This window comes from Lactuca serriola, chromosome 3 (assembly GCF_051521515.1).
Source record: "Lactuca serriola cultivar US96UC23 chromosome 3, Lser_US96UC23_V15, whole genome shotgun sequence".
NCBI classification, from domain to species: Eukaryota; Viridiplantae; Streptophyta; class Magnoliopsida; order Asterales; family Asteraceae; genus Lactuca; species Lactuca serriola.
In genome coordinates, this window is record NC_136410.1 from 8,348,584 (window position 1) to 8,420,672 (window position 72,089).

The 72,089-nt window shown below is 33.9% G+C and overlaps 4 protein-coding genes and 1 pseudogene across 9 annotated transcripts; all 5 read right to left on the minus strand.

Annotated features, from left to right (window-relative positions):
* Positions 1–2,450: 2,450 nt before the first annotated feature.
* Positions 2,451–3,955, minus strand: LOC145094256 (legumain-like). Its single transcript, XM_079032539.1, has 4 exons — positions 3,592–3,955; positions 3,129–3,200; positions 2,862–3,056; positions 2,451–2,751 (listed from the first exon to the last, which is right to left on the minus strand). The coding sequence occupies exons 1-4, from the start codon at positions 3,772–3,774 to the stop codon at positions 2,590–2,592; spliced, it is 612 nt and encodes a 203-aa protein (XP_078888665.1). The 5' UTR covers positions 3,775–3,955; the 3' UTR covers positions 2,451–2,589.
* Positions 3,956–10,726: 6,771 nt separating this feature from the next.
* Positions 10,727–18,905, minus strand: LOC145091405 (SPX domain-containing membrane protein At4g22990-like). Of its 2 annotated transcripts, none has more exons than XM_079029109.1 (11): positions 18,881–18,905; positions 13,719–13,777; positions 13,502–13,622; positions 13,117–13,428; positions 12,930–13,034; positions 12,351–12,805; positions 11,972–12,270; positions 11,697–11,884; positions 11,431–11,621; positions 11,207–11,340; positions 10,727–11,122 (listed from the first exon to the last, which is right to left on the minus strand). In XM_079029109.1, the coding sequence occupies exons 2-11, from the start codon at positions 13,769–13,771 to the stop codon at positions 10,884–10,886; spliced, it is 2,097 nt and encodes a 698-aa protein (XP_078885235.1). In that variant the 5' UTR covers positions 13,772–13,777; positions 18,881–18,905; the 3' UTR covers positions 10,727–10,883. The 2 variants fall into 2 exon arrangements, with proteins under 2 accessions (XP_078885235.1, XP_078885234.1); XM_079029108.1 differs by lacking the exon at positions 18,881–18,905 and adding an exon at positions 14,422–14,755.
* Positions 18,906–25,324: 6,419 nt separating this feature from the next.
* On the minus strand, positions 25,325–32,875 carry NRPD1A (nuclear RNA polymerase D1A). 5 transcript variants are annotated; one of them, XM_079029113.1, is made up of 20 exons: positions 32,611–32,875; positions 31,920–32,038; positions 31,704–31,824; positions 31,496–31,617; positions 31,307–31,360; positions 31,001–31,207; positions 30,782–30,919; positions 30,598–30,693; positions 28,613–30,496; positions 28,366–28,535; positions 28,223–28,289; positions 28,005–28,129; positions 27,779–27,918; positions 27,313–27,572; positions 27,004–27,177; positions 26,780–26,917; positions 26,452–26,705; positions 26,269–26,380; positions 26,020–26,198; positions 25,325–25,536 (listed from the first exon to the last, which is right to left on the minus strand). In XM_079029113.1, the coding sequence occupies exons 2-19, from the start codon at positions 32,004–32,006 to the stop codon at positions 26,028–26,030; spliced, it is 4,320 nt and encodes a 1,439-aa protein (XP_078885239.1). In that variant the 5' UTR covers positions 32,007–32,038; positions 32,611–32,875; the 3' UTR covers positions 25,325–25,536; positions 26,020–26,027. The 5 variants fall into 5 exon arrangements, with proteins under 5 accessions (XP_078885239.1, XP_078885236.1, XP_078885240.1 ...); XM_079029110.1 differs by having other exon boundaries at positions 31,920–32,041; XM_079029114.1 differs by lacking the exon at positions 32,611–32,875 and adding an exon at positions 32,337–32,517 and having other exon boundaries at positions 31,920–32,041.
* A 2,474-nt stretch (positions 32,876–35,349) lies between these two features.
* Positions 35,350–35,735, minus strand: LOC145095001 (uncharacterized; annotated as a pseudogene).
* A 20,012-nt stretch (positions 35,736–55,747) lies between these two features.
* On the minus strand, positions 55,748–56,881 carry LOC145095002 (uncharacterized). Its single transcript, XM_079032947.1, has one exon. It carries the CDS (start codon positions 56,879–56,881, stop codon positions 55,748–55,750), a length of 1,134 nt encoding a protein of 377 aa, XP_078889073.1.
* Between the last annotated feature and the right edge of the window lie 15,208 nt (positions 56,882–72,089).

A 72,089-nucleotide genomic window follows, 5' to 3' on the forward strand; every position in this document is an offset into this window, starting at 1 on the left:
AGAAAAATTATTTAGTTGTGATTTGAAATTTATAAACAACTACTAGGTAAATATTATAGTTAAATATTTTATAATTAGAAAACTTTTGAGAGATAATACATATTGATGTTTTTTTATCGGGTGAAATGTTTTGAACCTATTTGAAAAAAAATTACAAAATTAATAGATAACTATAGATATATATTATAAATAAATAAATAATAAATATTTATTCGGTTTTTTTGGACTATTCGGTTCTTATTTTATAAACCAAAACCAATCCGAAATCCAAAATAATAATTCGGTTTTGTTGAAAACCAATCCAAAAATCTGAATATCCGAACCAAATTGTCCAATTGGACAATTCGATTTTATCCAAATAGTGAACAACGTACTTCTAGTTCCAAAGCGAAAGGTCCGGCATGATTGCATTGCATCCACTGGAGATTTCGCACTTATGATTTTGTTATTACTCTGATGTTATTTTGAAACACTTTTCGATACTATGACTATCTTTTGGAAGTAATGAATGAATGAATTGGTTGATTTAAAAATGAAAATTGTTAAATTGTATTTCGGGACGTTACATGTCAGATTGTGGGATTATGTGTGTATGTGTGTGAGAGAGAATATAGAGCTAACAGTTTAAGTTTATAAGTGCACAGATTTAATATATGTTGATTAAAACAAATAGATTTAAGATATGATTTAATTATGTATTTGATTCCGATAATACCCTTGTCTTATTTAATCGAGAGGAAATCTACGATCGGAGCGATACATCCTTTCAGATCTTGTAGGAAAGCTCCTGTCGATGGTGGATACGAAGATTGAAGGATAGCAACAGAATGTTTAGTGGCAATAGCAACCTGACTGTCTAATTTCAGATTCACAAGAGTAGTATGTACACTTTGCATCGTCGGAAGCAAACATCCAGATAAAGAAGTATCATTGACTGTCAATACTTCATTTCCGACGACAATGGTGGTGATTTTAGTTGTCGGTAAGTAACATTGAACATTAAGACTTCACCCAAGCTTGAGTATTAATTGGATATGTCATCTTCGAAAAGTACTCATTACCTAACCCCACAATAAACTCAACCCTAGTGTTTACAAAAGCTTTGAGCACCTTAGGATCGGCATCATAGAGCTTCACTCTGGTGGCACCAATGACTTTGGCTTGCTTGTACCAACAGAAATACATGCTCCGATGAAGGAAGATTGTTGCAGATCTCTCCATAATTTATCCTTACTAAAGCCACTAACACATGCAATAAAAACCCTACACGAAACAATAACCAAAACAAAAAAAATAGAACGGAAAATTAGGAGAAAACACAAGAAGCTCACATTACCAGTAAATAGAAGAGAAAGCTTTGAATCTTCCATAGATGATAGAGGTGAAGAAGATGGATTAGGTTTTGGTTATGTGTATGATTGAAAGGTAGGGAGAGTGACAGCAGTAATAGTAGCAACATTGTTTGATTCTAGGACGTTTCTTCTTCATAATCAATTGTCGTTACAAGTTGAGGTCGAATATGCAAAACCTTGGCAAAGGTACGAGCCAATCTACTCTTTCTTGAGGTCACAACTGATCGATTAACTAAGTCCATCTGAAAGAAACAAGTTGAAACTGTTTATGAGTCTATCTCTCTATGTATAGAACTTCATAAGGAAAACCAGCAAGAAAATATGTGAAGATGAAGTTGTGATGGTGTATCTAAGGAAATGAGCAAAGACCTTTAACTTTTGAAAGTCGATGTGGGTTGAGGAAACTGATGATTAGGATGAGGAAAACCAACATGACATGCAAAATGATGATTAGGATAGGGAAACCAACGTGGCATATGCAAAATGATGATTAGGATAGGGTTCACCGGGTGACCCCTTCAAGATTTTCCATAATGACCTTTTAAAACTTAAAAACACAAGTTTGTACCTTTAAAAAAACTTGCACGAAGGACTATTTAAATCATTATACTAAAGATTGTTGGGTTATAGTGACAATAACCCTATAAAATGCTAACGACTTAACCAACTGTTACTCTTGGTTATAGTTTGGCAAAAACTACTAATAAACTCAACATATCCGACACATGTTCGCAAAACCCAAAACATTGTTTATTAGATGTAATTTCATATATATATATATATATATATATATATATATATATATATATATATATATATATATATAATACCAATGGTAGTATTTCTAAGATTGTGCTTCTAACTAATAGTAATATATCAACATTGTGGTGAATATCTTGGATCCAGTCATGTTTTACAAACGTTGAAACTGATATCTATTTTGCTAGAAGTGAAGGATTAATTTTAGTTTACTAGTAAAACATGCATTGATTATCTATTAGCATCTTTACTTGGCTAAAAACTTTTTGTCCGGCTTGTTATATAAATTTTGAAGATAGTAACCAATCTTAATTTATGTTTTTCTACCTGTAACGTATCACGGTATCAGCCAATCATTATCATAGTTCATGGGTACAAAACCAAAGTTTAATTTGCTAATTACTTTATGTACTTGCAAAATTCTAATAGCGTAGTAGTACTCAGCTAGCCTTGCAACATGAATCAAAAAAATAATAAGCTAGTCAACTGTGGGTGTAATATTCTTGTTACCACAGGTATCTATACAAGCTTCCTCAAAGTCTTCCTTGGCAACGAGCCTACGGCATATGTTGTTAATAGCCAAACTAATGTTGGATCCATAGTCGGCCACCATCCCACAGTGGTCGTGAAAAAAGTCTATCTGCAATCAATCGGAAAGAAAGTTTAATTTCCATTAGCATTAGCAATTTAGCATGATATAATAAAATAGAAATTGAAAAACATCTAATTTCAATAATAAATAAGAGTTACCCTTGATATGAAACACTCAGAGGCATCCATCATACGCGGTGGTACAGGTGCATAGAGGATTGAGGAAGCTTTTTCGGAGCCAAAGAGAAGCACACCAATCATATGCACATGGAAATCCACCATCGCTCGCTCGTATAAAGTCTCCCTAATCTCCTCAAGTGCTTCGGCCCTTTCTTGTCCCACAGACGTCTTGTACTGAACATACATACAAGCAAAAGTGTCAAAACCTCTTGATAACAAATGATGCCTTAAAAACCACCCACTTACCCATCCCCATGACACCATGAGACCAGCTTCTTCTTGACTAATAGGATAAGAAAGCTCCACAAGATCATCTATCTTCTCAATCTCACCCAAAGATATCGGTTAGTCCTTCCAACTTCCAAGGTTAACACAAAATAATAAATTTAAGACATATACATATAACAACATATAGTCTATGCTAATTGATTTTTTTCATCTGATAAAATCTGTAGGATATGACAACTATACTATATTTTTATTATAACCGATTTTGACTATTCAATAACTGAAAATTTAGACAAGTCCAGCCATCTTATTCCTCTATCTCCGTGTATCCAACTGAGCAAGATATGAATTCAGTAGGTTACGTCGACTTAGGAGTAGCATCATTGATCAGGTTTGGGTTTAAATTTTTGTTTTAAAACAGTGCCCAAATATATATTCAATTACATGGCCAAACGAGATCAAAGCATAGTTGAGTTCGCACCTTATGACGGTAATTTCTGTAAGGCCCATTTCCCGTATGTCCATCCTCCACGGATGAACGGATCAACGGGTTCCACTCCGACCGGTAATCAGTACCTCCTTTTATCGCATATCTGTGTAGTAAAGCGACGACCAAGCCCGATACAACAAGCAAACACAGAAATAGACGCCTTACGGTTATCATCGATGAACTAGGGTTTCGAGACAGAAATACGAGAGATGATCATATTCATATTACAGACGTAATATCACATTCTTGTTTTTTTTCTACTTTTCGCTTTTTAGCTTCTGCATTTCTTCGGCAGATCGCGCTTAACTCCTTTGTTTGTCAGACAAGAACATGGGAAGGAACGGAATCCTTATAATATAGGGTTTTTGTCATAAAAGCCCCTAATTTTATTACAAAAAAACCGGTTATGCCAAAAGTTGGTTTTTTTTTTTTGCCACAGATGACTCAAATACCGGAAAATTGATTCGATTTTTCCCTTCTCCCTGATTTTAACTTCTATGGCCGGTAGCCCACCTGGTCTTCTTCTCAAACCCTCTCTGTCTTGATGCCTTCACCACCATCTTCGATTTTTTCCTTCACCGCTGTATGCTTCTTCTATCGACGGGATCCAAAGAAACAAGAAAAAAATCACAGCTCTCTCACTCTCCAAAATCGATTGAAGGTTCTTCTTCCACTTCTGATTTTGCAGCTCTCTCACTCTCTTCTCTTACTTTGTATTATCGATCCACACTCACCCGGTAAGACCTCCGTCTTCAAGCATCGTATGCGATGCAGAGGAACACACAAATTGATTCGGACCTGCAAATTAATTCATCAATGAAAAAGAGAACTTGTGTTCTTAATTCATCAAGATTATCAAACACAAGGGTGCTAGAATTGAGATTAGTCCCTATGATTTGTAGTTCTCTCTTTTCTTGCTTTGTATTATCGATCCACACTCACCAAGATTCACAGCTTCCTTCTCCCTTTTTTCCCTCAAATTGCATAAAAGAATCAAGTTTCACCCTTTAGGTCGATTAATAAGTTAAATGTTTCTTTATTGCTTTCTGTGTGTGCACTCTTCTCAGAAAGAAACTGACTTCAAAATTGAAGTATCAATCACCTTCTTTTTCTCTTAATCGATGGTGGACTAAGGTGATGGCAATGTTGTTTATATGGGTTAATGTTTTTTTTTAGATTTTTATGTTGCAATTTTTGTTTTTGGTGTCCAGATGTGCTTATCAAGGCTAGATGGTGTTTGTGTAGGTGGTATATGTTGGTTCTGAAAGGTGAAATGGGATGATGGTTTTTCACATTTGGGTTCACCGAACACCCTCCTTCATCATCATCATTGTTGTTCTTTCTATTAATAACCTGCAACTAGCTAAAAAGAAGGGGATGGGTTGATTTTGTAATCTATCGTCTTTCATGGCACCTGCTCAACTAGAAATTGAAAATTGGTATGTAGATCATTGATTTGTTTCCGATCAAAAGATAGGAGAGAGAGAGAGAGAGAGGATATCGATTTTGATGATCGATGTGGTGGGGATGGTGGATGATGGACGGTAGTGGTGGTGGTTTGTGTGTGGGTGATGGTGGTGCTGGTAGCAAAAGGTGGTGATGGTGGAAAAGTGTGGTGGTGGAGGTGATAAGTAAATATAAGGGCTTCTATTACAAATATGACTGGCCCTAGAAGGTAAAATCAAGGTAAAAGGCAAAATCGAACCAATTTTCCAGTATTTAAGGCATCTGTGGCAAAAAAACGACTTTGGGCATAACCGGTTTTTTTGTGTAAAATTAAGGGCTTTTATGACAAAAAAAACCCTAATATATAATAATCCCTTAATAAATAGTATAAAAGAATGTCACACGATTTAGTTGTATGGTTATTTTCAATTAATTTTTTTCCACGTGGTTTTTTCATTTTATTAATTTTCACATAATATTTAAATGTAATAATTACAATAAATGTATATTTATCTAAGTTATTTGTTTAATTTAAAAAAACAAACAATTTAATTTTAATAATTAAATATTTTTTATTTTTCTTATAAATTCAAACTTCTCAAATGTTTAGAATTTTATATTTTTTTTCCTTTTAAAAGTCTGCATGAGTCTTACACCTAATCTGGTTTAAAGGGTAATGAAAAAGAAAAAAATAACTCATTCTTGAAGCAAATCCCATGTTTTCATTGTACCTTTTGTTTTTTTTTAATTTCATACGCTCCCCATAATCGTATCTTCCTAAATTGCCCTCTATCAGCCTCTCATATAGGAAGCGTATGCACAATATCACTAAAAATAAGCATCCTAATTTCAAGTGATTGAAGAAAAATATCAATTTTGCACTTGAGGATGATCACGATCGCAGCGCTTTCCCTCAAAATCGCAGAGTAATTTCCAACCAAATCATTATAAAATTGTTTCCTGTGACGCATTACATAATCCACCATCAAAGCTTCAAGGTAATTTCAAGTATATTTCATCACGACTCCAAGAATTTAGAGGTTAGTAGTTTTTTACTTGCGTGTTTGTATGTTTGTTGCATTATGTGTTATTGACATTCATTTGATATGGGTGTTTGTGTTCTTGACATTATTCTCTATTCCATTTGCTAATTTGCTATTCAGTGTTCTTGACATTTATCGTTTTGAAGCTACTCTTATATGTTTGACATGAACATCCATTTTTTTAAATCCTTTCACTAGTCCTCTTAAAATTCCTCATGACTCTGTGTGATAATGCATTTGCAGTCACTTATTTCCTTATTTTGAAATCATTTAAAAATCATCATGTCATCCTTGTTAACCCTTATAAACTAATTTTATTAAAATATAAAAGAACTTTGACTTATTAATAAAACTTATCATTCATCTCATCCACCTCCTTTTTCTTCACCTTCATTGTTTCCTACCAATTTGCTTGCTTTATAAATTATTACACTTGTTTAAAGCTAGTTCCAACTGTATCAATCCTTTTCTGCTAATTTTCATCCATGTTTTTTGCTCTTATGCCCTCGAGCTGCAACGTTTTATTTTATGCCCTCAAAAATAGGATGCTATTTTGTTGTGGCTTGCTTCCTGGACCAATTCCACACATGTGTCCTCAGCTAACACGAACACCTAGTGGCAGATCAAGATTTTTTTACTTGGTTATTTTACATAAAAAAAAGACCTCACTTGATTATTTAGTGAGACCAAGTAAAAAGACCTCACTTGATTATTTTACATAAAAAAAATAAAAATAAAATAAAAGAGATTTGGGACCAATTTAAGTGGTTTATGTCACACCCCCAAACCAGAACGGCAGAAACGTCTAGGGACGGATGATGTGATTTCATGTACAGTATCATAACAATTAAATAGTAAACATTCATACATTTATAATACAAGTTTACATCGTTTACCACTTTGTTTTGCTCAAAAGTTAATTATGAATAACAAAAGTAGAAAACATAATGCAGCGACGTCGGGCCTCAATGTGTGGTGAATACCTGTCTACTGATTCTCTGAGAATACAAGTGGTTTTGAAAAGTGTCAACAATTAAGTTGGTGAGTTCATAAGCATTTAGTGCGAGAATGATTTGTAACGTTTTTAAGAAAATGATTTTTGTATACTTCTAGAAAATCCGATATTTCCTTTAAAAACGAGTTGTAAGTCTTATACCCAAGAATAAAAATACATGTATTTTCTTTGTATCTTTTCCTTATAAAATAATAATGTATGTTTCCATAAAAAAAACCAATATTTTTTTATGTATGAACTGTAGATGTATGTATTTCCTTTCTATACTTTTCTTTTTCTTGTAAAATGAAATAAGTATATCTTTAAACAATTTTATGTATCTTCTAAAATGTAGGTGTGGTTTGTAACTTCAGACTATACCAATTATAGTTTATCTTGTTTGTTTGAAGTTATTTATATAATCTTTTATATAAATATGAATGTGTATTTTCATCTAGTATGAAAATATGAAATCAAAACATAATATTTTGGGTTAACACCCACTAAATTAGTAAATAGGTATAATATAATCATTTTTGCTAGAAAAACTATCTTTTAGAAAAAGTTTCCAAAAACCATGTAGTTTTACAACCATAAATTTTCTCATGATTTTATAACATAGATTATGTTTGTTTTAACAATATGTATATCACAAATATTTATACCAAAAACTAGTATAAACCATAACTTATGCAAATAACATTTTATCTTTAACATAAAGATGAAAACATGTAATTATTTGTGGGATAAACAAAGTTTTACTTGTATCCCCCCCCCCCCTTAAAACATGAAAAGCTTGAAAATATAGGGGTATGAACTCACCTTGAAAGGATTTGTGGGTTGTCTGAAGTGATGAAGTGAAGATTTCAAGCCTAAACTCTTGGGTGAGATTGTTGAACTTCCTTGGAAAGAGTATTATCCTAAGTGTTTAACACATAATAATATGTGTAAATGATATGAAACTAACATAAATATGTATAGGAACACTTAGTGGATCACGAAAATGCTTACCAAACTCTAGGAATGAACTTGAAGACTTAAGCTCCCTTATAGTTTGGATTTAATTCTTGAGAGAAATGAGAGGTTAAACCAGAGATGGAATGAAGAAATGGGTGGTTTGGTGGTGATGATCTCGTTTAAATGAAAGGAGTATGAATGATTTGATATTTTCTTGGAAATCTGATGGTTATAAGCTTGGGTATACGTTGGATAATACGTAGGAAACTGTGAACTTGCATGGGAAATAGGTGGAATATCACATCTTAAGGTCAACCTTATCTACTAAAAGCATTCTTGTGGGATTCACTTTAGTTTGCGACCATAAAAAAGGTGGTTTGACCGAAATCCCTTGGTGCATGATCCCACTTATTGATTTCGACTAAACATTGATCCACTAAGGTAGTTTTCGGCCAAGGAATGACCCATTAAGGTAGTTTTCGTCCAAGGTGTGTCCCATTGCGGTGATTTCGGTCCTAGGTACCTTGTTTTGGGTTTGATTTCGGTCCTAACTTGTCCCCACAAGGTGTTTTCGGCCATAGTGGAGTGTTATGCTATAAATCCTAAGAAATTGTTTAATGTGTGCTTTCTTGTTGACTTGTCAATGTTAATTACATCATGGTTCCTCAAGACTTATATATATATATATATATATATATATATATATATATATATATATATATATATATATATGATAGCTTATAAATCAATGCCCTTTTTGGCTTTCAAGATTTTATCGTATTAGGGTTACAATTTAGACCTTGCTTGATTCAAATCTTTCAGGTTGTCACAGTTTAGAACCTCATGTATATCATGCATTGCAATAATGTTCACCTCCGATTCTTCAGTCATGTATTAGATTTGACAATTCATCCTCCAACAAAATGTTTGTATGCATCTTCAATAAGGGTAGCTTTTATCTATGTTGTATCCTGCCAACCTCTATAATAGCTCTATTTTGCAACACCTTCGACAATGTGTTTAATGTTAAAAGAACAGTTATGGCTTTCCTTAATTAAAATGAATAGACAAAATTGAATAAAGAAACTTGTTCCATTTAGTACATCACTAATTCACTACACTGTGGATTGAGATAATTAGTTTAGTAAATTGGTATTTTCATATATGTACAGATTAGTGTATGAAAGTAATGAGACTTATCTACAACAATGAAGAATGAATAGAACAGTATTTGTTCAGTTGTGTCATATGGTTAAGATTGATGACAAGCTAAAGGCATCTAGGTATCTCCAAATCAACGAACAAGTAGCAATATTTTATATATTTTGGCCCACCATGTGAAAAATCGTGTGACGACTTTTCAGTTTCGTAGATAAGGAGAGACAATTAGTAAACATTTTAATAATGTAGTCAATGATGTTATTTGATCGGAAAAAGAAATGTTTAAGTTTAAAAAACTTGAGCCTATATCGAAAACTTCAACAGATGAAACATGGAAATGGTTGAAGGTATTTTATTTGCTCAAATCGAGTTTATATTCGTAGATCATTCTTAGTTAGTATACTAAATATCATACATATGTGATTTTGGTTTTAGGGGTGTTAAGGAGCAATATATGAGACACACATAAGTGTACATGTACAAGAGGAAGACAAACCAACATAAAGAAATTGAAAAGGATACAAATGTACTTGTTGCTTGTGCTCTTGATATGCAATTTATTTTTGTATTACTAGACTGGGAAGGATCTGTCTAAAGTCATAACCTAATTACTTGATAATGAATTTATCTGAATTTGGTGTTTGGCATTGTAAAGAATATTCTTATGTTTATTCAGATATTAACTCATTTCGCAAAGACCCAAATCTCCTCTCCCGTATAACATGTCTATAAAATCTATGACATTTTCCAAGCGATGACGGACACCGAAGAAAATGATTCAGATATTTATACAACATTCAAACGTTCAAGCATAACATATGAATGAAAAAGGAAAAATGGATGGCTGATTTTCAAGGGAAAAAATCAGAGAAGGTAAGAAGTGGTTTCAAAGTGCAAATTCGGAGATTGATAGGCTTTGAGTAGAATGAGACCGTATTACAAATATTGTAAGAATTAAAGGAATTTAAGTATATAATAGCTTTCGTAACGTTCATTTATCTAATGTGAATGAAAACCACTGTCATTTAAGAATACGATATCATTTTACATATTTAAGTTTAAAATGACATTATAGTTGATTTTTCGAATAATTTAGGACTTGCATTAGTGTAAACTAGAAGTGTGTACATGATCTTAAGCCCTCTTTCTTCCAAAGACATTTTCCACATATCTAACCTAGATCACCAGAACAAAATCGTCAGCAAAAAACATACACCATGGTACCCCTTGTTGAGTCTCTTAAGAGATGGCGTCCACAAAATAAGAATATTTTCGAAATCATGAGGGATTGTTATTGATTAATTTTGTATCTTTTGGCATTTTCTAATTAGTGGTTATTGGTTGTTATGGGTTCCTATTTTATTGGCATTTTTTAATTTAACCTAATGTCTTACCAAAATACCCTTATTTTAGAACATCTAATCCGACTACAAGACCATGTTTGGTAAATTAGTTGAAAAGCTAATCGGTAGCTGAAAACTTAGAAAAACATAATTCAAATGCAAATAGACCAATCGAACAAAAATTCTCCAAAAAAGATAATAAACTAAAACAAAATCAAAGAAACATGCCTCAAAAGAATGTACACCAATGCAACGAATATAAACGTCAAAAATAATCACCTATCAATATCATACACACCAAAACCAAATACTCCAATCTTCATCATCATTATTAATCAATCAGTACAAAGAATTGTACGTGAAACAAGTGGCAACAATCGACATTATGCAAATCACAAGTGAAGGCAGCAATGTGACATTCAAAAGTTTGCTTTCCCCCAAATACCCTGCAAGTGTGATTGTGCCATCTGCAATCACCCGAGCAATCGTTCCTGCTTCTGTTGATAACAAACCCCCATTGAATGTCCCACGTGACAGCCTTGATGACATCACCCGTGACAGAAGCGCCAAGTTCACACCTAATGCAATTCAAACACTCAACAATAATCATGAGTCTTGATTTAGGGACTTAATGGATTAAGCACTTAATCTGGACAACATACCTTCTAACACTTCGGCTGAGACAAACATGATGAGTCCCGAAACAACATATTGTGGGACAGAGTACGGAAGGATGACATGAAAGCTCATGAGAATACCGAAACAGACCATGATTTCAGATGCTAGTAAAATTTGTCTGGAAAACATAATTCAAAATCAAAATAAATTACATATAATTATAAAGAATCAGAAAAATCTTGATCTTAAAATGTTACTACTTTTTTACCTGTCTTCAAACATGTTACTGATGTAGCTTCCAACAATCATATTGACCGGAAGAACAGTCAAACCGAGACAAGCAAGAAAGATTGCAACTTTTCCAGTAGTCCAACCGAAGTAATACGTGGTAACAACACTAGATTCTGATAGCAAAATCTCCATCGCGTATTTTAACATGAAATAAATCAAAAGTTGAACCTGAAAATTAAGTAGTAAAGTCAAAAATAGCAGTCAAAGAATGCAATACATTTATATATATGTATGAAGTCAAACCTTGACCGAAGGTGTGAGCAATCTGTAGGCTGCTCCTATAGAATTAACGGGTGCCCGTGAATCTTCTGTAGTTTCTTCACTAACATCACATTCTTGGTCTTCATCTTCTTCATCATTGTGAGGCTTAAAACTTATGAGCAGTGGTTGAGTAGTTGAACCCTTTTCAAGAACATCGCTATTCGTGGGAGCTGGAGTTTCAATCCATAAAGTCAAAGTCAAAGTCAAAATCTAGTATATCTGATTATTCATTAAATAAATAGAAAAAAAAGACATACCCGTGGTAGATTCAGGTGCATGATTCTCATCCCTTGGTTGACCAGGTTCTCTAAAAGAGATCCATAACCAAATTAGATAAATCAACCATGAAAAAGACATAATCCAACCAGGGGCTGTATTTTGGTCAATTGTGATCTTATAAAACTTGAATTTGACTTGTAACAAACCAGCAAGTGCGGGCCCACAAGCCATTCCAAGAGCACTTGCACTAACAAAACCTGCAGAAGCCTGCATCCTGATCTTTAAAGGCACACAATCACTGATATACCTTCTGTTCACAGCTCTAGCTGAACCAAGCCTGTAAATTTATATAATAAAACCAAAGACATGGTCAAAATCAGGTGTCAAAAATTAAAAATTAAAAATTTTGAAACTCACCCGCAAAACACACGACCAAGTAAAAGCACTGTAATGGAGTTCATATCATAAGCCATTGCATACATGACATTACCCATGAAAAGAACAATGCTGCTAAAGATCAATGGTCTGAAATAAGATCTGTTTGACCAAGCACTGAAATAAACAGAAGAAAACAACTGTGCAACAGCCATGGCACCAATCACAATCCCACAAACCGTTGCAGCAGCTCCTAAGCTCATGGAGTAGTCATCTGCTGTTGGAACAATGATATAAGTGTTGACCATATAAAGAAAAGTGTTGACTAGGTTCAACATAAGTGACATGAAATGGTATCTTTCATCATCAATGTGTTCTTCCAAAGGTGTTGGTAATTCCTCTTGCATGATCAGAGCATGTTGCCCTAAAAATGTCAGGAAATTTGTTGAGTAGCTTAATCTGTCCACTGCTGCTATTATGGTGTCGATTATTGGTTCCTACAAACAACTTGGTTAGGGTCAAATGTATAAAAAAAAAATAGCAACATACTTTCATTGATTTGTTTATTATAACATCATAATAAGAAAGAAGATTGAAAGTACAATGCTATATTTTTTAAACCTGGAGAGGAAGAGCAGGTTGATCATAAATTGATAGATAGCTCCCTTGACGATCTTGAAGCTCTGCAAGATTTCTAGATATGGCACCTACCACTGCACCTAAACCCTGAAAATTTCATTACATCATTATTAGAACAAAATATAAAATACAAAAAAGATGAAGAAGAAGAAGATATAAAATACATTACCACATGCTTAAAGACTTGCTGAAGTTGAGAATAAGGATGATTTGCCCGAGTTTTTACATAGTAATCAGTAAATCTATAACCGAAACGTTTATCAAATTTCTTGAGAATTTTACGCAACCCAACTGCATTAATCTCAACAAAAAACAAAAGCTTCAATAAATCTCTTCCAACTTCTCTATACGCTTCCCTTAATTCATTTATCTTTACAAAATCTGGTTCCTCTTGAAGAGCATCTTGTTGTAACCCAAGCGCCTCTAATCTGCTTGCAAGCAGCCCTTGTTGCTCCAGTAGAAAAAGAACAATCTTCTCAATCTGCATGCATATAAGTTTAATTTTATTTTATACAAATTTGGTTTAATTTGAATTGTATAAATTTAAATTTTACCTGGTTATCGAGCATTCTTGAAAAGTCTTTGAGGACATATCTGCGTTCTACCCCTCCTGCCTCAATCTGGCGAGCATACTGTTTCACCTTTTTCTTCATGAGCTTGTAATTGATGTAATATCTGAAAATTTGGGAAGTTGAGGCAAATTGTAAGCATTTATATGATGATTTTAAAGGTCGTGAAATTAAGATATCTTTTGTACAAAATGCAACATACCCATTCCATTCTTCAATCTGTCTATCCTTCAGCTTCTTCCCGAAAGCAACCATCTTTCACTGCACAAAGTTTAATAATAAAATTAGAAAACTAAATGTCATTGAAAATGATAGAATACCTGATTTAGATCATATCCATAACCAATTTTCTCAAACTCCAATTCGAAGACACCAAATCAAGTTCCCAATTTTGAATTGGTGCAAGATGGGTTCAGGATTTAGGGTAGAAAACTTCCAATATGATTACTAAACCACAGATTATATGCTCCCAAACATTACTTGAATCTAACTTGCATGATCAGTAAACTCCGATATGGAGTACTCATGGATCATCAATCAATAACTCAAAACAAATATTCAATCTAAAGTAGCAGTTCTTGTACTCAAATTAAGAAACTGAATTGGAAAATTCAAAATTGTGAACAAAAGAGGTACAACAATAACTGTAACAAAATAGACAATAAAGCAGCGACTTGTATAAACAAGAACTCGGTAAAAACGCCCAACTGCTGAAACACGATACAACTTCTTGTACTCTGTTTTTTTTTCAAACAAAGAAACCCGGTTGGGGAAACTCAAGTTACAATACAATATCGTTTTTGTGATTTCTTGATTCAAATAAAGAAACCCAATCGGAGAAACTGACATCGCAATACGATAACTTGGAATCCGAAGAAATTAATTCATCAAGAAAGTAACCAAACCTTAATTGGGCAGCTTCAATGAGCATCAACAAAGACGCAAAAGGGGAAGATTTGTTTTTTCTCTGAATAACAGGGGATTTGGGGGCTGCTGAGCAAGTGTATTTAAAAGAATCAAAATTGATTAAACAAATTTTCCGAAAATAGAGCAGGTAGGATTTGACTGTAATTTCTAAAATACTATGCTAGATTTACTGGGTTGGGCGTTCCGTGATGTAGGCAGAGAAACGATGAAGGGTGACAGAATGAGAATGGTGGATAATTGGAGGGTGGACTGGTGGCGCTCATCATCTTTGTTTTGTTCTCAATTTCACCCCTTCGTAACTTCGTTTTCGTTTTCGTTAAGTTGATAATTAAAAGAATCAATGGGATTTACCCAAAAATATTTAAAATAATTATATTACTTTTTGGATTCAATCGTGAGGTCAATTCCATCTTAATGTTTTGAGGTGACAGTTGTTTAATTATGGTCCACTAAATAATAGTAATAATATTCTTCAAAACCTACCAAAAATATACTCACGGCACGTCTCATGGTAAATGATTAATGCCATATTTCCTTTTATAATAACGTTTTATTAAAATATAATTTGTTATTTATTAAGGAAAAAGACGTTAACCATATTGACCGTAGTTCAAGAATTCGTATTCGGCAGTTAAAGTTTGTACCTAGTATTACACTTTATTTAGAAGTTCAATCAATTAAATTGTTCAAAACTATTTGATATCTTAATTTACATTATTAGCTTCTCTAAGTATAGTAGACAAATAAATCCATTTATTTTAAACAACTCCGTTACCGCCGGCCCTAAAAGTGTTTAAAATGTTTCATCGCATAGGGCTCTGATAAAAATAGAGCCCGAAAATCATCATATTTACCTAGTAAGATTATATTATATATAATGTTATTGACATATTATTAAAAAAATAAATAAAAATCTTTCAGACTATTAATACTTTTTTGTTTTTTTTTGTTTTTTCTTTATATATATATATATATATATATATATATATATATATATATATATATCCTCTTTAATAAATGAAGGTTTTTTTGCCACATGTCATCTTCTCCTTAATTTTGACACTTGTCATTTTGTGAGAATTTTACAAATATTATTTTCCACTTGTCATTTTTAGGGATTTCCATTTTCATAAAATAAAATTCCATTAAATTGTGATGGATTCTATAAAGAAATAAAATCATCCTATTAATTTGGTAATAAATTCTCATAAATACTTCAAACGATTTAGATTTTTTTGCAAATTTTTAAGAGATTACGTCACTTTATGTAAAGTATATAAATATAAAATATTTTATAATGTAATACTTTACATAAAGTGACGTAATCTTCTGAAAATTTGCAAAAGAATTTAAATCGTTTGAAGTATTTATGAGAATTTATTACCAAATTAATAGGATGATTTTATTTCCTTATAGAATCCATCACAATTTTATGGAATTTTATTTTATGAAAATGGAAATCCCTAAAAATGATAAGTGGAAAATAATATTTGTAAAATTCTCACAAAATGATAAATGTCAAAATTAAGAAGAAGATGACATGTGGCAAAAAAACTTTCATTTATTAAAGAGAATATTTTATATTTATATATTAATATTAAAATTTTATTTTTAATAAATCCGTGTAATACACGGGACTTACACCTAGTATATATATATATATATATATATATATATATATATATATATATATATATATATATATAGAGAGAGAGAGAGAGAGAGAGTATATAAATTAACCGGAGGTCTTTTCTAAAACCTTTGATGCAGTATATATATATATATATATATATATATATATATATATATATATATATATATATATATATATATATATATATATATATATATATATATATTATATATATTAGGAGGCCCTTTTACCTTACCTTAGTTGGATTCATAGTACCCCACTTTTAACTAGTTTTTTTTATTTTATACAATAACAATATATGTAATATTTAAGAAATTTCTTATATCAATGTATTTTTAGGCTTTTTTATGTTTGCACCAGGCGATAACTCAGACTTGTCTAATGTAAGTATATGGAAGTCAAAGTATATATAATGAAAATGTATCCATACCCAATATTTTATTTCGTACATAATTAACATGCGACACATATCACTTTTTGTTTGAGAGAGAGAGAGAGAGAGAGAGAGAGAGAGAGAGAGAGAGAGAGAGAGAGAGAGAGAGAGAGAGAGAGAGAGAGAGAGAGAGAGAGAGAGAGAGAGAGAGAGAGAGAGAGAGAGAGAGAGAGAGAGAGAGAGAGAGAGAGAGAGAGAGAGAGAGAGAGAGAGAGAGAGAGAGAGAGAGAGAGAGAGAGAGAGAGAGAGAGAGAGAGAGAGAGAGAGAGAGAGAGAGAGAGAGAGAGAGAGAGAGAGAGAGAGAGAGAGAGAGAGAGAGAGAGAGAGAGAGAGAGAGAGAGAGAGAGAGAGAGAGAGAGAGAGAGAGAGAGAGAGAGAGAGAGAGAGAGAGAGAGAGAGAGAGAGAGAGAGAGAGAGAGAGAGAGAGAGAGAGAGAGAGAGAGAGAGAGAGAGAGAGAGAGAGAGAGAGAGAGAGAGAGAGAGAGAGAGAGAGAGAGAGAGAGAGAGAGAGAGAGAGAGAGAGAGTGACTCTCATGTTGTTGGGCAACAATGTCAGTTTTTCTTTTTTCCTTTTTCTTTTTTGTATTTATGTTGTTCTTAGGTAGTATTTTCATAATATTGGTGTTTAATAGCTTTTTATTTATTTATTTATTTTTTGAATCGTATCAAGAAACAATTTCTTTTTTTCTCAAATGTAAAAATCAAAAATTATAAATGGAACATTACAGAAAATGTACATATTAATCTATACACATGTATGCCATTTTTTTATTTGAATGTTAAAAATAGATGTTACTGTAAACTAAATTAAACAAAAATGACAGAAAATGTATATATTAATCTATACACATGTATGCCATTTTTTAGGCACTATCAGAATTGTTCAGCATGTCTTCTTTTTAACATTCAAAAATTGTTTGTTTGGTGGAAAACAAGTGTAGATCCTTCAATATCAATCTTGATAATTAGATCTACAATAAAGGCTAAATGATTTAATGTTTAAAATATGATTTTAATTTTAATTGTGCAAATCAACGGAAGAACGTGTATAGCAAGCCATTAGGCATTGCTTGCTTAAGGATTACACTATTATTATAAAAGTCAAAATCTTACTCTTTGTATGTTTACCAACATATACAAGAAGTTAAATTTAAAGATATATTATCACAACAGCTAATATAATAATTTTGAGTATCATCAAAATACAATAATTTCTAAAAAAAAAAAAAATCAAATTAATTTTATCGCAAATATTTTAGTAAATGGACAACAAAATTACGTAAATTTAACACCAAATCTCTATCAAATTCTCAGCCATACACTAAAAACACCACCTTAAAAACGTATATTTAATATTTTAGTAAATAAAACATCTTATCTATGTTGTTATTATAACTTTTGCCCATCATACGGACTAGGAACAAAACAAAGGCATTTAAGGGATCCACCACCCAAGATGTGGACATATATCAAACCAACAAAGATAAAAAGGCTTGCTAAAGAACCAATCTAACTTAATTCAACTTATATGTGACATTCTTGGTAATCCTCTTAGCACGAGAAATTTGATTAAATTGTTAATGTAGATAACTATTAGATGAATAAAACTATTATTTCAATCTATACATGCCAAATATGAGATACTCAACCCATGTCCTTAATAAATTATATACTGGTACAAGTGAGATCTACACATTATAAACAAAATCCAAGATTTGAATATGAATTGAATAATAATATATCAATGAGTTGTCGTTGTTAGTCTTTTATAAACTTATGAAGAATAGATACAAAAGAGAATAATGAAAAGGGGTTCAAATAATGTATGCTCACTAAGATGTGGTTGTCTATATCATACACCTACAAGACTACAGGATTTAAATTCATGTGATTATTATAATACTCACACGTCCCACCAATCTTTTTCTTTTCTAAACGTTTTTATTAAAATATGAGTTTCTTTATACACATATCATGGGCAAAAATTTGCTTTCATTTAATGGGTCAAAATCGTTGAAAAGCAATAATTATAGAATGTTTTTTTTAAGGACAAAAAGACGATATATAAAAAAAACACTACTAGGGTCTATTGGTGCCCAAACTTGATTTTTAATCGGGTCCGGGCCACTTTAAAAAGCGATCCGGTTTTCTCCCAGTGAATCATGAATACTTGTTTGGGTATTAAACCAGTCTTTGGCAGAAAGCAGCAAAAGCACACGCAAAAGCAGCGATTTTTCGCTCTTTGTTGTGATCTTTTTTTCAATCACAGAAACCCGATTCGATAAACTCAGATCACGATATAATAACTTAGAAATTGAATAAATTATTACATTAAGAAAAGAAACCTAACCTTTATGGCTTTATTGGGATTTGGGGTGTTACAACGAGCACAAGCGAACACACAATTACAAAAGGTGGATTTTTTTTTGTTTTCTTCTCAGGAGAAGAGGGGTATGGGGGACTGGTGAGTGATGTGTTTAAAGATTTCCAATTTAATTGAACAAATAATTATCCGAAAAAAGGGCTGGTGGGTTTGACTGTAATCCCAAGAAATTAAGCTGCAATTTGGTGTTTTGGGTGTTTGGAGTTTGGAGGGAATAGTTGCGCTGATCCTCTTTATATAGTTCTCAATTTCAATTTTTCTTTCGTTAAGATGATAATTATTCATGGGATGATGGGATTTAGTCAAAATTTATTACTTATTATTGATGAAACCCCATAAACATTTAGTATTTATTCGTGGGTCATTTGCCTCTTTATGCTTTGCCAAAGACAAATTAATGCAACAAAAACAATATTGAGACTTTGAGGTGACAGTTGTTTAATAGTCATCCAATAAAATGATAATATTGTTTATATAAATTCCAAAGGGATATACTCATGGTATCTACAATGAGCTGATACAAATTTCTATTACACATCAACAATCAAAGCAAACTTTTTGGCGTTCTTCCTTGTCCTTGTTCATTGACCAGAAGGGAACACCAATGGGATGGGGCAAGAGAAAGATAGCTAGTTTCAATAAACAGTTTAACATAATCCTCGACATTTTTTTTTTCATATATTTACAGTATCTGGTGGACTTTAGAAAAGCTTTTGTTACTTATATGTGACACTTACTTATTTAGATATCATTTATTTCAACAAAGTTCAATTCGTAGTCTATTCCATGTCTATTCATGGTATCGTGTTTTTATCGATAAAGAAGAATATAAGTGTTAGCTTTGAACTTAAAGGGAGTGGTTTGGGTTATGAGCCACGCGAATTCACAGTATCTCTTTGGCCACATAATTAAAGGTGGAACGGGAAGATGATAATATTATGCATCATCACGAATGATAATATAAATGCCACACATAGAGTTATCAATTTGTTTTGGCTAGAAAAAGAAAATCCGCAAACGAGTGAGTGTAATTATTCATAATAATATTTAGACGGATTGAGATAGTTTGACATTTTAGCGCAGGATTTGCATGTTTAAGGTTTAAATTTTGTAAATATGGTGTGTAGTGTTAAATTAAACATTAAATATGTTGGAAAAGTAGGATTTGAAGAGGTGGTAAAGAAAAAATGAAAAAATAGAAATGAGTTGTAGTTTGGAAGGCGAAGAGATAAAATTTCCAATAAGTTTAGAAGATGAAAGTCACGTTGAAAAGGAAGGACGCGTAAGGAATATATGATATTAATGAAAAGGTTTAAAACCTTATAAATAAACGGGTTTATTCTAAATTGAAAGGGAAGTGGACGCATATGAGATATATGATATTAATGAAAAAGTGTAAAACCTTATAAATAAACGGATCTTTTTTGTTGCATTTGGTGTTGATTTTGAGCATCCTCGGTTAACCTAAAAAAAGTTGCTTATAAATAAACGGGTTTTTCTATATTGAAAATTCATACTTTAACATTATCCATTTAATTTTTGTGTCGTATAATATCAATATGATTAATTAAAAGGGTTGAAATCTTTAGGAAACTAATTTTTTTTAACTATTTGAGATAACATCTCGATAACCTCATGAGGTGTTGTTTATAAGTTTTTCGAATGTATTTTTATATGTTTTCTAGAAGTTTTCTAAATATTTTTTTATGTTATTTTATTTTCTTCATTTAACTTATCAGCTAGTTTTTAATTCTTATTAATTGTTGTTATTTTATAAGTTGTCGGCTAATCTAAATTTTAAATTAAGACCTAGTTTCTACTTAGTTTGTCAAAGTAGCGGTGAGCATTTGGACCAGACCAGTATTATAGAAATTGGTGAACCTTCAACCGAACATGTTGAGTCTTTTTAAGTTCATGTCCAGGTTCGATTCTCGGTTCTTGGATGTAAAAGTGATCATTTGGATCGGATCTATTATACAAAAATTTGTGGACCTTTGACCAGACATGTTGAGGTTTATCAGGTTTTGGTCCGGTCCGGTCCAGAGGTCCAAATGTTCAAGACATCTAAATATCAAGACAAATAAATAAGTTTGTTTTACCCTAAACTATTGATGCAAATCCGTAATTAATTACATATAAAGTCGTATTTCGTTATTCTTACGTGTATATGTGTATTGAGATTTAAGAGTTGAAGATATTGAAAATATAAAACAAAAATTAAATTGGGGAAAGTCAAAATTATTTCTTTTCAGATTGGAGAAAAAGAAACTTATTTCTTTTTAATTTACAATTTCTATATGTTTAAAAACTATTATAACAAGGCTTGAAATGTTTTCACATGAGCAGGCATAATTTTAACAATGCACAGGTCACATGGTGATTCGCATAGAGGACAGTAACGTCGGTCTTTTTTGTACTTATATGGTTCTTAGAAATTTTAGATAATTAATTTTATATTGCTAATCTGTTGGTATATATATATATATATATATATATATATATATATATATATATATATATATATATATATATATATATATATATATATAAAAGTTAAAAACGATAGTTTCAACATATTTTCAAGAGAAATATATGATATTCTGTGCACATGTATCTCAATGTTTTTATATTCGTTTGAACTTTGAATATTAAGTGGATGTTATTGTAAACATAAATAGATTCTTTTAATAATCTTGACAATGAGATAGTGAGATCTACCTAAAGGCTATTAAAAGTAAATGATTTTACGATTAAAGCGTGATTTCGTTTTTAGTTTTACACTCTCATTAAATTTTATTTTACTTTAGATAGGGCTTAGAGAGGATAACATCTATATTCTAAACCAATACATTGGTTGCTTTAATGGTTATATTTAGGCTCTGTTTGGCGCGCCATAGCTAGCTGATAAGCTAGCTTATTTTTCGAGCTTTTTTATGTTGTCGTGTTTGGTAAGCCAAAAAATAGCTTATAAGCTAACTTTTTGAAAAGCTATTTAGACTAGCTTTTTAGGAACGTTTTTAAAATTTTCCGAATACACCCCTTAATTAATTATAGAAACACATATTCTTACATGTTTTTTTATGTAATTTTATATATTTCAGCTAGTTTTACCAAACGTTATTATTTATCAGCTAGTTTTTCAGCTATCAGATAGCTTTTTATTTAACAGCTAGTTTTTCAGCCATCAGCTAGCTTTTCAGCTATTCCGCCAAACATAACCTTAGTAGTTAGGAGCGGCATCACGACATCACATGAAGATGAACGAGTTGTGGTTGAGTTTTTCCATCCAGACAGCCCGTTTATTCTACAGGTCATGTTCGGGTTTGTAAATAATTTTGCAGGTTGACCCGTGAAACCGTTTATTTTATTAGATATATAAAAATAAAAATATTTATTAAATAAATGAGATAGTAACGACTAATAAGTAATATGGGATATTTAGACTTTTTTTTCATGATTCTGACCCACGAATTTGAATCTAGCACGTGAACTTACGAACCCATATAATTAAACGAGTTATGATTGTTGACTTGTTTGTAGCTAATTTAGGTTATTGTTGAGCAAGATGATATGAATATTCATATGGGTCATGTCTAGGTTAAGCATTTATGACCCTCCGACCCACACGATTGCAACCCTAGTTACACTATGTTTATATAATAATTCAAATTTTTTCTTTCTATATTTAGCAGCATATAGAAATTTAAATTTTATAAATATAGAGTTTCGTATATGTAATTTAAACAAAAAAAATCAATTTTTTATATTTGTCCGGCACACTTTAAAAATATCATTTTACTCTTTATCAATTTTTAAAATATCATATTTATCAAAATCTTTATTGTAAATATATTTGAAATCTATTAATTTTATATATATATATATATATATATATATATATATATATATATATATAGAGAGAGAGAGAGAGAGAGAGAGAAAGAGAGAGAGAGAGAGAGAGAGACTTAGGTTCAAATGTTTTCACTATCTATTGTGTGTATGTATCATTAATTTTGGACCAATCATTTTAGTTATTTTAAGAAAGTAATTAATGCATATTAAATGCTGAAGATGTAATTAATATCCATTATATCTTTCAACATGTAATATGCATTAATTACTTTCTTAAAATAACTAAAATGATTGGTCCAGAATCAATCATACATGCACATAATAGATAGTGAAAACAAAATAACCTAACCTTATATATATATATATATATATATATATATATATATATATATATATATATATATATATATATGAATCATTATAGTTAAAAATATTAGAATCCATATTCTCCATCTCCTAAATTGATGAAATAATTTTCAGTCATGATATTAGAAACATGAGCCCTCTCCTAAATTGCTTAACTTTCTTCTTCTTAAACTAATCATTGATGAACTATTGTTGCGATTTATCTCTATTTTTAAGTGTTTTTTCTCTTAGATTTTACATCTGATCTAATCCCAAAATTACTTTCTGAGAAAAAAAATCAATAACAAACTGATCACATTGGAGTTTAAGATACAACACTTGCTAACATTTATTAATCCATTATGACATTATCTAAAACTATATCCGTTGTAATTAAACACATTTAGATCGGAAGCATCTAGATGGGTTCCACAACTTCAATTCCATACCATAAAAGGAAAACAAGATTAACGAGAAAATTTGGTATTATTATTTGTAGTTTGATAGAAATTTTCATGTGAAGAGCAATTAAGTAATCCAGATTCCAGGTGACTATCTGGCACATTGGTTTGGGCTGAACCAAAAGGGGGCAATATCGCCTTTTTATTTTTTCTTTATAATGATCTTAAAATATAAAAATGAAAAATACTTAAAAACGTTACAAATAAGAATTTTGATTTTCTGATATTTTGAAACTTTATGAAGTTAATATACTATTTTGAAATTGGGCTGGACAAATATAATAATTTTACCATTAAAAAGTACATATACAAAATTCTCCATCTTATAAATATGTTATCATAACTAATATAATATTTTTGGATATACATCAAACTATAATATTTTTCTACACACACACAAAAAAAAAAGCAATCAAAGTTATTGTTATCACAAACATCTAATAAACGGACAACCAAAAAAAATTGAACACATCATGTGTACATTATTACAACATAATTTATGAAAATGATGATGTATGTAAAGAAGATTCGAAATCACAAAATTTATTGCAAATGTATGGAACAAAAACAACAAATTGACCACACAAAAAAAAAAAACTCGTAACGTACGACCACAGTTAAATGGAAATGGCATTTAAGGGGCTCCCCTACCCAATATGTGGACATAATGACAAATATGATAATATCAAACCTAGAAAGATACACGGCATGTTAAAGAACAAAACCACTTAAATTAAACTTATGTAGAAACAATTAGCAATCCTTATATCTTATAAAAATATTAAAGTATTAGTATTGATAAACTTTAGATAAGTAGAACTAATCGATCATCCCAACTATGAGATACTCTATTCATATCCTAAATTAATGTGTACAATTGAGATCTACCCATTATAAACAAAACTTTTTAGATTTGAATATTAATCAAATAATAAAAATAATAATAAGTCAATAAGATGTAGTTGTTTAGTCCCTTAATAAACTTGCGCAGGATATGTAAAATAAAATAAAAATAAAGAAACTGGTTTAAATTATTTATGATCAACTAAGATGTGGTTGTCTCAAAGTCTCAATCATACACCTATAAGATTTAGATCCATGGGATTATTATAATACGCACACGTTCCCTCAATGTTTTTTTTTCAAACGTACTTATGTGTCTATATCGCCTCATGGGTACAAATTGCTTCAGGTTGAAATAAAAAAATAAAATATCATGATTCAGTCATCGAACGAGCAATTAAGTTTTAATTTTGGAACTTAAAAATTTTTATAGACCACTTTGTTGAAACTCATCCGCAAACCATTGCAATTCAATATGATTTTATTATTTTCTTTACGAGATTTAGATTGAGTTATTTTGATTATTGTTAAGTTAAGTCTCATAAACGGACATTCTGTTTATGAATAATTCGTTTCTTTATTTTAAGAGGCACACGTTAATTAGAATATTATTTACCACGTCAAGCTGGCATAACGATGATCAATAGACATTAAATAAAATATTCCAAAATGAAGTTGACCAAAGTATAATTCTCATAACCTTCGACCTTAAAGTGACATGTCATTTACAAAAAATTTGATAATTATTTAGATACTATCTTCAAAATTACATAAATTTTTGTTAGTCTAGGACTAATTTTCTTGAGTAAATTAATACCAAGAACAGAAATTGTGTTTTTTTGTTTATATGTTCTTATACGTAAAATATGATTCAAGAATATTTTAAGAACATAACACACAATAAAATTAATAGTTTATAATTTTCTTAATTCCATTGGTTAAACTTTGATCAGCAAAAAAACAATTTGTAGGATATTACAATCTATACATTGATTTGTAGGGTTCTTTTAATGTAGTAGACTATGCTCATGATAGATTAGCCCTATTGATACACATACGAACTGATATGAATTACTATAGACACCAACGATGTGAAATGCTGTTTCTAAACCCTAGTTTATCCTGCAACAACCGAGTGAAAAATTTTAGTGGAGAAAGAAAGGAATTTAGCATGAGAACTGAAAACAACAATCATAGCCACGAAAGTTTCACATATATTTCAACTGGGAAAACAAAGTTAAACCAAAATACAAGACATTAAACGAAGGAAGGAGGAAAATGGGGGGATTATTTGATTGTTCCAAGCTTCTCGTTGCTACTTCCACTAAGACTTCCTCGCCAGGTTCTTCTCCGCAAACAAATTTCAGTGGAAGCAGCAAAAAGAAGCTGAAGAACATCTTCCCCTATATATATATATATATATATATATATATATATATATATATATATATATATATATATATATATATATATATATATATATATATATATATATATATATATATATATATATATATATATATATATATATATATATATATTTATTTAAAAAACAAAGAACACAATATTACATCATAGATTTTTTATTAAAACAAAAACCCAAACCCTTGTTGTTAATATTTCTTCCCATTCAACCATCTTGATTCATATAATCTGGCTTCATCAGGAGCAATCAATTTCAAGGCATGATGTATGCATTTGTGATAAGAGAAATCTTCAGCTGTTCCATCTACTCTTTCCAGAATAAAACATCGTGTATTTCCATGCTTCGAGTGGTTCCCCACCTAATATCATTATTTATATGTAACACATTAAAAAAAAAAAAAAAAAAAAAAAATTTATTCGGTTCTCTACCTTAATTTCGTAGGGCCCGGCTCCAATCTTCTCGTCACTTCGAGGGTGCAATAACAAAGCTTTCCATGCCACAAGCTTGTCATCTTGGCTCAGCTTGTGATTAACATCGTACCTATATATTTATTATATCATTAATATGATTCAAGAATAATGAAAGATTATATACCCAAGAAAAAACTTTACTTGTAGAGTATATGCTTCAAATCTTTAGACAATCGCTTAATATCTTCAGCCGAAATATGCTTTCTCAACACCATTTTCATAATGTCTGTTCCACCCTCTGCAGCAAATTTATGATACTGAAACAACGGGGCAGGAGTTTTGTTGCCACTTTGCTGCTTATTATCATCATTAACCTCAACCGCCACCTCATCATCAATTTCTACACTCTTGCTCAACAGACTGTACACGTCTTCTGGTTTATCAATTTCATGTTCCTGTGTCATATTATCAAAACATAAAATACATAAAAGATTCAGATTTTGCAAAAATAAAATAAAATAAATTGTACCTTTCCGGAAAATATAATATCGAATCTCGATCCAGTCCCGAGGGCGGGAACTTTTCCCCATGATAAAGCATCGATTGTGCCCTCGAGTTTGTCTGATGCTCCGCTTTTTGCTGCTTTCACAAAGCAATCGGAAGGATTCTGAAACGAAAAATAATCCAATTTTAAAATACAAGAAAATTAAAAAGTTCATGGAAAACATTAAAAGAATTTCTCCAAATACTCACGGAAAAACATGCTTGGGTAAATGGTGAAGAAGCAGACATTTGTTTTCTCTGAATTGATAGGCCTTTAGCATTTATAGGAACAAATTCTCCTGTAGCTGATAAACAGTCTGCAGCTAGAGCCAAATGTTCTGGAAGTATGCTTTTTCCAGTATCTGCTATGGCTGATTTTAGTGTCTGGATTAAGGAAAACCAGTTACAACTTTTTTACACTGTCCAATGTATGTCTAACATAGTACAATTTGTCATGTCATGGGCATCATAAAGGAAAATGATGTATTGTGAAATTGAAAAGAATATGGTGAAACATACAGAGAGAAAATGGTTTCTTGCTGCATCAATTCCTTGAGCCAAAATCACATCCTCAATGCTATCTGGATGGCTTCTTTCCCAATCAATCATATCCATGATTTGGATACAATCGTCCACTAAAAACCTCCAGAAATTCCTTCTTTCGCAATTTTCAGACATGAAAACACGCAAATAAAGTTCACCTGAAGAATCTCTACAAGATTTTGATGTTTTTGGATAATCTTGCCACAAGATATCCACTTTCTTCACATTTGAAGATCCTAAATAACATGTAAAAGACTAATCAGAAAAGAAAACGTTATTTGAAAGGGTAGGAGCATTGTAAATCTTTGATTCTTAAAAGTTTGATCTAAGAAGCAAAGATGACAAGACTACCCTTCTAGACACGACTACATCTTGAAGCTTTTTCTCATTTGTAAAGATCACATCTTGAGGAGATTAATGGATGCAGGAAGTTTATAAAGACCTTTTATAACAGTTTCTAGAAGATATGGCACGACTACATCTTGAAGGAGATCTAATGAACTGCTCGAGTCTTCGATTATTTGAGCAGTAATAAAAATATTTTCATCATTCTCATTCATTGCATCATCTTCTGGATAATTTCTGAAAATTAATCAAGAAATCTTGTAACTAAGAGGATGTTTGAACACATCATCAGATAAAACAAACATTTGTAGATATCATCATACTTGGATGCTATCTGTAATTTCGGTAGAGTGAGTTTTAATTTCTTCAATTTGATAGAGTCAGTGCACTTTAACTTCAAAGCATTGATAATTGACTGCACTTTTAATTGCTTTCTACAAGCAGCTTCCTGCAAGAATTAAAAAAACAAGACCAAAATGACTAAAACACCCTTTGGGTATGTATAAATGGAGGGATAAAAATGTAAAATTTGTTTCATTACCTTGCTTATACGAAAATAGCAAATCCAAGGGCTAACATGAGCACGCTTTCCGGTTTGTGGGGAATAGCTAGTCACCAAGAATAGTCAACAAACTTTCCAAAAAAGAAAAATCAAACAAATATAAAAGGGAAAAAAGATCTTACAATATGGTGACAAGTGAAACAACATCTTGAAACAATAACTTTTCCAAATGGTTTTTAACATCTATAGCCCCATATTCAAATCCATTTGTCCATCTTTTAAGTTTTTGAGACAAATAAAGTGAAGCAGTTTTGTTACCACTGAGCTTTCTTACACCACATTCAAGCACTTTCTGTACAATTAATCAGAAACTCCATTAGATTCAATCAAAGAAGAAAGTGTTAAATTACATACTTGCCCCTTTTTTACCTTCAAGTTTAACAGAGGCGAATTCTCGAGTGCACTGATTGGTTGATCCAAGGCACCATAAGCCGCCTCTGAGATGGCACATGCCGCCAATGAACCCACCGGAGCACCGCATTCAGCCTCCTCTAAAAGTGACTCGCTTTGACCATAAGAAAACTGAACAAGTTGATTCCCATAACAACTTCTAACTGTTCCATCATATCCAATGTAAATATCTCGCATGAAAAACATTAATTTTCGAAATAAAGTTCCGGAAATATCCGCATGTCCACCAAACGAAGCATCCCGATTTGTCACCGAATGAACAAAAAGCTCCAACGGGTTAAGACCCGACAAAAACGAGCTCTTTATCACACCATAAGGAACATACCGGTCTATCCCCAAAGGAAAAGACGAAACTGCCCTTTTGTGATCATTCCATGAAATGCAAGAGAAGTCTCTAGGAAAGTGGAAGGAAAGTGGGACCAAAGAATGTTGATACCCCACACACATACTATGCTGCACAAACTTCAACATGTTTCCTTTACTCCCTGCTTTCAACATTGAAAGAAACGAATTCTCTTTAGTGGCATAATTGTAAATAAGATTCTGAATGTCACGAAACACTTCCTTGAAAGCAGAAGCTGATGCCCGACTTAATGCAGCTGAAGTTTGCTGATCATGACACAGTTTATTGGAATCCAATTCATTGTATGCTTCATTTTCGGGCAGGTTTCCGGTCAGAAAATCTTGATGGGGATCCACCATTAACAGCTGCCCGTGAGCTTGCCTCTCTGCTTCAAGCAACCCGTAAAGAACTTCATCATTCATATTCGTTTGTGAATCAGAAGAAAGGTAGAGATCCAACAAAGAAACACTAAACCCCCTCATTGACAACCATTCGATAAGCAACTCTTGAAAAGAATGAAGAAATTCAAGAACCTCTTTTCCTTCATAGTTCTTGATCAAGTAGCTGTATAGATTCTCCTCACCTTCTTGGAAACAAGAAGAAGGATTCAACACACTTACAAATTCCCCTTTTTTAATTTCAGTCCCATTTACACCGACATCAAAATCTTTATCCAAAACAAGACTAAACAACTGCCTCCCAGTCCATAAACAAGATTTAAACATCTGAGAATGCTTCAACTTTTTCATGATAGCTGGGAGTTTTATTTTCTGATTTGCACAAAACATTTGAAGCTGTTGCAACTGTGGTCGATTGAAAAAAACCCCATCTTCCAACATCAAATGGGCAGCAGTCAAACTATCATGACTTAAAGATAATAAATTTTTACCACTTTGTTTATCAACCATTTGTTTTTCCAATGAAACAAGTTCAGCAAGCTCAACCCGAGATTCCAAAGATTGAGGAATGTAGCCATGAAGACTGTCTCCATCAAAATCGCCTCTCAAAGGGGAACAAATAAGAGGGTTGATTGAAAGAACACAGTCAATAGGAAGAACTTTGACCCGAAGGGCAATTAGGGAATGTGAATGAATAGATGGAGGGCGATTAATCAAAACAATGTCTCCATCATGAAGAGGTCGATAAACCGTGTCACCAATTCTTAACTGATCTCCATATCTAACTGGAACCAAACCTCCTCTTCTTCTGATAAAAGTTTCGCCCCTTTGAAGGATTCTTAAACCACATGATGCGTTTATTTTTTCCCAATTTAATGAATTCAGTTGCTCTGAAACTAGCATTGTTTCTGCTATATGATGAGGGACGCCTATTTCGTTTAGTTTTATGTAAGGGTCACCTACACACACCATTCTGAAACAAAAATCGGTTCTTTTTCCAAGACTTACTTCTTTTATGTATTTTAACCCATGCATTTTGGAAGGATTATCATCATTGTTTCCATTTGTATTCATTCGAAATGAAGGCTTCTCTGCCCGAATCTGCAGTGTTATCAAAAGTTCAAAATTTTAGGACGAGGGCATTTACGTCTTTTTGTTCCATCTTTTTGGGTTTAAACTAAAAGATTATGATGTTTGCTAACCTTTGAAAGTTTAATGCACTCAATTACACATGCACTAAGTTCGTTTGCAGTGCCTCGAAAACCAATCATTTTTCTATAGGCTCTTGTGCGTTCATCCTGAAATCAGAAAATTTTATGTTACTTGATTATACAGGAGGGTATTTCTGGAATTTAAAATGTTTGACGGGTATAAACAGAAACGTACAAATGTCAAATTTTGTCCAAACTCTGCTACACGATGACAGTTGGGAGTTAAAGGGAAGCTTTGGAGAAAAATCTTGTTTTTTTTTCCTAGAGACCCTTTGAGAAAGCTTGGATTAACATCTTTGAGTATTTGATACACCTAAAGATTGTTGGAAATCAATATATGAGCAATTAGCACATCAATAATGCCAAAAAATAGCAAATGTCATCAAAAGGGTACCTGTGCATGTGTAAGAACTCTTCGGTTAAAAGATGAAAATGAATCTTCTTGTTGAGGGTCACTAGGAACAAAATCCCAATAATCAGGAGGTAAGCTTTTACCCGATATGAGCTTTCTAGAACTTTCTACAACAATTGCAGTCTTTCCAAATACATCTTTCATGGAAACTTTAAACTTCATAGGTGGATAAACATCTCTAAAGCCTCTCTGTTAAAAGAAAAAAAAAAAAAAAAAAAAAGGAAAACACCTTTTCACAAATTGTGTACCTTAAAAAAGAGACAACATAACAATTTAGAAGATACTTACATCACAATATTTGCAAATTTTCGGCATTTGAACGATGGATTCCATGTCAGTTTTCTGTATTTTCAAAAAACAAAAAATTCAAAAAAAATTTAATGCTATGATTTAATTTCATACAACTCATTATAAAATGTTGTTCTTGTATTTTACTCTGGTACTAACAAAAAAAAAACATGCAGCATAATACCTGACCTTGGCCTTATCTTTTTTAAGGTTTTTACATCCGGGACAGATTTTATTCAGAATTTGTGCCACTTCAGGTAAGAAGTATGGATGAAGTATTGTGAACGGAAATTTTATTAAGCCTATGTGACCTGTGAAATAATCATCGACTGAATTAATTTTTTTTTATGAAATACAAAAAAAGCATGAAAAATAAACACCATAAGTCTTTTCATACCTTCACATGTTCTATAATCTTTGGCTCCACATGTATGACACTGTGATGCGGGATTTGGGAACCCCAATGCAGGGTCTGTTACTTCATTTGGTACAGAGATTTCCTTCACGGATGCTTTCTCCTGTTACATACATGATTATAAATTATTTAATTAGATTTGACTATTTGTACAAAAAGGTGTTGAAAAAATAAAGAAAAAAGATATGATCTGCTTACGGCATCTTCTTCAGATAGAACTTTGAATCGAATGCCTGTAAGAACTCCAGATGGCACTTGTTGTTCTACATACACTTCATTGTCCATCAAACTTGATTTCTTTTTGCTTATTGAACTCCCTACTGAAATCGATAAAGTCAAAATTAGGGCTCTTGAACCATGTAAAGCGAGAGATTTTATGATCGAGAGAAAATATTTGAAACCCGAACACAAAATCAATCTACACGTAGAACACGACATTGATCGTCATCATCAAGACCAGGAACATGAAGAAAAATAGAAACAAACCCCTGTTTGATTGAACTCTTGAAGGATGTATTGCTCATTGAATAACAGAAGTAAAATTCCCAACTTGTTATTACAATGTTCATGCATCAATCGCCATAAAAAAACTACAAAATCCTATAAAACTCTTACCCGCATTGCCGAAACCCCTTATTATGATTTCAACATGCAAAAACACTCGACAAGAACACAAAACGGAAGATGATCAAGAAAATTTTCGTAAACCCCAGAAGAAAAATCATAAGAAAAGGCAAGAACAACCTAAACGTTACAGAAACATGTCTTCAGAACCTCGACATTGATCAACATCATCAAGAAGAGGAACCAGAACAAAAATAGAAACACAACCAAGATTGGGAACGTGTTCTAGATACACAAACATAATCGAATCACGAAAAAAGGTCACCTTTTTATCGAATCTTGGAGAACCCTTGAACGAGAAAAGATATCCTTTTATTGGTTTTTGAGCAGAGAGCAGGAGAGGTACTCCCAAGAAGCAAAAGGGTTTTGTATTGGGAGTGCTTATTGCTTATTATTGCAACAACACGAGCAGCCTCCCTCGTTAATACTTACGCCTATCACCTCAATATTCCCCTAAAATATAGACGCGTAATTGAAGATTTAAGAGAGTAAAAAACTATAAATATTGAGGTTCAGGGTTGTAAATAATGGGAAAAGTCAAGGGTAGAAAACAAGTACTATCGATTACTGGGAATGAACTATTTTAGTATTTTTTTTTTCTCAACTATATATTGCAACTAAACAAGAATCACAAAATCATGCCTTCAACTATTGTTCAATATACAGATGTTACCTCTTGGTTTTCCTTTTGAACAACTATAGCCCTTTATATTTTAGCACTATCTTCATCGAATTATATAGTTTTGTCATTGACAATTATATGTTTACTTGAACATTAAGCTCTTATTTACGGACAAGTTTCATGAGAACAAAGTCATTCCTTTTTGATGTTATCTTGATGAATTTAAAATGCCCTTTGTACAATTTACATTTCCATCTTTCTATGTCAAATTCCTATTATTGGGAGAAAGTATAAATATTTGGTCAATCATAACATATAATAGACTAATTATGTCAATGATAAAACTTTGTATAAGAGACTATCCATAAGGAGAATAAGATGTTAGAATGGAGATTTGGCAAGATATCATATTAAGATGGTTGAGGTAGAATTTATGGGAATATAAGTGTAAAGTAGATATTCCAAATTTAGAAATTCTATCTTAATCGATATCGAAGCATCTATCCACGTCAATATTTCTCAACTTTTTATTATTGTTGGCTTGTTGTAGTACATGTCATAAATTAATTTTTGTTATGTGTTAATTATATGTTCATTGTCGGTGATTTATTTGTTCTTGTGGCAATTTTACATTTGTCAAAAGTTGTTTATTTGTTCTTGTGGCAATTTTACATTTGTCAAAAGTTGTTTATTTGTTCTTGTGGCAATTTTATATTTGTCAAAAGTTGTTCATGGTTAGGTACAAAGGATGTCAAAAGTTCTTGTTGGTAATTATGTGTTTTTTGTTGAATGAATGTGTACCATGTGTTTGAACTTTTACAAAAATTTGTTTGTGTTTATCAATCATTAAAATGATCAAAAATTTATGGAGTTTTATAATAAAATAATATATTTTATACAAGTATTATAAAAATATATTGTTTTTAAAAAAAAAATGTCACCCTAATTGCCTAGAAAATTGAGAATTTTATTTATTTGTGAAGTTTTGAATTTCATTAATTAAGAAAACGTTGTGGAAAATATTTATGGAAATCCATTTTTGTAAATGTGTGATTATTTTGTCATAAATATTTAAAAAAAAAATTATCATTAATTTAACTATTTTAATGTGTTGAAACAACACAAATATCACGGGGCTAAGTTGTAAATATTGAAAAGACCAAGTGGCAAAGGGTGAAGAAGGCTCAAATCTCGAAAGACGCTAACCGTCGTCGAGTTCTTTTCGAACCAAAACCCAAAGAGGCGTCGCGATTATGACAAAAAAATATTAGATTCTTTTTTGGAAAAATAAACATTAAATTAAATTATCTAATTGATTGGAAAAAAAAATGTGCTGCTAATTACATTATTGCCCTTTGGGTGTGCAATACAGTATTTGTTGGGTGCACGTTTACGTTTATATGTACTTGTTGAATTGGGTGTTATACCGATGGTTTGATTAGCTCTACAATATCCATTGGAAGTTGTACAAACCTCATTTGATACACCTACTACTACTATTATTCACATGCTTTTTCCCGTACAACATTGAATAATTCTTTTGGATGGACAACAGCTCATTTTTTTATATTTAGGGGTGTTTCGCTTGGGTTTAAGATGAGAAAAATCATTTTAGGAAAAGTTGTTAAAAGTTAAGTTTATCTGACTTTTTCAAAAAGTTTATTTTTTTTATATTCAAAAGTAGCTTTTACAAAATTTATTGTTTTTACCAAACATCTTTTAGCTTTTTATTTTTTCCTAAAAGCTAAAAGATATTTTAAAGGATAAAACAAACACCCCCTTAGATTGATGGGTTTTTTTAGAAAAACGAGGCATTAGCCCGATAATATATTGTATATTTGTTCATTCAGTCTCTAAACTTGTTTCGTGCTTTATGATGGGAATAAAGAGGTAATCTGGTTTGTCGGTTGCCCATTTGCCAAATAGACATTTGTTGACTTTGAAAAGTCTAAAACGACCGTTAGAAGGGGAATCGGTGACAGTTGGGGAGAAAGACGATCCTAATAAGGGTTGTATCCGATGAGTTAGACGGTGGCGGGTTGCCGTAGCTACCACCACAACAACGATCATGTCACTTTACGGCCTCCCACCTCTACATATTAACCTTCAACAATTGGATCATAAACAATCATTTTTATCGAGAAAAGAAAATCATTGAATCTTAGTCCAATAGTTATGACGAAGGATAACTTAACTTATATCTCCATCCTAACCCAAATCGATACCAATTGCACTAAAACAGTAGTAATAGAATTCATCAAGCCTCAAATTCGAATGATATCTAGCAATAATATGTACTCACAGAACTTCAATAACAAAAGCAAACCAAATCAATAGAGAACATATCTAAACCCCCCAATAAAAGAATTACAGATCAACAACTTACTCCTTGTTCTTCAACTTCTCAATTCGTTGATGGAGGTGGTCAACACGAACAACAAGCTTCATAATAGAGTACAAGATCCAATAGAAGACGAGCGATGACTATTCATGATCAATTTCTAGTGGCGGAGATGCTCCGATGGCGAGCAGTTATGAAATTCACAGTTGGGCATCAATTCGTACTTCCAATAGATGTTTGCTAGCAAAAAGAGACAAACGGGTACAATGGGAAGGAACGGTTTGAGGAGGCTAATTGCAACGATGATAAGACCTTTCCTGAGTGCATCAAGGTCCGGGAGGGTTAGGAGGAGGATCACGACGGCTTCGAATGCGGCAACGTAGCATAGAACCACCCATTTCAATGTTGTTTTTATTGATTTCTTCATATTGAAGAAATCGGAGGAATTAGGTGTAACGCCTGTGTTTCCGGACTTGCCATTTTTAGCAATGTAATAGTCTAGGTTAACCTTTGTAACCCGTTTTGAAATAATAAGAATGTATTATTTGAGTATTATGTGTTTTGTGCTTAATTGCTTAATTATGTGGTCTGATTAATTAAGAATAAAAATAAGCGTCAAAATTTAAGTGCAAAATAAACTTAATATCTTTGGTGAGTGTTGTAGTAGTTGAAACGAGGTTTCCGAATATATATATATATATATATATATATATATATATATATATATATATATATATATATAGAACGCCCAAATCTGACTTCGTATGAGGAAGTTATGATTTATCGAAGTTTCGACTTAGCGGTATGCAACCTGAAATACTCGATTTGAGATCGAGCGGTTTTTAGCCGAAACAATCTAAATGAGAATCGAAGATCTCATTGTTGGTATCGAAGCGATAAAAAGTTAGGCGAGAACGGACGTCAAACGAAGAAGTTATGAATTTATAACGAAGTTTTCTGTCGCGGCCTATTAAAAATAAATAATAAAAATAAAGTCAAAATTAGCCGACGGAGTCTAAACGAAAGTTGTAGAGCGTAGTCTCACCTTTCCGTGGATATAAAGAACGTCGAAAACGGAGTTCGTATGAAGAAGATATGAATTTCCGAAGTTTGATAAATAATTTGTATTTATTTTTAAATCAAAAATCCGGCATTATCTGAAGCCGAGTCAGCGGTCCGATCCGACTTATGCCCCGCGTAAGCGAGTACGCCCCGCGTACTCCGAAGGTGTCGACATCGCAGCAAGTGGCTTCGGATGACGCATGCAGTGACGACTTCGGACCAGTACGCCCCGCGTACTCCGAGGCTCCAGCCTCCTATAAATGGGATGCGAAGGCAGCCGAGTCTTTGCCAATTTCTTCTCTTCTCTCTCCCGTTTTGCATCGTTTTGCGTGCCAAAAATACCCCGAAGCCCCGATATTATTCTCTAGCCTCGAGGCAAGTCCCGAGATCCCGAAGATCCCGAGAAGTGCGGTTCCCGAGCCAAAGCTCTGTCCGCGAGAAGTTCGATTTTTGTGGAGATCTTCCAGATCTGCTGTGGATTACTACTTCTGCAAGTCGTAGTGCTGTCCGATCATCTTCTGATCAAGTGAGTGTATACTACCTTTCATAAACACGATAATAATACAAGTGCGGTTTGAGTGTATTAAGTAAATTGTGGTTTATATGTGTGAGGGTGCAGTTACTTTCTTCTAACAAGTAACTATGAAATATTTTATGCGATATACTTGCTATGTGTATATTTTGTGATTGTATGCGTGAATGGATATTCACTTTATTCCATCTCATAGATCTGAATTGCTTTCTATGAAATACGTGTTATGTGGTATGCCTCATCTGTTATGTGAAATATTATCACACCCCCGAACCAGGCGGCGGAAACGTTCGGGGGCTGTCGTGACTCAATTGAATACCATAACATTGAATATATATGAAACGTAACAACATTCGTCACCATGCATTAATATAGTACAAACAGTAGAGTTTACATGAAATACATTGTTTAAACATTACATTCCCAAAAATAAATTGTTCGATTAGTACATAAATAAACTGCAAGCCATCACTGAATATGATTTCCTTTGATTCACTGGTTCCCTGAGAATACAAGTATTTTGAAAAAAAACGTCAACATATGAAATGTTGGTGAGTTCATAAGCGGTATTTGAAGAAAAACAATGTTTCGTATCGTTTGAAAATCACCAGAAAATCCGATATTTTCTGAAAAGAAAAGCTTTTGAAAACGTTGGTGAAGATCCATATGTATGCTTGTTTGTTTCTATACTTGTAAAAATTGTTCATTGAAGTTGTATGCATTTCAAATCTGTACGTATTGAAAATCCTAGGAAAACCCGATGTTTTCCTAATTCCTTGAATTCCATGAAGTTACATTGAAACCATTGCATAGCGTGTAGTGTCAGTCCCAGGCGACGTTGGATTATTTTTGAGCATGATTAATTGCTACAAACACGCATTACACAAACGACCAGTTTATAGCTATACTAACGATCCCGTAGGCGTCGTCCATATTAATCACGTTATCCAATCGCCCTGACTATGTGTAGTCCCACATCCGAAGAGAAAGAGGACACGAAGACCTCGATGACTCCATTAACCGGTTGGGGATAAAAATGTACGAGGGGTCCCAGACCCGCCTCGCATGAAATGTAGACTTTATTAGCAATACCAAAGGACCCTTGGGGACCAGTAGTATACAAGCCATTGAAAGTCCTTTTACGTTGTGTCAGGTCGGTAAAACCCAACACTTCGTAAGATAGAGGTCTTTGGGCCTTAAGATCAGGTCATTGGGCTAGCTAGGCCCAACAAACAAGATTTTACACTTTTGGGGCCCAAAGATGGTGCGTAGACGTCTGTGCACACTCGCATGTATATTGAATTCCCAAACGTTACTTGTATGAATCGTAGTGTCGTCGTGTTAGTAGTTTCGGATTTTATTGGTTCGAGACCGAACCAATTCGTTTAACAACGACTTTTGGTATTGTTGTGTATTGTATTTCGTCGATAGTCGCGGTGCCATTATTTGATCAATTTGCGTGTATTGAATTAGCCTTGAAAGTTTTCTATTTTTCAACCCCTCATTGTTTGTAAAATTCACCTTTTCAACCCTTTTTAATTAAATACTTTCCGGTTTGGTCCTTCAATCAATTTTCTTGACATTTTAACACCAAAAATTATTGAAATTAATATTTTTCAGCATATTTTTCATAGAAAACAGTTTAAGTCCCTGAAAATGCAGTTTTCTCGGTTATAACCCCTCTTTTTTGCAATTTTGACAATTTTGGCCCAAATGGTAAGATTTTTGCAACTTTGGTCCTTTTTAAATTTAAAAAGCATTTTAAACCTTTGAAAAGGACTTGGAACACTAATAGTACACTGTTTTACAGAAAAACACAGTTTCGACCCTCCAAAACAGAAAATCTCGCATAATGGGCCTCATTGGGCCGAAAATGTCATTTTTAGCCCATTAAGCTTGAAATTTATGTTTTTAATCCTCTAAATGAGTATATTTCCAGAAATTGTTTTATTGAAACTGTTTTGACACACCTCATCCATCAGAATTCGTGATATGTCAATTTGGGCCCTTAATTTTGTATTTTTCACATTTTAGGTCCAAAATTTGTGTTTTTAGCCCAAAGAAGTTGTTACTAAGCCATTTAGCTATTTTTCTAGAAACACTTTGTATGTAGAAATATATTTGATGCTAAAATCATTTAACATAAGGTATATCTCGGTTTTTGAGGGGTTTTATGGCTAGATCCAACATTATAACACACAAAAGCACACATATAAGCATGGAAATCATACAAGGCATACAAAACACATATAGATCTACACTTTCACTTGTATTCCCCCCCCCCCCCCCACAAAACTCATAAAAACAGAAAATAGGGGGTATGAAGCTCACCTTAGTGTGGTTTCGGTTTTGAATAGAAAATGGAAGGAAAATGAAGTGATTTTCGGCCTTAGCACCTTTCCTTGGTAGGTCTCGAGTTTGGTGACTTCTAAGATGCATGATCACAAGTTGGAATAGATTTAGGAGAGATTTTTGATGGAATGAAATAGCTAGATCATGTATATAAGTAAATACTTACCTAAGATGATGATTAGCTTGAAAGATCCTCTTGAAAGCTCCTTAGAATCTCGAAATTATGGAGAGGAAAGGAGAGAGTTTCTTTGAGAGAAGAATGAGTAAATTTTTGTGTGTGTGTTTGAATGTGGCCGAGAGTGAGAGAGAGAGGAGAGAAGAGAAGTGATCTTTGAAGTGATATGTGCTTGGAAGTATGAGTTCCATGCATAGATACCCTTTGGTTAATAATGAGGTGGCATGCATTAAGTCAACTCTTCCATTTCCTCTTGGGCTTGGGCATTGGGCCGAGAATTTGGAAGGGAAAAGGAAAAATTTGGGCCTTTACCCCTAAGCCCAATATTAGAGTTAATCTTGGGTATGTTTTAAGTCTAAAAGAATGTGGTAGGATTTTTATATTTTTATTGGACTAGTTTAGGTTATTCATGTATCAAGGTTTTTAATTCATTTCATTCTAGGCCCAACATGGCCCAAAATGTTGAAATAAATTAGTGTAGGTCCAATTAGAGCCCAATTAGGGTTCTAAGCCCATGATAGTCTAATTGGAAGCTTATTGGTCCATTTGGATCCAATAAGGGAGCCCTAGTCCAAAATGGACTTAAACAAGGACTTCTAAGGTCTCCAATTGTTTGATGACTATTTGTAGTACTTTGTATGATGTATTTGATTGAAGTTTTTGATGTCATAATCATAGGTGTTACACATGTTCTTAAGCTTTTGATTCACATTAGCTTGAGTGTATAGATTACATGACACAAAATTTCCAGTTGTGACAAATATATATATTGAATGAAAATGATATACAGGTTTTAAACTATGTATGAAAATATATATTTTTATCTAGTAATATGTTGGGTAGAACATGGGTAGATAGTTGGTGTGTAATAAACAGATGAGAGGCCTCGATGTTGTTGTTGTTGATCTAGTTATTCAGCGGAGTATGGATAACGACCACGGACTCTTTCTAGACAGTCCAGTGGAACGCTAGCAGGTTCATAACCTGTAGGTGTTGTGAACGATGTGTTCACCGGTGTACTCTATCCCCCTCATGGTTGCCTTTAGGATGTCTATTGTTGAGGAAACCCCTTAGCAGTGATGTCCGTCCCGATGAAAATCCTAGATTAGGTCCCTTGAGATAGATGTTGTTTTAGGGACGTAAAGTGAGGATAACGGGAATGGGTAATTGGGATAGTGATTGGTTGGTGAAATTAAATATAACTTATTTATTGTGGGTTGAAAACCGTATATGCTCACCAGGCTCCCAAGCCTGACCCACTCAGTTTTATTTGTATTACAGGAAGTGGCACAAGGGCGTAAGATGGATGGATCATCTTGTTGTTTTGTTTACAAGTCTGTATATGTATATATTTTTTGAATGACTTGTAATGTTATCGTTTATGCTTTATGGTCTGTATCGGAACATGACATCCCGAGTTTTGATTATATAATGAAATGCATCTCTTGATGAAATGCTTTGATAAATATTATTTTATCATGTTTTGTTTTGGGAACAAATTCCGCAACTCTTTCAAATCAAAAGGATTTACTCTGAAAATATTTAAAAGCATAAATGAAAATCGGTCTTTTCTGGCCGAGATTTTGGGGATGTCACATTAGGGGGTGAAGAAGTAGGTAGATTAAGGGTTAACTGATATAAAGTTAAAACATGTGGCATTAGTATGATTGTGAGATTCACAGTTAGGCATCGTTTCATACTTCCAGAATACATGTGGCATTATTTACATGTTATTAGAGGTAAAAGACTAAAAGAGCATGTCATAACCCACTTTATTTCGTCATAAAGCATAGAAATAGGTTTAGGGACTGAATGGGAAAATGTGCAATACATTGTATAGCTAATGTGTCATTTTCCTTATTTTTTATACATTTACATTTTATATTTAGTTTGACGGGATCAGGTATGAATATAGGACGATTTGGGTTGGTTTCGACCTACAACCGAGCATAAACCTATAATATCAGTTTCCATATGTTTAAAGTCCATCTCAACACCCAAATTGATGGGTTCAGTTTCCTCGATTTTCTTGGTACGGTTTAAGGTTCAAACCCAAACCAAATCACAACCTAAGTTATAAGTTTTGCAAGTCATTACATAGAGGCTGAGGTGGGTTGATGTTGTATGCAATGGTTCATCATATAAGAGTTGTGGAGGGTAGAGGTTGTGTTTAATGGGCGATGTCGATGGTAGAAGTTGTGTGTAGTGGGTGGTGTGGGACGACTTTAATGGTTGTCATATAAGATATATGAAGATGGAAAGAAAGAGCAAAATAAGATTCAAACACAAGACCACTAGTAGCAATGAACAACACTTTACCAACCTAACCAAACTAATACATGTGATTTATTTATGTTGATTTATATATAATATATTAATATGTATAATTTTTTTATGTTTCTATAAACTTTTGTTCGGTTCATTTTTTTCTCGGTTTCTTATACTTATCGAAAGCGAACCCACAGCAAAAGTTTCGATTTTTGAATAGCTCAAACGCAAACTATCGATTTATGCTTCGATTTCAGTTTTTGGGTTCAATTTTTCTTTGATTTGTGTAATAATATTTTAAAAGATATGTTATCTTATTTATTTGAATTTTTTATACAAATTTCGTTGTTTTAGCGATTTGTAGGATTTAAAGATTGTAGAATATATAAAATAGCAAAATGCTTTCTTTGAGTTTTGTTTTGGACAATTTACCTTTTCTTAGACTGAAATTGTAACATATTTTTGATATGTTCCATTTTAGACAAGTAATTGATGGACATAAGAGCTTATTTGTAAGTTGGGTTTGATAAAATTCAACCTAATCCTAATAAAATGCTTAAAGGAACGACCTAGAGATTCGCTAATGAGAAGACATGTTGAATGTGTAGGAAATCATCTATGCACAAACACATATAACCTTCTAAATTAGGGATATTTAAAGGTCATTGACTTGTAATGGGTGTTTATACATTTAACTGGTATTAATTAAATACTTCACTACATAAATCAAAAGTCGAACTACTTTCGAGGATAGTAGTCATATATTGGACAAAAGGTGATATGTGCAGATTTAGTCATATATTTTGGTTAATATCTTAATACTTTTTGGCTATTTTGTCTTGAATATTGGACAAAAGGTACTTAATTATGTTTAAATTGTATTTTCATCCTAAAATACATGCTCAAGTTAAAAAGGAAGCGGGATTAGCAATCGGAAGCTCGGGAATTGAAGAAAGAAGAAATCAAGCCAAAAAGCTGACGGACTCGGCGAGTTGGTCCTCAACTCGTCGAGTAGATAAGAATATTCGTGAACCATCAGGTGCCTTACCTTACACTGGATTTAAGTGATGGACTCGGCGAGTTAGTCTATGGAATCGACGAGTTGCCCCTGTTTTCAGAAAACTATATAAAGGACACTAATTCCCAAGACAAGGACTTTTTCTCTGGATCTTTTGGTGACTTATCTGCGATTGGAAGGTTATTGAAGCTCTGAAATTCAAAGGTCAACCCTATAGATTGATTTGGAAGAGATCAAAGGCAACATATACTCTCTTTTTCTTAATCTATTGCACAAAACTATGTTTTTACTTATGGATTTCATTTTTGAGACATTACGTTGTAGATATAAGCTAAAACTCATTACTTATGTTTAAGGTGGATTAGCTTGTTAATATGGATTTAGTTTATGGCATGAATTATTTGATTTGGCGAAATTGTTTTGTTAAGCTTGTAAACGATCCTTATGTGTTGACAAAAACTATTTTCTGTTAATTATCAAGTCTATTAAGTTGCATAAACATTCTCTTAATTGCTCGATTGATATGATTTATGTGAAAACAATGTTATATGCCTAGTATTAGTGAATATGAACCTAAGATTAATTAGAAAATAGGTAAGTTAATGTGTAAGCTTGTGTGATGAACAACCATACAAGATGTTAATTGAATTAGTAATTTAATTAGCTACAACTACAAGTCTTGCTTAACCCGAATCAAAATACTAGGAAATTCATTGGTTTAACCAATTGGTCACTGTTTAAATTAATTCGTTTTCGAAGGATTAGTAATAGTGAACATGAATTGAACCACATTAATCGGTAGCCAATGACAAAATAATCCATTGCACTTGCCATAAATCAACTATAGAAACAAGTGAATCGAACCTAAACAGAAGTCTCTTTTATTATTGAATTTAATTACCTTCTATTTGCTTTAGTTGTTAATTGTTTTGTTAGAGTGTTAGTCATTTGTTTAAGTTTCTAGTCTTGCAAAGCTAGAGAAAACCCTTCTTTTTATTGTTAGTTTTAATTAGATAATATTTAGTAATTAGTTTAATTATTACCGTTTCCTATGTTCAATACCTTGCTTGCTTGAACTATATTGCTAAACGATAAGTACACTGCCTTTCATGTGTTTATTTGTGTTTGAAGTAGCAGGATTAAAAACTACTGTATTTTACACACATCAACGACGCCCACTGTGATATGTTCGAGTTGAAATATACCCCAGGGCGGGGGCCCATACTTGCTTTTTGGGTTGGAATGAACCCCAGGGCTAGGCCCATTTATATGTTTGGTATGTGGTATTTTGAGGTGCTCACTAAGCTTCGTGCGTACGGTTTTTAGTTTATGTTTCAGGTACTTCGGTTTTCAAATGGAAGAGCTCGGGATGATTGCAAGACACTCACCACCTCATTTCGCACTTTCTTAACTCACTCTGATATGATGTGACGATTGATACATTTGTTTCATTTGTATTTTTATGACGATGTTTTCTGGAATACTGGTTTTATCAATTTAAAAATGAAATTTTCGGGTCTTGTTTTTGGGACATTACATTTCAAACATTCTAAGATGTCTTGAGTTATAAAAATGCTAGCTTGACCATTTCCTTTCTTCCATGTAAGAGTTGGGGGGGGGGGGGTTATGAAGTAAAAGTTTTGGGTTTTGGGTTTTAGCTCCTTGTAGCCAAGAAAAAGGCTTAAAGTTAGAGACTTTATGGATTAAGACGTTCTTAAGGGGCCATATATGTGTTTGGAATGGATGTCTTAAAGATTAAGACGTTTTGCATGTAGAATATGGGAATAGATTACGTACTCTGAGTGTACGCTTGGCTATGCCCCGCGTAGCCTTATGCGAGCATGTTTTCTGGTGATGCGCTCTACGCCCATCGTAGAGTCAAGTACGCCGAGCGTACTGGCCAAGTTGACTTTTGTGGACTTTGAACAATTGAGTATTAGGTGGATGGCGAGGGATTTGTGATGGCTAAAATGATATTTTACTCTAAGTATGGACTAGACTTAACGTGGGGTTAGTAGTGTGTACGGAAATACCTTAATTATTAATTAAGGTTAATTGGTGTATTTAATTAGGCGGAGTCTAGTTCCGACAGTTCGGATGTGAGTTCGATCAGTCATTAGTTCAGGTGAGTCTCCTCACTTATTCTTACATGTGTGGTAGAATAGTTGTATATATACATGTGATGACCAGCTGGGTCTAAATGTTATTACTGTGTATGTGTTGTTTATATGTGTTGAGACTTAGGGTAGTCTCTAGGGTTGTTGGTACCTCACGAGATGTACTGTTTGCCCACTGAGACTTAGGTAGTCTCCATGGTTGCTGATAACCCATAGTTGTTTTATGTGTTGTGTTGTATGTGATATATTGGGGAACTCACTAAACTTTGTGCTTACAATTATTGATTATGTGTTTCAGGTACTTCTGAGGATCGCGGGTAAGCGAAGGCTTGATTGTACACATTCGCTTGGAGATTTTGTTACTGGATATTTTAGGACACTCTGATATTTTGATGTGGAATTGTATTTGACATTATGACTTTTCTTGGATGGTTTTTATGAAAACTGTTTGTTTTATGGATTCAAAAAAAAAAATTGGTTTGAAAATTTGGATGTTACACCAATCATGTTAGTTTAATTTTGGATTAGGGACTAACCTTGCAAAGTTTTTGATAGTTGGACAAATAGTACAATAAAACAAGTTTGTTAAAATCGAGATCTTATTTAAAATCATTTTACGTTTTGCAAGACCGTGATCGTAAGATCCTACCAAAATGAACACGTATTCAAATTGGTCGCAAGATAGTGTAATAAACTTTAATTTCTTAAGCATCACACATAATTTTTGTTGCTACAAACCGTAAACATTAAGAATAAAACATCTTAATTAGAAATAAGATTATTTTGATAATGTACAAGTAAGACATAATATCACAAATGAATTATTATGGGTATGCTCTGCCTAACTCGAGATGAATTGATAAAATGATGATGCTCTAGAAGACTTCTTGCAACTTGTGATGCCCGGTTTCAAGTTGAATAAACGAATTTTTAATATCCAGTTATATAATAAATCTAAAAAAGTGAGATCGTGATCATTTTTCAATTATAAAATTTTAAAATCGTAAAATCTTAAGATCAAAATCGAGATTTTAACAACCTTACAATAAAGCCTAAACGTTAGGTCCGTTAGGGGACCTAACATGTATTTTTGTGATTAATAAATGTCTCTTATTTGTGAAATTCAAATTAAGATGGATAAATAAACATTGGCTCATCATATGATTCGATCCATTTTAGTCTGTCTTTAGAACTTACCCATTTTGACGCCTTTTCAAGCTTGTATTCATCCCATCTAAGCCATCCATTTTTGCCACTTATAGTAGAATATGTTTAATAGCTATATGACCGTTTAATGGGTATATGGAGATTGGCATCGCATATATAGAAAAATATGTTCAAACATTATGTTAAAGTAGTATGATTCTAACTTTTGTCAATTGCATCAGATGCTCTATGATTTCTTTTACACCATCATCTATATGATTTCCTTTACATCATCATCATTTCTCATTTTCATTTTGTAACAAAAACTAAAGTAATAATTGATCAAAAAATCAATAAATTAAAATGGTTTTTAAAATAACAAATTAAATAACCATGGAAAATAAGTTGAAGCCTAAATTGTTGAAATTGTCCTTGTGTTTGGTCAAAATTACGTGTTTTGTCTATAACTTTTGTTTTACATTCGGATTACCAATGTAGCATATTTTTATTAATGTAGCATATTTTTATTTCGTTTTTCATCACTGATAAATATAAAAAGACTACATTTCACTTGAATGTGCTTTTTTCTGATTTATTTATCTATATAATAAATTATTTATTAATTGAAAAACATAGTTATCTATGTTAGAATTGTTGTAATTGAAACGAGTCTAAAATATCATTTAGTGATTGAGATAAACATATATGTGGATGGATGCAAGTTTGGGATGAGTGCGTAATTGGTAAGTAGTTATTGTTATTGAGGACATTAGTATCGGTCAAGATATATATAAATATAGTACTGACAACCAAGGATGATCGGTCAATTAAGAGAGTATGGTTCATTAAGTACAAATACTTATGTTAATATATATTTTTTCTATGATATTATTTATATTTTTTAATAAATAAAAAAGTATGAAATGTTAAGAAACCATAAAGTGTTTTACCAAAGAAAGGTAAAAAAATACAATGTTATTATTGGAAATATAAAATTAAAGTATACTTTTAAAATCAACATATTTCTAGTTGTTTTCATATGGACCTATCCGCTATAATAAAAAGTGGTTGTAATTAATTTCTCTTTGCTCTCATGAACTACGCCAATTGAACTACTCGTAGATTGTCGATAATTCATCTTCCAATTGTCTTTATCATGTAATTATTGATAACATTGTCATATGATTATATCAAAGACAAATTACAAGGGTTCTCAGAGAAAAACATTAAGACTACAAGGAATAAAGCGGATATAAATACTAGCTAGACAGAAACCCTAATGGGCTAAAGACAAAAAAGAGCTCATAAACAAGCGGGCTAATAATATAGACTAACATCCCCCCTCAAACTCATAATGCCGCAGCAATAAGCATTGAGAGTTTGTCACATAAGAACCGAAACCGAGAAGCCGATAAAGCCTTCGTAAAAATATCCGCAAGCTGCAAAGTTGATGAAACAAATGGAAGCGAAATGGTCCCAAGCTGCAGATGATGACGAGTAAAATGACAATCAATCTCAATGTGCTTCGTCCACTCATGAAAAATAGAATTCTTCGCAATTTGTATCGCACTTTTATTATAACAATTCAAGGGAGTAGGTGAAGAAATGTAAACTCCTATATCCGCAAGCAACCACCATAACCAGATAATCTCACATGTAGTTACAACCATAACACGATATTCAACCTCCGTGGAAGATCTAGAGACAAAATCATGTGTTCTTGCTCTTCCATGAAATAAGAGACTCTCCAAGAAATACACAAAATCCAGTAGTAGACTTACGATCATGACGATCACCATCCCAATCAACATCACTATAGGCACGTAACTCAAGAGAAGACGTCGAGGGAAACAAGAGAGTCTGAAACTAAGTGTCACGAAGATATCTCAGAATATGAAGAACAACTCCCCAATGAACAGAGGTAGGTGTAGTAACAAATTGACTGACAGAGGTTTGATACGTTGTTAGAAGACTTTCTAGGGTTACCGTGGCATGTCGTTTTCGTTCATTATCACTGGTACTCGTTTTTTGATATGTTGATTCGTTGTTGTTGTCGGTTCGTTGCTACTGTTGGTTCGTTGCTGCTGTTGGTTCATAATTATTGTTGATTCGTTATTCAAGTGATTGCTTCCGCTGGTTTGTTACTCCTTTCATTCTCAGATTATTATATTGTCATTGTGGTTATTCATTCACTATCAACATAACTGGAAAGGATCATTCCCTTCAGTCAATCAGTACTCGTTTGGATGGAAAAAATTATACGTATTGGAGTTACGTTATGAAGAACTTCCTTCATGGGAAGAATATGTGGGGCTATGTCATTGGGACTAAAGCCAAACCCACAGTGCCTCAAACTGAGAATTATGATATGTTGCTTGATGCTTGGGAGACTGATAACTCCAAGGTTATTACTTGGATCAATAACTCTGTTACTCAGTCCATTGGTATGCAATTGGCTAAGTATGATACAACAAAGGAAGTTTGAAATCACTTGGAGAGACTGTATACTCAGTCCAATTTTGCTAAACCATACCAATTGGAATATGATATTCGTGCCCTTCAACAGAATGACCAGAGCATTCGAGATTTCTATGTTGCTATGTCTGATCTCTGGGATCAATTGGCTCATACTGAATCTAAAGAGTTAAAAGATTTTCAGCCTTACATTGCTAGGAGGGAAGAACAACGCTTGGTTCAGTTCTTGATGACCTTGCGTTCTGATTTTGAAGGTCTTCGTGGAACAATTCTTCATCGCTCTCCTCTTCCTTCAGTTGATTCAGTTGTCCATGAGTTAATTATAGAAGAGACTCGTATCAAGTCCCATGCAGATAAAGGGTTTAAAGCAACCTCTACTCCCACTCCCGCTCTTGTTGTGCTTGCTTTCTCCTCCAGTCAATCTCGACAAACTTCAAGAGTCGCTTATGATGAGTGTGCATTCTACAAACAGAAGAATCATTGGAAAGCTCAGTGTCCATTGTTAGTCAACAAGGGTAAATCTGGTCAACCTCAGTCATGGCAACAAAATAGGTCTGGTCAACAGAAGTATCAGTCACGTTCCTTTGGTACTCCTCCATGGACCCCTCGTCCTCCACAGTTTGTTGTTGCTGCTGTTCCACCAGTTGACACAGAATCTGTTGGACATATGCCACCATCTGCATTGGATCCCAAGGTGTTTGAGAGCTTTAATTAGACAGTATTTGGCTTCTAATCCCACTGCCATGTCTGCATCTATGTCTCATTCTGGTCCTTCTTCGTCTGACACTTTAGGTATTCCCTCATCTTTGTGGATTTTAGATTATGGTGCAACCCATCATATGACTACTCATATGTCATCATTTACTTCTTTGTCGCAAGTGTCAACTATTTCTGTTAAGTTTGCTAGTGATACATCTATGCTAGTTGAGGGTGCTGGGTCTATCTCCGTTTCTCATATAACTCTTCCTAATGTTTATTACATTCCCAAACTTACTTTGAACCTTGCCTCAGTCAGTCAGTTATGCAAGTTTGGTAATTGGGTGTTATTTTCTTATTATGTCTGTGTTATACACGATCAACACACCCAGAAGGTGTTTGGGATCGGTCGTAGGGTGGGGGAACTATATGTCTTGGAGGTCCTCAAAGTATCTATTGTTACTGCTTCCAGCATTGATTTATCTTCTTTTTGTTTGAGTCCTTTGTCGTCTGAGTTTTATCTTTGGCATTATCGTTTGGGACATGTGTTTGTATCACGGTTGAATTTCTTAGCATCTAGTGGTGTTTTGGGTCATTTAAACTCTTGTGATATTTCTGATTGTAGTGGTTGCAAACTAGCAAATTTTTCTGCTTTATCTTATGAAACGCAAATATGATTTCTTTGGTATTTACAACAATTTTAGAGCTCTTGTTAAAACTCAACATTTGGCTGTTATTAAGTGCTTCAGGTGTAACTTAGGGGTGAATATACCTCTAATGATTTCACTCAGTTACTTGCTTCTGATGGTACCATACACCAGTCTTCGTGTACTGACACACCTCAGCAAAACGGTGTGGCAGAACGAAAACATCGTCATATTGTTGAGACTGCCCGCTCATTGCTCCTGTCTGCACAGGTCCCTAGTGCCTTTTGGGGAGAAGCAGTCCTACCTGTTGTGTATGTGATTAATCGTATCCCTACTTCATTGAATTCAGGAATATCTCCTTTTGAGAAGTTATATGGTCATCCACCAGACTACTCTTCCTTACGAGTTTTTGGATGTACTTGTTTTGTTCTTCGTCCTCATGTTGAAAGGAACAAGTTGGGGCCGAAATCTGCTATTGGTGTATTTTTGGGGTATGAGATTGGTCAGAAAGGATACCGTTGCTATGATCCTGTGAGTCAGAAGTTATATGTTTCTCGGCACGTTACCTTTTTTGAACATATTCCTTTCTACTCGATTCCTGCTACAACCCACAATGTAACAAAGTCTGATTTTCTGCGTATTGATCCTTTTAATGAAGATATAGAGGCTCAAGACTCATCTATGCCACATGATCCCTCAGCACATGACACACCCACTTCTTTAGAGGGTGCCTCGACTCCACCTGTTCCTGAGCCTGATCCTCCGATTATTGAAGTTGAGGATCCTCATCCATCACCACCCCCCAGGAGATCTTCTCGTCCTGTCAAGTCCACCAAGCTACCTGATTTTTCTTACTCTACATATTTAGGACCGTTTGCTTTATTTATAGCAAGCATCCATTATCTGTCTGAACCTGAATCATATAGAGAAGTTGTTTCAGATCCTCTTTGGCAGAATGTTATGGCTGAAGAACTCACTGCTCTTCATCAAACTCATACATGGGATTTGGTTTCTCTTCCTCCTGGGAAACATACTATAGGTTGTCGTTGGGTGTACAAGATAAAAACAAAAGTTGATGGCTCTGTTAAACGATATAAGGCTAGACTTGTAGTAAAAGGGTATTCCCAACAGTATGATTTTGACTAGGAGGAGACATTTGCCCCAATTGCAAAGATGACGACAGTTCGTACTATGATTGCAGTTGCATCCGTTCGACAGTGGAAGATCTTTCAAATGGATCAAGAATGCCTTTTTGAATGTTGACCTTCATGAAGAGGTTTATATGACCCCTCCTCCAGGAATTCAACACCGATCGGGCGAGGTTTGTCAGCTTTGCAAAGCTTTGTATGGGCTCAAGCAAGCCCCTCGTGCTTGGTTTGAGAAATTCTCCACAGTGATTACCTCTCTTGGATTTGTCCAGAGTAATCACGATTCTGCTCTGTTTGTTAGATGCTCGAGTGCAGGATGGATTCTTCTGTCCTTATATGTGGATGACATGATTATTATAGGTGATGACCATGGTGGTATTGAGTCTTTGAATCATGATCTAGCTCGTCGATTTGCTATGAAGGATTTGGGCTTGATGCGTTATTTCTTGGGTATTGAGGTCGCTCATTCTAAGAAAGGGTACCTTCTTTCCCAGACTAAATATATATCTGACTTGTTTACACGGGCGGGACTTTCTGACAATCGGACTGTTGATACCCCTCTTGAAATCAATGCTCTGATACCATGATAACATTGTCATATGATTATATCAAAGAGAAATTACAATGGTTCTCAGAGAAAAGCATTAAGACTACAAGGAATAAAGCGGATATAAATACTAGCTAGACAGAAACCCTAATGGGCTAAAGACAAAAAAGAGCCCATAAACAAGTGGGCTAATAATATAGACTAACAATTATTATACAATCCATGCCAACCATATGACTTGATATAAATGAATTTATTCATATTTTAAATTGTTTTTAGTTATTTGATAGATTCCAAATCATTTTAAAACAAGATATGATTTATAATAAGTAAACGAATTTTGGACGAACCTTTGTTATTAATGAAGTGGTTTCTTGGTGCAAGAAGGTGAAAAAGAAAACCATGATTTGTAAGGTAGATTTTGAAAAAATTTATGATCCAGTTCGTGGGATTTTCTTATCAAGGTGATGTATTTTATGGGATTCGATCCTAACTAGATTTCTTGGATCAAAGCTTGTATTGTTTTGTTAAACTCTTCGGAATTGGTTAATGGAAACCCTACTGTGGAATTTCACCCGGCGAGGCACTAAATGTCGCTATCTTTGATGCAATTGACTTGGAGTTGTTTAAGCCTATTAAAACTAGTGTTAACCACATTCCGATTTCTCATCTACTTTATGCAGATGACGCCATCTTTATAGGTGCTTGGAAAAGAAAAAATGTTAAAATCTTGTTTTTATCTTAAAATGTTTTATGACGTTTCAAGTCTTCAAATCAATGTTCATAAATCAAAGATTTTGGGGTCGATGTCACTGATTTGGAGGTTCACGGTTTTGCAACAACGATGGGGTATGAGGTTGGTTTTTTCCCGTGTAAGTATCTTGGTGTTCCGATTGGTATAAATATGTCCCATAGTAAAATCTGGGAGCCTATTTTCGACAGATTTAGATCAAAATTTAATGGTTGGAAATCTAAAACGATTTAAGTGCGAGGGACATATACTTTAATTCGGTCAGTGCTTGGCTCTTTGGGTTTTTATTTAGTTGGAGACTTTCCTTGATTCAGTTTCCCACTAAAGATAACATGTTGCTTAGAGGGGTTGACATTCCGAGCTCTCTTTGTCCTATATGTATTGATCAAGTTGAGACAGTTGATTATTTATTTGTGGAGTGTAGGGTAGCAAAAACTTTGATTCAGAAAATGAGTCGATGGTGTGATGTTGATAGCTCTTTGTTGGTATTGGTGGAGGTTTCAAGTCTTTTTTGGATGTGATGCACTTATCGTCTAGTAAAGATGTTACACAAATAATTTTCCATGAAACAGGCTCAATCTCATTAATGACATATATATATATATATATATATATATATATATATATATATATATATATATATATACATACATACAAATAAGGGTTAATACAATAGAATGGGCCTAATTACAATGGCCTGAATACAATATATGACTAACACCCCCCCCCCCCCCCGCGCAGTTTGAACGGGTGTAGAAGACAGGATGTTCAAACTGGACCGAAATTCAAGAAACAAAGGCGTAGGCAGACCCTTGGTGAAAATATCCGCGTACTGAGAGGACGAGGAAACATGAAGAACTCGAATCTGACCGGTGGCAACTTGGTCTCTAACAAAATGAATGTTGATCTCAATGTGTTTGGTGCGCTAGTTTTGAACCAGATTACCCGTCATATAGACATCACTAACATTATCACGGTAAACGATCATGGATTTATCAGGAGGGCGATGTAGCTCACGAAGAAGATTTCGAATCCAAGAAGTTTGGGCAACCGCATTGGTAACACCATGATATTCTGCCTCTGCACTTGACCGTGAAACAGTTGTTTGACGTTTAGAAGACCAGGAGACCAAGTTTTGACCCAAAAGACACAAAAACCAGAAGCAGATCGTCTGGTGAGAGGACATCCACCCCAATCCGCATCAGAGTATGCGATTAGGCGCTGATTAGGCGAGGCATACAGTTGAAAGACCATATGAAACTGTACCACGAACGTACAGTAAGATGCGTTTTAGAGCATTAAAATGAGGCGCATAGGGATCATGCATAAACATACAAACCTGTTGCACCGCATATGTAATGCTAGGTCTAGTAAATGTGAGGTACTGCAAGGCACCAACAAGACTGCGATATAAAGTAGGATCGGAAACAAGATGCCCAGTGTCACCAAGTTTAGAAGCAGCGTCTGCGGGGGTCCGAGCAGGCTTGCATTTGAGCATGTGTGCTTTTTCTAAAATGTCCATGGCATATTTTTGTTGAGACAGAAACATGCCAGTTCGATCATGTGAGACTGCTATACAAAGAAAGTAGTTTAAATCCCCTAAATTAGTCATAGAGAATTCCTCGGATAAAGTAGAGATTATCCTGTGTAAGAGCTCAATAGATGATGCAGTGAGAACAATATCATCAACATAAAGTAAAAGATAGGCAGTGTATGATCCCTGTCTGTAAATGAAAAGAGATGAGTCGCAACGACTATGGACAAAACCGAACTGGAGAATATACTGAGCAAATCTATGAAACCATGAATGTGTGGAGCCTGCTTAAGACCATACAGAGACCGCTGAAGTAAACAAACATGATCTGGATAACGGGAGTCTCGAAAACCTAGAGGCTGATGCATGTACACGGTTTCTTGTAAGTGACCGTGTAGAAAGGCGTTTTTCACATCTAACTGTCGAATGGTGAATGGGACAACTATGAGAAATTGCAAGGGAGAGAACAGTGCGAATAGTAGTCGGTTTAATGAACCATCTGCATGTAATTTCTTTTTAAACAACCAAATACAATTAATAACATTAGCATCCGGGGGGTGCGGAACTAGTTTCCACGTTTTGTTTAAAATAAGTGCATCAAATTCCTCTGTCATGGCAGTATGCCAGTTAGGGTCAGAAAATGCTTGAGAGTAAGACTTAGGTAGCGGAGAAGTCGAGTCCACATGAAGATTTAACCGAGTAACCGGTTTGACAATACCATAGCGAGAAAGAGTGGTCATGGGATGATGAGACGTGGAAGGAGGAGGGACCGGGGAATCGTTGTCAGGAGGATCTGCGGCCGGAGGCAGAGAAGGCGGCGGAGATGGGGGATCCGACTGGGATGTATGCACCGGTGTGTAAGTGGATGGTGATGAGGTGTCATCGTCGGTATGAATAGGAAAGTCGGGTACATCAGTAGTGGGACTCGAGGATCGAGCAAAACGGAACGAAAAAATATTGGGATCAGCAGTAGCATGATCAAGGAAGGAATATGAGGGGGGGTTGATCCAGAGTCATGGATCCAAATGGAAAGGAGGTTTCATCAAAGATGACATGTCTGGAAATAATGATTTTGTTGTTGGCTAAGTTAAGACATCGAAACCCGCGATGTTAAGACGAGTATCCTAAGAAGACGCACAGAGTTGTGCGGGGTGAAAATTTATGACTAGTGACAATGTGAGGGAAACATAGACAACCAAAGACACGAAGGTGAGAGTAGGATGGGGGTTTGTGAAATAGTTTTTCTTAAGGAGTAAGATTATGGAGAGTGGTAGAAGGTAGGATGTTGAGAAGATGAACTGCCATATTTAATGTTTCCACCCAATAAGCTAGAGGGACATGAGCATTAAAAAGAAGAGTACGAATGACATTATTACTTGTATGAAGCATTCGTTCTGATTTGCCATTCTGTTGAGAGGTATGTGGACACGAAAAACGAAGTTGAATACCGTGTGTATCATAAAAGGAGCGAAATTTGGAGTTGTTGTATTCTCCACCATTGTCACATTGGAAAGCTTGAATTTTAGTTTGAAATTGAGTAAGAACAAACTGATAAAAATGTTGAAATTTATTGTTCACATCAGATTTCTAGCGAATAGGGTACACCCATAAAAAATGAGTAAACTTATCCAAGAAAATAACATAGTATTTAATGCCGCTCACACTAGAAAGTTGAGATGTCCAAACATCATAATGTATAATTTGAAAAGGAAATTGAGAAACAGAATCGGATAAATGAAAAGGTAATCTAACATGTTTTCCTAACTGACACGCATGACATAATGCAGATGAAGTTTTATTAGAACACGAAATTAAAGAACGAGACACAAAATGTTGAAAGAATTGATTTCCAAGGTGACCAAGTCATTGATGCCAAAGAGACAGCCCAAGAGTGATGAGAGCTTAAGTAGAAGGCTTCATGATAGGGTAGAGGTCACCAGTGTTGTCACGTTGGAGAAGTGTACGTTTGGTCTAAAAATCATGAACAGAGAAACCAAACTCATCAAATTCAATAGAGCACTTATTATCACGAGCAAAACGACGAACTGAAACTAAGTTTTTGATGATATCAGGAGTAATGAGAACACTATTTAAACGTAAAGGACGAAAGGAAGAAGAAAGAGGAAGGTGGGTGTCACCGGTAGCTGAGACTGGTATACGAGACTTGTTTTCGACATAGACAAAGGGATTCATAGGATTATTTCTAACAGAACGTAAGATACCTGGATCCGCGTGTAGATGAGCCGTGGTACCTGTATCCATATACCAGTCTGCATGTGTAGGGTCTACAAGAGAAAAAGTGTTGAACTGGTGTGGTAGAGAGGTAGCATGGTCTGGTTGTGAAGCTTGTTGGGCCATGTATACATGAGATGATGGACGAGCCAGCCAGGTGGGCTGTTGATGGTCCAAGTGTTGGGAAAGCTGCAGTTGTCGTGGGGGTCCAGCAGGAGAGGGCAGAAGGCCCGACTGAGAGAAGGACGACCCATATTGAGTGGCCGGTGAAGTCCACATAGGAGTAGGTCCAAAACCGCAAGGCAGCGGACCCCAAGGAGTCAGAACATACATTTGATGACCCAAAAAATTACCACCTGATGAGGGATATGAGCCATGACCGCGACCGCCACTTCGATTATTCCGGCCGCCTCGGTTATGTCGACCACCAGAACGACCACCACGGTTAAAGGAGTTGCGACGGTAATTAGAGGATGAGGTATTGTTGTTGTTGGAGGACTGAACTGTGAGTGCAGTGGGCGATGAGGAGTGATCAGCATGCAAATTGGAGAGAGCTTTGGAGTCCGAAAGTTTCATCATTTTGTATACCATGGTGAGAGTGGATGGAACATTAGTAAAGGATGGGAAGGGTCTCGAATATCGAATAAACATAGCAAGGTTCTCAAACTTGGAGGGAAGACCATTAAGAGTGTATATCACCAAGTTCTGATCAGAAATCTTGGACCCAATATTTTCGAGCATATCAACCAATTTTGAGAGCTTGTGAAGATAATCAGTCATTGATGAATCACCCATAGACAAGTTACGAATTTTTGTTTCCAATTCCATGGCACGAGTATCTTTGTTGTCATAAAATAGCTGCTCCAAAGTCATCCAAACATCATAAGCAGTAGTATTCTTTTTGATAATAGATTGAAGAAGAGGTCAGACTAACGTGTCATATATCCTTGCTTTAACAATTGCATCGATTTCATCCCATTCGGCTTTAGGATCGGTGGTTTTCTCCTTTTCGGCAGAAGAGCTGGCTGGTGGGAGAAGATGTTGATGAATGCCAAAACCTTTGCAATGGTTTTCAAATAACTCACGCTAGTGTCCTAAAAGGTGCGCCATGGTGGGCGCCAAGGCGCGCCATGGTGTGAGGCGCGACGTCGCCGTTACGAAAAGCTTCATAACGTTGCTGTTAGGCGTGGCGCGTGGCAAAGCGTGATATGGCGTGCCATGGCGCGTTATGGCGTGTTATGGCGCGTGTTTTTTCGTTTGAGACACGTTTTTTTCTCTTTTTTATACATTTTCTATTCGGACATACAAGTATTGTGTTTTTTATTAACTTTCTGTTATTAGTTGTTGATATAACACTTCTAAAAACTAGGTATATTTGATATAAATTTATATTTATGCGGTAATATAATTATAAATGAATACAAAATCGCCGCCTTACATCACGTCTTGAAAAATACCATGGCTCGCCATAACTCGTTAAGCTTGAGGCTTGGCCTTGCCGCCACGCCACGCCTCACGCCTTTTAGAACCGTGACTCACGCCAAGAGTCATAGTTCTGGTGTTCTTGATCTAAGAGAAGAGGGACGTGAGTCTTGATGTTGGTGATCACATAGGGTTTGTCCCCTTTGTTGATCAACATGTTGATGAGAGTAGAGAGAAGATTGACAGAGCAACAGAGAGAAGAGTAGCGGGAGGGAAGAAAAGAGCGAGAGATGTGGATCAGCAGTGATGGAGGATTGCCGCCCAAGAAAGGTAGAGAACGAGATAGGGTTTAGAACCTCAAAGCGTCTGATACCATGTTACACAAATAATTTTCCATGAAACAGGCTCAATCTCATTAATGACATATATATATACATCATATATACAATTAAGGCCTAATTACAATGGCCTAAATACAATATATGACTAACAACATATTGGTATTGGAGGCTATTTTTAGCACAACCTAGTGGACTAAATGGAACTTCAGAACAAATGTGTGTTTAATCATACGAGACCTAGGCACGATAATTATTTGATGATTGCTTTTTACTTTTAATTGGATTCTTCTCCGGAAACATAAATTCTGTATTTCCTTGAATTTATGGCTCCAAAATCCTATTTTTAACATTTTGATGTAGTTGTCTCGTTTTAGCCCTAGCTCCTTTATAGAATCCTTTTTTATATATCTATTCAACCGTTAAAAAAAACATTTCTCAATGGCCAATTTTTTAATTATGTAATACCATATAAAATAACATAAAATAGTTAGATGTAAATATTTTTTGTTTATTACATTATTATAACTTTATCTAGATATGTTTTTCCTTTCTAATTTTACTGTTTTTTCTAACTTTTTTTTTATTATTTTATTTTTACTATCAAACGTATGGAATATGAATAAATAAAATAAAATCTTACAAAATTATAAGATCAAGCAATAAAAACAAACATTTTGTTTTATTCTTCACGTCCAAGAAGGTTGGGACTATGGATGCAAGTTGGGATCGGTCGTGAACTCGGGTTCACCGTCCACGATCTATCAAAATAAAGACTAGACTAAACTAAACTACAATGGATTCCATACAAACAATCGTTTCGTAGTTTATTCAAATACTATTAGAAAAATATATTATACATTGCAATACATCATGTTTTGAACTGATTGTAGCTAATAATATATTTTATTTTATAAGTAATATATTCGGAAATACCACAAATATATTTCAACAACGATAGTCTATTAAATCGCGTGTTGTTTTATTATTAATCAACGTAATTTAAGGAGTAAAGGCATATAATAATAATAATAATAATAATAATAATAAAAAGAAGTAAACGTATACTACTACTAATAAAAATAATAATTAAAAAAAAGTTGCGCAGTTTCAAAGGTAAAAGAGCCGAAAGATATGTCTAATTTACTTGTACATGTGCGCACTCTATTGAATCTAAATAAAGTTAATTATTTTACCTGACTTATTTAATCAAAAAATTAAGTGAAGTGGTTTAGTCAAATAAGAAATATATTCCAAATGTGTATCTTAAAATTATTAGATCATTTATATTTATATTAATACAATACTAGTGTTTTTCAATTATTAAACTTTATTTGTTCCCGAGTTGTAGCAAAGAAAAAAAAAAAGAAAATAAATCAAGAGAATGAAACGGAAAAGAATATTTTCTTTTTGTGTTTCCGAATTTAAAAGAAGTGGAAAGAAAGTTAAACATTTTGTTATTTCTCTCAAAATATTTCCAAATCGTAAAGGAAATTAGAAGAGAAAGTGATCATTACATTTTCTTTCACTTTCTTCCTTTAATGAAACTCAAAAATACCAGTTTATTTTACTTTATTCTCATTTAGGCCGGTAGGTGTGCAGCGGAAAAGACGGTTCCGCACCATGGAAAACCATACTAGGGGGTGAGGTAAAAGAGTGAGGGGAGTCTATCCCTCACTCTCTATCTCATTGTGTTATTGCTTAGTATTATTTTTTTTTTTCAGTTTTTTTAATATTTATTAAATTCTATACCGACTAAAAATTATAAAAAAAATATATCAAAATTCATGGTTTTAATTCCCTAAAAAATGAATATAATACTTGTATGGAATATATTTAAAAGCAAATAATAAAATAAAGTGAAAGATTCTTCCGATACACATCCTGAGGTTTGATGAGATAAAGAGAAATAAGGAAAATGTTGATATGACAGAAAGAATAAAGTATCTTTCCCGCACACACCCTTGGATCTTATACCAATATGCACATGCGCATAAATGTGTATAAGTGTACTTTTTCTATTCTTTAAAATTGTTATATTCACATAATACACATGTGAATTTTGGTTGAAAATCATAGTAAAAAATGTTCTTTAAGTTTTCTTTCAAAATTTAGTTTTGGATCGATTATATATATATATATATATATATATATATATATATATATATATATATATATATATATATATATATGCTTGGGGAATATATGATTGTTATGTACCTAACATTAGGTATAGAACCATCAAAAACTACATAATTTTAACAAAATTCAATCAAATATTTCTATCATATTTCTTGTATCCTCTATTAGAGCTTATCTTAGACTTTGTATATATTTTTTATGGAGTTTTATAAGTTTAATTTTGCACCACAAACCGTGTATAAGTATATTTTATCAACTAAATGTAGTTCGGTATATTGAAATTTATTACATAAACTATAGTGAAAGATTGAAATTATTCATTAAAACCCGATAAACTTCTTCTCATAATCCATAAAAAACATTGCAAATATACAAAAGGGGTAAGTGTCAGAGGAAGTTATGAAGCTTCTACCAGATGTCTAATAAAAAACACATTCGAAAAACATAAATATTGAGATGAATTACAAAATAAAAAATAATATGAGTTCAAAAGCAATAGGAAGAAATTAACAATAAAAGAAAATTATGTTTTTTTAATCAAAATGAAGTAAATTTAGATGGTTCTATACGTAATATTACATAATGACAACCACATACTCATTTTCCATATATATATATATATATATATATATATATATATATATATATATATATATATATATATATATATATATAGAGAGAGAGAGAGAGAGAGAGAGAAAAGTAAGTTCAAATAAAAACAGTAAATAGTGTGACACGTCAAAATACTATGTTTATGTTGTTATTGTATAATAAATATTATATATATATATATATATATATATATATATATATATATATATATATATATATATATATGTTGTTGAAGTAATTCTAATATGAATATTAATGTTTAATTGTTTATATATTAAGTAGAATGTTATTATTCTATTATAAATTTATATACGTGCATTTTTATAGTAATTTTAATTTTAGTATTAACCCGTGATTATTCATTTGTTTATTGCTGAATAATGACATGAAATCGAAAATACAAAATTTTTTACGTTCTCATACTATTTACTGTGAGACTAGTAAAATAATTTTGTTAGGCAATAGACACGGTTTCTTATATATATATATATATGATTTAACAATCTAAATATATATTAGAATAAACACACTTTATTAAATTTAAGCGACCAAAAATCAAAATTATAATAATTACCCCAAAAGAATTCGTAGGTTCCCAACATCATAAGGCTCGCTGAATCACAAGCCAGCTTTATTTTTACTTGTCACGGGTACGTGTTTTTTGTGTTGTCTCCATTTGGCATTTGGTTAACTACAAAAATATGTTAATTGAATATTAATGATGAACATGTATTCATTCCGGTGCAAATTATAGTACGTGGATGAATTTACGAAGAGTCTTCACAATAACGAATAACGAACCTTGATTAAATGACTTTTTTTTTTTTTTTTTGAGAAATTAAATATCCTCCTATTTTTTGTTTCTACATATCTTCCTACCCAATAAAATAGTGACATGTGTAACATTTAATGCTCATTTAATGATATTTTATGATATTTTGAAATACTAATATGACACATGTCATCATTTAAACGGATATGAGAATTTGTAGGATCAAAGGTAGGAGGATATTTAATTTCTCTCTCTCTTTTATATATATATATATATATATATATATATATATATATATATATATATATATATATATATATAAATGATGCTAGTCATATTTTAGGCTTTGTTTGACACGTCACAATTACTTTATTTTTCTGAGTTTTTTTATATTACCATGTTTGGCAAGTCAAAAAATAGTTTATAAGTTACCTTTTTGAAAAACTACTTAAATTAGGTTTTTAAGAGCTTCTTTAAAAAAATTTCAAATATACTCATAAATTAATAATATAAACAAATACTCTTAAATGTCATTTTATGTAATTTTATATATATCAGTTAGTTTTATCAAACGTCATTTTTCATTAGTTAGATTTTCAGCTATCAGCTAGTATGCCAAACATAACCTTAATGTTTCAAAAATCACGTTTTTAGTTGAGCCGCTTTTGTAACCGATTCCCGATCCAACCATTGGGTCAATACGATTTCTACAACTTTCATGTTTATTTTATTATTATTATTTTTCTCCTCACTCACTCACTCATTCACTCTCTCTCTCTCTCTCTCTCTATATATATATATATATATATATATATATATATATATATATATATATATATATATATATATATATATATATATATTATGTTTTGAGGCCCGTGCTAAGCACGGTCCATGAAAGGTAATATGAGTATTTTCTTCACCATTGATTAACTCGTAAGTACATTGCTATTATGTGTAAAGAATTTTACAAACATTTCTATTATTTATTATCAGTAAAGAACAAAGATGTTGCTATTATTGGTAAAAAGATGAAAGTATATTGTTGTTATAGTTAAGAAAATGAAATTACATTGTTAATATTGGTACCCATTAATACTTCATTTCTAGAGAAAAAAAAAAGATGATTTCTACCAACATTAGCCGAAGGGTTACAAATTGAAAAGAGATGAGTATAATACTAAACGGAGCCTATTCCTTTTTTTTTTAAAGTTTACAAGATATTTGTTTTAAAGTTTTTTTTTTCAAAATCATACAAAGGCTTTGAGTATTATCAGTATAATTGTTTCAAAGAAGAGAAATCATTAATCATGTGATTACTTCATCATCGCTTTTGTAAAGGGTTAAAGATCCACTAACGACATATTCCTTTTTGTGATTGAACTTGACGTAATCTCGTATACATGTTAGAAACCGTTCGTCACTTTCAAATCATTATTTACAACATTATTGATCTATATAGACAAAATTCTCAAAATAAATTACAAGTTTGGATTTAATAAGTATGTTTCCATCATAAACATATAAGCAGCCTTAGTTAAAATGGTAAATACTAAAAAAATGTAAAAACTAAAATATACAACTTAATTTCACAAACCTCAGTTACCTTCCAGAAAAAAGCTTCAATAAAGAGGCTTTTATTGTATGAGCTGAAGCATAATAAGATTGTTTGATGACTCGTACTGTTTGGTGTGATATAAAAGAGATGATTTAAGGAGTTATATAAAGAAATGTTAAAAATTTAAGGGTGTAATTCCAAATCGAATTGTATTAAGTGAAACTTCGGTGGATACGATCACAAACTAAAGTTAAACGATAATATAAATTGAACTGATTATGATATATAAAGATGAGTACCAAATGGATAGGAAGATGACTTTTCCCAACGTGATATACAAATTCAAGCATCATAGCCAATAACACTATAAAAGTAATCCTTCAACAACAAGTTTCCTCAATCTGTTACGCCGCTTGCAAATTTTATTCTTCTTAACAATCTCAATGTAGTGTAACATCTAAATAATCACAACAAATTTTAACTTTTCAAAAACAACAATTCAATTCATAATGTTTATAAAGCCATTGTTTCAAAAATGTTTCTCAGAAATCAGAGTGTCCCAAAAATCCAGATAACATAAAACCGAAGGATGTGCATGATCACACATTCGTCTTGACACGATCTTCAGAAGTACCTGAAATAAAACTAAAATTGTAAGTCAATGCTTAGTGAGTTCCCCCAAAATACCACCACATAACATAACAAACAACAACATGCATGTAGAGCCTTCAGCATGACTGGACTGCCTCACCGGGTCTTCAGTCTATCTGGATCGCTCTCTGGGCCTTCGGCCTAACTGGACCACCTCGCAGGCCTTCGATTTATCTGGACCGGCCTATGTATCTTGGCCTTCAGTATCAGTTGGTCCGCCTCAACCTAGTAAACCATAACATATTGATGCATGACACTACCAATCAATAACAACAAACACAAGTAGTCCTACAGATCTACCAATCTAATCACATAACTAATAACCACATATCTCCGCATAATAGCATACAACAAATCAAGATATATAATCCAATGGGTCGACCTTGGTGCCTTCGACCCATAAGTATAACGAGGAAAACTCACCACTCAGTCTGAATACAGGCTGAACGAATCCCTGCTCAGAAAACCGGCTCTACTCGACTTCTAATAATCAAAACATTCCCATTATAAATTAATATCAATTTACCAAAATACCCATGGTCAAAATCAACAAAATCAGCTGAGTCAAACCAGCCGAGTTGACCCAGATCTCGTACGCGGGGAGTACTAACTGTCTGAGGAGTCGGGGCTTGAACGGCGTACGCGGCAGTTGTGACATCCCCAATTTCACGGCAAGAAAAGACCGATTTGTTTATGCTTTGTTTTATAAATCAGAGTGATCGTTTAAAGAAAACGGTTGCGGAATTTGTTCCCAAAATAAAATATGATAACTTTTTATCAAAACATTTCTCAAAGAGAATGTATTTTCATTAAATAATAAAACCTCGGGATGTCATGTTCGTTTCAGACCAAAAACATAAACAATATAAAATAGACCTTACAATAGTTATTCAACTACTGATCTATAATCCAAAACCTCTCGTCAAGTCCACCAACTTATACTCTTGTGTCATTACCTGTAATGCAAAGAAAACTGAGTGGGTCAGGCTTGGGAGCCTGGTGAGCATATAGGGTTTTCAACCCACAATAGTATAATTATTATATTCAACCATCACCCAATCAACCCAATTACCCATCCCCATTATCTCCTTTATTTCTTAGGATTTTACCCTAAGAATTCAACTACCCGTCATTCATCCATTCCTAGGATTGACCTAAGGAATTAGCACAAAATCTATTGCTACATAAGGCGCATCTACCAACATCATCCTTTAAGCGCCTCTGCCATGATTCCGTCATACCCTATGAGGCGCGACTGCCGGGTTTATGACATTCTCTTTTAGCCGCATCTGCCAACATTATCTTATAAACGCATCTGCCAAGATTACCCTATAAGCGCATCTGCTATTATTATGACAATCTCTATTTGGCGCATCTGCCGACATTATCCTATAAGCGCATCTGCTATTATTATGACAATCTCTATTTGGCGCATCTGCCGACATTATCATATAAGCGCATCTGCCATGATTACTCTATAAGCGCATCTGCTATTATTATGACAATCTCTATTTGGCGCATCTGCCGACATTATTCTCCAACACATGTGCTAATTTTATGACATTCTTTAATTGGTGCATCTACCAATATCATTCTTAATCATCTTTCATACCTCATCACTTTATCACATACCAACTATCTCATCTACCCATGTTCTACCCAACATATTTGTAGATATATAATACACATACAGTTTAACTCATTTAAAAACTATATAAAACATTCATTCCATACTCATCTCAAATAAACAACAATATATAAACACATAGCACGTATTTTATACCAAATACTTCATATTTATGTGTTAGAAGAAAGTAACCATACACTCTCCCAAACATATACTTAATACATTCAAACAATACTTGTATTATACCCGTGTTTATGAAAGGGACTATACACCCACACATATAAACAACTTTATATTATACGCGTAGCACGTATTTCATAGAAAATACTTAATAATTATGCGTTAGAAGAAAATAACTACACACTCACTTGATCAGAAGATGATCGGACAGCACTACGACTTGCAGAAGTAGTAATCCTCAGCAGATCTGGAAGATCTCTTCAAAAATCGAACTTCTCGCGGGCAGAGCTTCGGCTCGGGAACCGCACTTCTCGGGATCTTTGGGATCTCGGGACTCGCCTCGGGGCTCGAGTATGATACCGGGGCTTCGGGGTATTTCTGGCACGCAAATCGATGCAAAACGGGAGAGAGAAGAGAGAAAATAGCAACCCTAAACGGCTGGCCCTTCAAATCTATTTATAGGGCAAATTTGGCCCTTGCCACGTCGTGGCAACCTTGTTCCACGTCGTGGGCTTGGTCGTCACTGCATGCGTCATCCCAAGTTGCATCTGAGGGCCTCCCGGAGGTGTCAGGACACTTGCCACGTCGTGGCAACCTTGTTCCACGTCGTGGGCTCTGACAGTTTTGGGGTTTCGCGCCCCGAACTTCAGAAATTCATAACTTTCACATACGAACTCCGTTTTCGACGTTCTTTATATCGCCGCGAAGGTGAGATTATGCTCTACAACTCTCGTTTAGACTCCATTGGCTAATTTTGAATTGATTTTTAATATATTATAAGTATATTACTTATATAGTATTTTTAGTAGGCCGGGACAGGAAAACTTCGTTCGAAATTCATAACTCCTTCATCTGAACTCCGTTTTCGTCTGTCTTTTTATCGTTGGACTACTATCGAAGAAATCTTCGACTCTCGTTTAGATTACTAAGGATAGATATCTATCTACCTTAAATTCACTATTTACGTTGCGCTAGGTCGTGTCGGTTCTGTCGCGAAACTTCGACAGGTCATAACTTCTTCGTTATAACTCGGATTTTGGCGTTCTTTATATGCACGGAAACCTTGTGACATATACTACAACTTGGTTAAGATTAATCCTTCTAAATAATCTTCCATCAAAAAGTCATTTTGATGCTTATCGTCTCTAAATCGACTAGCCCTGATCTACGGGTGTTACAATTATCTCCCCCTTAGAATGATTACGTCCCGGAATCATCAACGAAATAAGACTTGCATAATGATTCCACACGTTATTTATTCATCCTAGGTAATAACCGTAACTTCTATGTTTCCTCGAAAGAGCATTTAACTCTATGGCTTTCTTGACCGCAGAAGATGCCAAATCTTGCATCTGCTTATCGTACTATGTTGTACTTTCAATCGTAACCTTCAAGTTACCAAATAAGTCCTCATTGTGGACTCCCTCTTCTTCTCAGGATAAATACTTTCCTTTATCTATTGTAACAAACCGATGGGTCGTGCTCTACTGACCTCTCATCGAATGATGCAATGCTTAGACTCAGGTCTCTTAGAGTTAAATTCCAAAATGGAATATACCTTCCGGTAGTATATGCATCTACTACCTTTCACACCTACTCATACTCGTCCCAAGTATCGTCTCGTAGTCGACCAAGTCACCATACAAGAAAATCAGACAATCATTCAACACATCAGTTAACAAAACTAGGGTTTATACAAATTCCTTGAAACGATTACACAAAAGTTCAAGTTCACCCTATACAATGCCTCTAATAGGCTACATACATGATACTTTTCATATCGCTACTTTATAACTTGATCTTTAGATATAAGATCCTTATTCCTGATTCCTTGCATTGCCATCTGCTTCATCAAGGATCATTTGAAATGCTCTTGCCTTTAGCTTTGGCGGCGCCTCTAGCCTTGCTGCTTGATTTTTCCTTGGGCAGTCTTGCTTGAAGTGCCCCTCTTCTTTACATTCATAACACACCTTTTTGTTGAAACTACATTCATCGGCATAGTGCCCATGCTTCCCACACTTGAAACATGTCACCTCCATGCCACACTTTCCTGAGTGCTTCTTCTTGCACTTATCGCACCACCTTGCCTCATCCCTTCCTCCTCCTCCAGACTTTGAGAATTTTCCTTTCTCATTAGAACCTGAAGTTCCTTCCAACTTTCTCTTCTTGCCAACTTCAACCTTACTGTCAGTCATCCCCTTGATCATATTCTCAACAGACTTGGCAGCCCAAATAGCTGCCTCTAAAGTAGGTGCCTGACGTACTGGCACCGCATACTCCCAAGGGAGTCCCTTTGCGTATCGGTCGACTTTTGTTAGTTCGTCTGGGACGATGCGCAAAGCAAACTCCATCTTGTCTGTGAAGGCATTAGTGTATTCATCCACTGACATGCTGCCTTTCTTCAATATCAGAAACTTATTCTCCAACTCCAATAGATTTTGAGCCGAGCAGAACTTGCGCTTGAACTGCACCAAGAACTCTGCCCATGTCAATTGCAGTGGCTCATTATGGCTTAAAGTCTTCCCTAGAGTGTTCCACCAACGAACGGCTCCACCTCGGAATTGACGCACTGCATAGATAGTTTGCAACTTGCCTCTGCAGCCACAGGTCATGAAGGCTAACTCCATTTCGGAGATCCAATCCATAACTCCAATCGGATCCTCCTTTCCATTGAAGGTCGATGGTTTGCAAGTTAGAAAGTCCTTGTACTTGCATCCCATTCCATCATTCCTTCCATCATGGTTGTTTTGCCTAACTATCGGTGGGTTGGCTTGACCAATAGGCCCACTGAAGTTTCCACCTTCTGAGTGCCCTTCATTTAACTCGGGCTCTTCCACACGAATTGACAGTTCTTCACGATTCTGTTGAAGCAACCGCCTAGTCTCCTCCATTTGACGATCCAACATTGTTTGAATCATCATTTGTACACCAGCCATTGTTATCGGCTCGGGTGCTGCTGCTACGACAGGTATTTGCTCAATCACTGGTGGTTGATTCCTGTTTTCATCAGCATTTCCAACTCCACTTCTGGTTCTTACCATTTTTGATCTACACACCAAATAAGGTGAATTCAGATCCTCAATCACGACAGATAATTAAATCGTCCTTATTACTCCGAAACGTTTACATGCTAGTTCTAATTTCGTAGCCATACGCTTAGAATCCTAAACACATAAGGTTTCCAGATCCGGTCGACAACAGACCATGGATTTGAACAAATAATAGCATCAATTTAGCTATCACACAAAACAATTAGCACATAAAAGCATTTTAGGCATCATTCCTAAAATAAACTAGTGCTTGTGTCAATTTAGGTGTACTACCTAACATATTTTAGACACACTCCTCACAATCATTACTTAGCATTCTAAGTTTAAGTCTAGAAATTTCCTACAAATTCCTAGTTCGCTTAAACTAATGCTCTGATACCAACTGTGACATCCCCAATTTCACGACCAGAAAAGACCGATTTGTTTATGCTTTGTTTTATAAATCAGAGTGATCGTTTAAAGAAAACGGTTGCGGAATTTGTTCCCAAAATAAAATATGATAACCTTTTATCAAAACATTTCTCAAAGAGAATGTATTTTCATTAAATAATAAAACCTCGGGATGTCATGTTCGTTTCAGACCAAAAGCATAAACAATATAAAATAGACCTTACAATAGTTATTCAACTACTGATCTATAATCCAAAACCTCTCGTCAAGTCCACCAACTTATACTCTTGTGTCATTACCTGTAATGCAAAGAAAACTGAGTGGGTCAGGCTTGGGAGCCTGGTGAGCATATAGGGTTTTCAACCCACAATAGTATAATTATTATATTCAACCATCAACCAATCAACCCAATTACCCATCCCCATTATCTCCTTTATTTCTTAGGATTTTACCCTAAGAATTCAACTACCCGTCATTCATCCATTCCTAGGATTGACCTAAGGAATTAGCACAAAATCTATTGCTACATAAGGCGCATCTACCAACATCATCCTTTAAGCGCCTCTGCCATGATTCCGTCATACCCTATGAGGCGTGACTGCCGGGTTTATGACATTCTCTTTTAGGCGCATCTGCCAACATTATCTTATAAGCGCATCTGCCAAGATTACCCTATAAGCGCATCTGCTATTATTATGACAATCTCTATTTAGCGCATCTGCCGACATTATCCTATAAGCGCATCTGCCAGGATTACTCTATAAGCGCATCTGCTATTATTATGACAATCTCTATTTGGCGCATCTGCCGACATTATCCTATAAGCGCATCTGCCAGGATTACTCTATAAGCGCATCTGCTATTATTATTGATGGGATTTAGGTAAAACAAATAAACTAGAGAAACAATTCCTAAGTTCACATGCAACCTACTTTGGATCTATGTTTTATCTATTGAACATACAACTTTGAATTGCAAAATAAGAACCCTAGAGGAGAGAGGCTAATATCAAAATTAACAAACTAGGGTTTAGTAATTACATACCTTTCAATTGTTATAGTAAACAATTGATAATTCTCTTGATCTTGATCTTGATCTTCTTGGAAGCTTAGCACCACAAGTGTAATGCCTCTAATGGAATCACACCCAAACTAGCAAGAAGGAAAGTAGAAGGAGAGAGATGGAGTATGCAATTTTCGGCCCTAAGGGTTTCTTCCAAAGAAAGAGTGACCAAAATGTGAACCAGGAGGCTCCTTATATAGTTGAGGGATCTAGGGTTTAGGAAAAACCCTAATGCTCCTTGCTTAGGGCCTAAGCAAAGCCAAAGGCCTTATCCAAGCCCCCTTGGACGAAATCCTTAGGGTTTCCCCTATAGATTTCTTCCACCTCCTTCCAAGGAGGTTCTGGAGCCTTCCACTCAACTATTAGATAATTGCAAACTAGTCCCTGCACTTTATAATTAATTCTTTTAACCCCAAAATTAATTCTGATTAATTTCTGGCTAACAATTAATTAAACAAAATGATTTCTTATTAATATATTAATCTTTTAACATATTAATAAATTCATTTATATTAATTTATTAATCTTATAATAAATTAATATCTCTCCTTTTATAATTTCCTTGTCCGGTTGCTAGGTTTGAGGGCAACCCAAAAGGACTATGCTGCTATCAATTCAAGTACATACCAATTATAGTTATGGGCTTAGACACCTAATCCAACAGTCTCCCACTTGGATAAGTCTGTAACTATAATTGCTAGTATGCCTTCTAAATTTGACCAGCAAATTGTAGCTTCCAAAAAGCTGCTGCCGAACTCTGACCCAATGAGTTACGAGTCCTAAGATAAGTGATCATATAATCCTTCGTTCTGCAAGATATCCCCAGACATAATACATGGTATACAATCAATCTCTTTGTCCAGAATCTATGTTTCCCGATTTCTGATTTGTGATGATATAGGACTTCTAATCGAACACATCAATTTAGTCCTGGCTGGGCCCAGCATATAAGTCAACACCAAATCATCGAGGGGCCCACAGATATCGATTTTCCCGTTAGGGCAAAAGGAACGAATAAACATTGACTCATATGCTTGTATCTTTTACTCATCAAACCATACGTGACAATATGTTTTATAACACCAAGTTACTGATGCGTTTTCATATCACCAATGTATAGCCGACTTGCAAATTACAACTCATATATCTCTATTTCAAGATCATAGATATTATCGTCTCAATATTACTCGTGATGAATTCCATGAAGTAATACTCTGAGCGTGGGTTTATCCAATACTCAAATCTCAATTTCTGAGTACTCATGAACGTTGCAGCAAATCTATTGCCATGTCTATCCTTAGACAATCTACAATCCAGTTCATGACAGTCTTGATTCACTACTTACTTCCAAAAGTACGAGTGACTGTGGAGTTTGAATAATCTTATTATTCGGGAAGTCAAAACATGCAAAGTGAAACGCAATAATAATATTAATCCTATATGGCCCCAAAGCTTTTGAGCGTAAATAGAAACACTTTTATTTAAACACCATATTGATTACTCATTATTCATTGCTTATAGTTTCAGAAAATCAACTTATTACTTGAATTATAACCACAATTGTCTCATGCTCCAAGCATGCACACTTTGGTTTCCTATGGTCCATACTTTGTGAAATAAATCAATTGAAAAACCTTTCCAATGATGCTCATTTCACAATTCCCAATCCCTATTATTAGTGTTAGAACACAAGGTTCTTGCAACTACTAGAATATGCTAGATTCTAACATTTTATGCAACGATCCTTTCGCAAAGTCATAGCACAAAAGTCACCAAGACTTTGGCCAATGAAATTACAAAGTACTCTATCGGAAATTGTTACAAGATAATTCCATAGACGTGAAGTCTCACATTCAAAGTACATTCCTTTGAATATCCTTCTTGCATAAAAGTTTCTAATCTAGACACAGACTCTCAACATTCAACTCCCAATATGGAGACATTTCCATATTTGCCATATGACAGCTTATTCTTAATAGAATCTTATATATTCATAATAATGTCAATATAGCCCATTCAGTACTATACTTCTAACTACTCACAAACGACAAATCCTCAGTGAACCTCAGATTTTCCTTTGATAGTTGTTTAATTATTTTAGTCAAAACCGATTCTAGTTCCTTTTTCCTTCTTAATGCCCTAGGCATTTGGAAAATTTTAGAATGGTAAAATATTACAGCATATGCAATCGATCCTATACCCGAAGCGTATTGGACATGATGCATAATGTCTCACATAAAGAAGTGATACTTTATCATCCTTCTGCCATAATATTTT

Coding starts and splice junctions, on each gene's coding strand:
- LOC145094256 (XM_079032539.1), bottom strand. CDS start 3,774: ATGATAACCGTAAGGCGTCTATTTCTGTGTTTGCTTGTTGTATCGGGC. Junction 3,201..3,591: donor ACAGAAATTACCGTCATAAG/GTGCGAACTCAA, acceptor GAGATTGAGAAG/ATAGATGATCTTGTGGAGCT. Junction 2,752..2,861: donor CTGAGTGTTTCATATCAAGG/GTAACTCTTATT, acceptor GATTGATTGCAG/ATAGACTTTTTTCACGACCA.
- LOC145091405 (XM_079029109.1), bottom strand. CDS start 13,771: ATGGTTGCTTTCGGGAAGAAGCTGAAGGATAGACAGATTGAAGAATGG. Junction 13,623..13,718: donor CAGATTGAAGAATGGAATGG/GTATGTTGCATT, acceptor CCAAATTTTCAG/ATATTACATCAATTACAAGC. Junction 13,035..13,116: donor AGCAAGTCTTTAAGCATGTG/GTAATGTATTTT, acceptor TGAAATTTTCAG/GGTTTAGGTGCAGTGGTAGG.
- NRPD1A (XM_079029113.1), bottom strand. CDS start 32,006: ATGGACAATGAAGTGTATGTAGAACAACAAGTGCCATCTGGAGTTCTT. Junction 28,130..28,222: donor GCTATTTTCGTATAAGCAAG/GTAATGAAACAA, acceptor TAATTCTTGCAG/GAAGCTGCTTGTAGAAAGCA. Junction 26,918..27,003: donor TTACCCAAGCATGTTTTTCC/GTGAGTATTTGG, acceptor TTTTCGTTTCAG/AATCCTTCCGATTGCTTTGT.
- LOC145095002 (XM_079032947.1), bottom strand. CDS start 56,881: ATGACTTTGGAGCAGCTATTTTATGACAACAAAGATACTCGTGCCATG.